The following is a 63941-nucleotide window of genomic DNA, read 5'->3' as shown; positions in this document are numbered from 1 at the left end:
GAGATCATGCATCCAGGTCAGGTGGGGATTAGTTGAAAAAAGTTGATTTTTTAGGGGAGGGTCGGAAGTTGTGGATCATTAGGGATATTAAAAAATGCGGGTGAAAGCTTTGAGTGGCTGGATGATGATGTTGGTATTTGTTAAGCGCTTAGTATGTGCAGAGCACTGTTCTAAGCGCTGGGGGAGATACGGGGTAATCAGGTTGTCCCACGTGGGGCTCACAGTCTTAATCCCCATTTTACAGATGAGGTAACCGAGGCCCAGAGAAGTGAAGTGACTCGCCCACAGTCACACAGCTGACAAGTGGCAGAGCCGGGATTCGAACCCATGACCTTTGACTCCCAAGCCCGGGCTCTTTCCACTGAGCCACGCTGGAGAGTTCTTTACTCTCAAAAGCAAGGTCAGTCAGGACTGACTAAGCTGTAAGTTTGTTGTGGGCAGGGAATTTGTTTATTGTTATATCGTACTCTCCCAAGCGCTTAGTACAGGCCTCTGCACACAGTAAGTGCCCAATAAATACGCTTGCCTGATTTAGGAACTATTCTGGCAGGGCAGCATCACATCGAAGCTGGAGCTTGGAGAGGTGGGCTTGTGGCGGGGGAGGCGGGGGGAGGGAATGGAGGAGGAGAAGGAGAAAATCAAAGGAAGAGGCAGCGTGGTATAATGGAAAGAGCGCGGCCTAGGAGACGGAGGATCTGGGATCTAATCACGTGAGCCTCACGTGGGACAACCTGATGACCCTGTATCTACCCCAGCATTTAGAACAGTGCTCTGCACATAGTAAGCGCTTAACAGATACCAACATGATTATTAATCCTGGCTCTGCCGTGTACTTGCCGTATGACTTTGGGCTAGTCTCTCTGCCTCGGTGACTTTATAAAATGGGGAATAAGACTGTGAGCCCCGTGTGGGACGGGGATTGTGTCCGACCTGATTAGCTTGTATCTACCCCGGTGCTTAATACAGTGCTGGGCACTTAAGGCTATACGAATACCACTTTAAAAAAATTGTGGGGTTAACCCAGAGAGAGAGACAGACAACGCTCTCTCTTTCCGATCCAAGTGGCTGTAGGAACAGATGGGGGAAGGAGCATGAGGTAACAGATTCTCATCCCTTCTGTTCTTTCTGCGCATTCAACTCGAGGGAAGATTTTTACTCAAAAGGTCATGCCAGGGGAGCATTTCGGTACGTAGAAGTGAAATCCGCGGGAGAAAATACTCTCCGCCTGGAGAGAGCACCCAGGGAACATTTTGGTCCTCACAGATGAAATCCTCCGGAGAAAATGTCCTCTGCTTGGAGAGAGCTCACGGGCCTAGACCTATAAAGAGGCTCCTGCCTGAAATGGAGCCAAGACTCCTCCTTGTCCACCTTGAAGTGTCTGCTCTTTGACCCTGAACAAGTCACTTCACTCCTTAGCTCCTCAGTTCCCTCATCTGTAAAATGGGAACTAAGAGAGTGAGCCCCACGTGAGTCAGGGACTGTGTCCAGAGCTACTTCACTGCTTAGAACAGTGTCTGGAATTTAGCGAGTGCTTAACAAATAACGCACATTCAGCATTCATTTGAGAGTATTGAGCGCTTACTATGTGCAGAGCACTGTACTAAGCGCTTGGAATGTACAATTCGGCCACAGATAGAGACAATCCCTGCCCAGTGACGGGCGGTTATTCCCTGTGCCTCGTATTCCCAAAGTAAAAACGGAGATTCAACATCTGTTCTCCCTCCTTAGATTGTCCACCCTATGTGCGACGGCGGAGTGTGTCCGATTCGATTAATTAGTTTATACCACAGCGCTTAGAACAGTGCTTGACACATAGTAAGCGCGGAACAGTTGCTATACTAATAGTTACTATTATTATTAGTCAGTCAATGGTACTGAGCGCTTACAGGGTGCAGAGCGCTTGGGAGAGCACGGTAAACAGAGTTGGAAGAATTGTTCCCTTCCCACCACAAGCTTACTTGTTAAGCCATCAATCAAGGATATTTATTTAGTGCTCACTGTGTGCAGAGCACTGTACTAAGCGCTTGGGAGAGTGCAATAGGACAGTATGACAGACACATTCCCTGCCCACAGTGAGCTTACAGTCTAGCGGGGGCACCCGAGAGGCAGCATGGCATAGTGGATAGAGCCCGGGCCTGGCAGTCGGAAGGTCATGGGTTCTAATCCCAGCTCCATCACTTGTCTTCTGTGGGGCCTCGGGCAAGTCACTTCACTTCTCTGGACATCAGTTCCCTCATCTGTAAAATAGAGATTGAGATTGTGAGCCCTACATGAGGGAGGGACTGTGTCCCAGTGCTTAGTACAGTGCCTGGCACATAGTAAGCGCTTCATTATTATTGTTATTATAAACTGTGCCAGATCACCCACCAACTCCAGTGCCACACACAGGCCCAAAAGTCCACCAAAACTGTTTCCTTGCAGTCATGGTGAGCCATGCCCAGGCAGAACGGGTCCTCATTCTATATTCACTCGTTCGCTCAGTATTGAGCGCTCACTGGGTGCAGTACACTGTTCTAAGTGCTTGGGAGAGTACAGTGCAACAATACATGGACACATTCTCTGCCCTCCACGAGCTTACAGTCCATTCGCGTCTAGCCCAAACGTCGCCTGAAAACGCTCGTTGAGGCAGAATGGATTCTCCTCCTTCCTTGCAACGGCTTTCGTTCTTCATTTGGGAAGATGGGCCGACAGTCACGCCCCAGAAAGGAGCTTTGGGTTGTAAGGAGAGGAGAGAGCCCCGTGTCTCTCTAAGTGGCCTCCAAGGGATCGGGAACCGGGAGGCTGCGGAAGTGCCGGTGGGGGAGACGAATTCCTCTAAACGTTCGGTCTTGGGATGCCTCGCCTCTCTAAGCCCGGCTCCGCCACTGGCTTGCTGCGTGACCTGGGCCGAGTCACTTCTCTTCTCTGGGCCTCGGTTCCCTCATCTGCACAATGGGGATGAAAACCGTGAGCCCCGTGTGGGATATGGACTTTGTCCAATCTGATTTGCTGGTATCTACACCAGCGCTTGGCACAGAGTGAGCGCTTAACAAAGCGCATGGTACGATGTGTCTGCCAACTCTGCTGCACTGGACTCTCCCAAGTGCATAGTACGGGATTTAGCCTGAAAGGATGATTCGGTTTGCCAGAGAAGTTCGTGCAGTCAACTTCCGCCTCTTTCTTATTTTTCCTGGTAGAGAGGGGACGGGAGGGGGCTGAGAGAGAGCCACGTACCTGCCGGGTGATCTTGGACAAGTCACTTAACTTCTCTGTGCTTGTTACCTCCTCTGTAAAATGGGTTTTAAGACTGAGCCTCATGTGAAACGGGAACCGTGTCTGACTCAATTATCTTGTATTCTCCCTAGTACAGCCCTCTGCACACAGTAAGTGCTCAATAAACATTAATTGATCATCTTGTGTCTACTCCAGTTCTTGGCACCTAGTAAGCACTTAAATACCACAGTTCTCCTCATTATTATTACTAATATTATCAGTGAATGGTATTTATTGAGCACTTCCTGTGTGCAGAGCACTGTACTAAGCTCCGTACTAAACACAATGAGCTTACAGTCTAGGAATGGAGGACACGGTATAGCTATCTGTTAAAGTAGCTCATTCTTATTTCCGAGCGCCGGTAACTCCGGAACGTTGAAACTATTAGGGTGAGGGCAGGTTGGATCTAGGGAGAGGCCTCCCTAAAAGCCAAAACGGAACTCAAAAGAATGAATCCTGAGCCCTTTTAGGGAGCACAGGTGGGGTCTGTCCAGGATTTCCCACGAGCAGCTGAGAAACTGAGAGTCAGGGCTTGCGGAGGGTGAAGGATAGTTATCATTCCGTGGGAGATTTAAAAATAAAGCGAGGAACTCGATGCACTTAATAAATACAATTGATTGAGTGATCGTGGATTGCAGTAACCATTTCCACCCCCCTCCTCTTCCTGTCCCAGAACATGAGCATTTAAAGAAAAAATCCCCCTCATATCTAGTTCGAGTCTGTCTCCTTGGTGTTGCTGACCCCCTGTTCCTACCCTGGCCCGCAGCGGGGATTTATGAAGTGGAGGCAGTCATGTGAGTAAAAACCTTATTTCCACAAATTCCCAGAAGGAGTCAAGGAGGAAGAGGAACCCAACTTCTGGAACACTTTGGAATATTCTCTTCCCTTCTGCCTAAGACTGGAGGGGCGAGCCAGGGAGGAAAGCTCAAATCCCTGAGCTGATTTCTGCTCGTCCTTGAATTGGCTGGATGCTTCTGCTACTTATAAATAAATTTTGTTTGCCTCCCCACCCCCCCGATTGAAATCATTCAATCGTTCATTCGTATTTATTGAGTGCTAATTGCGTGCACTGAACTAAGCGCTTGGGAGAGTACAATATAACAGAGTCGGTAGACATCTTTCCTGCCCACAAAGAACTTACAGCCTAGAGAGGGAGACAGACATTAATGTAAATAAATTATGGATACGTAGGTAAGTGCTGAGGGGCTGAGGGAGGAGTAAATAAGAGGTGCAAATCCACAGGTATCTTGCTCTGCTGTACTCTTCCACGTGCTCAGTCCAGTGCTCTGTGCTCAATATGCACTCAAAAGGTACCAGTGGCTGATCGATGATGGATGGAATGCTCAAACGACATTATAATAGCTTGTTTTTTGTTTTTAATGGTATTTGTTAAGCGCTTACTCTGTGCTAGGCATGTAAACTAAGTGCCGGGGTAGATACAAGATAATCAAGTGGGACACAGGCCCTGTCCCACATTAAACATCAGTGTTTAAAGTTCACTGTCACCATATGTTTTTGGGAAACGGTGAACTTGAAGCAGGTGCAGATTAGATCTATGGACGATGCTGATGAACCGATGCAGTGATCCAGCGAGCCGCAGAAGAACGGTGGGAGCTCACCTCCACGTACCATTTCAATAGTTTTTGAAACACTTGTGCACAACCTCTCATTTACCATTTCGATCACCGTGGTCGTCCCGGTACTCCCCCAGTCGCTTAGTGCAGTGTTCTGCACATAGTAAATGTTCCATAAATACAATTGATGCAATTTTTTTGTTGCTGTTAGCTTGACTCATGTAAGAAGCGTGACTATCACATCGAGGCAGGAACGACAGTATTCAGTGCCTGGTTTCAAGCGGGAAGAGAGGCTTTTCTCCTCCCTTAAAGACCAGAGAGGATTCAAGGTGATTCCAGCGGTGCCAGGGTCGACCTGCTTTTCCAAAATCCAACTGTTGTTATTTGGATTTCTTGCCTGGGCCTTCCCCTGGGCTTTGCCAATGATGCAGGTAGGTTGCCTGGTTGCAAAAATCCTCTGTCTCCTCCAGCTCCCAGCCTCATGGCTCTGCGCTGTCACAAGGGATTCGCACGAGATTCTGATGCTCAAATGACCAGAGGAATCTTTTCCCATTTTTGTGCTTTCCCAACTGCCTCCTCCTGTTGTGTGCTGGGTCTTCCCTCGGAAGAACCGTAGAATCGTTACTTGGCAACAGGGCAAATGAAATCGCTGAGCAAAGGATAATCCCAAAAGATTTAGTGTCTGGACTAGTCGCTTCCTGGGAACCCCCTCTCAGCCTCCCCCTTTTCTCTCTAGCCGGCTCAAAGTTCCTGCTTTGGGAAGCCGTGCGACCTAGTGGAAAGAGCCAAGACCTGGGTGTCAGAAGGACCTGAGTTCTAATCCCGGCTCTGCCGCTTGTCTGCTGTGTGACCTTTAGCTTCTCTGGGCCTCAGTTGCGTTGTCTGCAAAATGGGGATTCAATGCCTGTTCTTCCGCCTGCTTAGACTGTGAGCCCCCTGTGTGGGACCTGATGATCTCGTATCTACCTCAGTTCTCAGTACGATGTTTTGCACATAGTAAGCGCTTAACAAACACCACGATTATCCTTGTTATTGTTCCTGAAGGAACCCAGGCGCTCCGTCTACCATGAGAGAAAGCAGACCGGCAGCAAAAGATGGCCTTCAGGTTTTCCCTTCCCTAGGGTTTCATCCCGGAACTCCGTTCTGGGAGAAGCAAAGGTCCACCGGCTAACTTTTTTATTTTATTAGTATTCGTTAAGCGCTTACTATGTGTCAAGCGCTGTTCTACGTGCTGGGATAGATATAAAATAATCTGGTTGGACACAGTCCCTGTCCCATGTGGGGCTCACAGATTAAGTAAGAAGGAGAACAGGTATTGAATCCCCATTTTACAGCGTGGCTCAGTGGAAAGAGCACGGGCTTTGGAGTCAGAGTTCATGGGTTCGAATCCCGGCTCGGCCACTTGTCTGCTGTGTGACTTTGGGCAAGTCACTTCACTTCTCTGTGCCTCAGTTCCCTCATCTGTAAAATGGGGATTAAGACTGTGAGCCCCACGTGGGACAACCCGATTCCCCTGTGTCCACCCCAACGCTTAGAACAGTGCTCGGCACATAGTAAGCGCTTAACAAATACCAACATCATTATTATTTTACAGTTGAGGAAACTGAGACACAGAGATGATTTTTATTATGGTATTTGTTAAGCACTTACTATGAGTCAAACACCTTTCTAAAAACTGAGTTAGGTACCAGTAAATTATATCAGAACTCACTCCCTGTCCAGCATAGGGCTCATAGAGGAGGGAGAAGAGGAATCCCCATTTTAGGGTTGAGCAAACTGAGGTTCGGAGAAGTGAAGTGACTTGCCCAAGGTCACCCGGCAAGCAATTGGCAGAGCAGTTGGCGGAACCAGGATTAGAACCCAGGTCCTCTGGCTTCCAGGCCTATGCTCTTTCCACTAGATCACAACTGCACCCAGAAGCAGTCCTCTCCTTTGTGCCCCTGAGGGAAAATGATCTTAAACCCATGCCCTGACGAGGCAGCCTTGGCTGCGTCAAAAGCCTGAGGTGCTGCTAAAAGCTGGGGAGAGGAAATAGGGCCCTGTTGGTTGCATGTTTGTGGAGGGCCGTGGGCGACGGGGGTGCCTGCCCCTGCTCCCGCTCCCCCAGTAATGGTACTTATTGAGCTCCTACCCTGTGCAGAGCAATGTACCGATAGCTCACTTGAAGCAGCTTGGCTTAGTGGATAGGGCACAGGTCTGGGAGTCAGAAAGACCTGGGTTCTAATCCCTGCTCCGCCGTTTGTCTGCTGTGTGACCTTCGGCCAGTCACTTCACTTCTCTGGACCTCAGTTACCTCACCCGGAAAATGGGCATTGAGATTGGCCAGGCCCATGCGGGACGGGGTGTCCAATCTGATTATCTCGTATCTACTTTAGTGCTTAGAACAGTGCCTGGTGCAGAGTAAGCGCTTAACAAATACTATTTAAAAAAAAAAGCCCGGGAGAGTAAAATAGAAGCAAAAGTCACATTCTCTGCCCTCAAGGATCTTAACATCCAAAGGACCCAGTGATCGGAGGGTGCCTTCAAGGTTACTATGTAGATTTTCCTTTTGGCCCTTTTATGAAGTCAGAAATTTGGTTTGGTTGACTGTTACGCAGATGATAGGCACATTGATTTTTCACTCCCCGGTGACTCAGAACCTACGGTTTAGAACTTGCTGCAGCCCCCGACCCAGAGGAATTGGATCAGATTAAATGAAGGGTAAATTTGTGGATGTATGGTTACTTTGTTAGTACTAATTATTGAATTCTAACCATCAGTGTAATTTCCTTGCTAAGCTAATCGCGGTCTCCGTTCTTATTCACCGGAGTCACAAGAGAACCTGGGTTCTAATCCTGAATCGGCCAAATGCTTGCAGCATTACGTTGGGCAGGTCATTTAACTTCTCTATGCCTCAGTTTCCTCAACTGTAAAGTGAGAATTTGAAGCAGCGTGGCTCAGCGGCAAGAGCCCGGGCTTGGGACTCAGAGGTCATGGGTTCTAATCCCGGATCTGCCACTTATCCGCTGTGGGACCTTGGGCAAGTCACTTAACTTCTCTGTGCCTCAGTTACCTCATCTGGAAAATGGGGATTAGAACTGTGAGCCCCAAGTGGGGCAACCTGATTACCTTGTATCTACCCAGCGCTTAGAACAGTGCTTGGCACATAGTAAGCGCTTAACAAATATCAAATTATCATTATTATTATTACCTGTTTTCCCTCCTGCTTAGACTGTGAGCCCCATGTGGGAAAGGGACTGTGTCCAGCCTTATTAGATTGTATCTATACCAGTGCTTAGAACAGTGATTGACACATAACAAGCACTTAACAAAGACAATAATGATAATAAGCCATGATATTTATTGAGCACTTACTGTGTGCAGAGCACTAAGTGTTTACCATACCACAGAGTTGGTAGAGAGGTTCCCTGCCCCAAATGAGCTTACAGTCTAGAGGCCTGTGATAGAATGACGAGGTCGATTTCCTTGTCATTCACGGTTTTCGGGTTGGCTCTCGTCGGGAACCATAAAAATCAGTGCATTCAAGCCGAGTGGCCTAGTGGATAAAGCCTGGGACCGACAGAAGGACCTGCGTTCTAATCCCGGCTCTGCCACTTGTCTGCTGTGTGACCTTGAGCAAGTCACTTCACGTCTCCGGTTACCTCATCTGTAAAATGGGGATTAAGGCAATAAACCCCATGCGGGATTTGGACTGTTGGACTGTTTCTACCCCTGGCACGTTGTGAGCACTTTAGAACTACCGTAAAAAAAGACCCAGTATATTTACCAAGAAGCTACCAATGGCCAGGGTATTTCCATCAATCTTCCAGGGCTTGAAAAATGGTGGAGGGGCATAGATAGCTACCCCAAAGTCGAGTTCTAGTTTCTAATGGGGGGGATAAGCCCCTTTTCCCCACGCTGTCCTGCTGTAAGAGCTGGATGAAGCAGCCAGTGATGTGGGCGTGGGTGTTTGAGAACATACAATGTCCCCCCTTGGAGGGGAAAAGGAAATACGTTAGCTCGTTATGGGCAGGGAAGCCATCTGGGAGTTCTGGTTTGCTCCCAAGTGCTTAAATCCGGTGCTCTGCACATGGGAAGTGCTCAGTAAATACCGTTGATTGATTGGTTTTTCCATCCCCCTCCAAGGGTGGAAAGGGTCAAGGACGATAGACAAGAAAGAGACGGGCAGATCTCCTGAGAATCAGTATGGCATAGTGGAGAGAGCACGGGCCGGGGAGTCAGAAGGTCATGAGTTCCAATTCCGGCTCCACCACTTGTCTGCTTTGTGACCCTGGGCAAGTCACTTCACTTCTCTGGGTCTCAGTTACCTCACCTGGAAAATGGGGATGGAGATTGTGAGCCCCATCTGGGACAGAGACTGTATCCGACTTGATTTGCTTGTGTCCACCCCAGCGCTTTCTAGTGCCTGGGACAAAGTGATCGCTTAACAAATGCCATCATTTTTTAAATTCTGGCTCATCGGCCCTGATCATATCCATTCCACCAGCCACCCTTAGCCCTTCTGGAATAAACCAAGTTCTTGACCCCATTTATTTGGTCATTCTGTAATCAATCACAATCATTTAAAGGTATTCCTTGAGTACCCACTGTGTGCAGAGCGCAGGCCTGGAAGTCAGAAGGACCTCGGTTAATAATAATATTGGTATTTGTTAACAGTTAACAGTGCAGAGCACTGTTCTAAGCGCTGGGGGAGATACAGGGTAATCAGGTTGTCCCATGTGAGGCTCACAGTTAATCCCCATTTTACAGATGAGGTCACTGAGGCACAGAGAAGCGAAGTGACTCGCCCACAGTCACACAGCTGACGAGCGGCAGAGCCGGGAGTCGAACCCATGACCTCTGACTCCGAAGCCCAGGCTCTTTCCACTGAGCCAAGCTGCTTCCCCAGCTCGGTTCTATTCCCAGCTCCACTACTTGTCTGTTGTGTGACCTTGGGTTAAGTCACTTAATTTCTCTGGGCCTCAGTGACCTCATCTGTAAAACGAGGATTAGGGCTACGTCCAATTGGATTTGTTTGTATCCACCCCAGCGCTTAACACGGTGCCTGGCACATAGCCAGTGCTTAACGAATACCACAATTAATTGATGAAGATAATCAGGTGAGCCACAGTCCACAGTCCCACGTGGGGCTCACAGTCTTAATCCTTATTTTATAGATGAGGAAACTGAGAAATGAACTGACTTGTCCAGAGCTGACAAGGGTCGGCGTTGGGATTAGAACCCAGAACCTCTGACTCCCAGGCCCGTGCTCCTTCCACCAGGCCACACTGCTTCTCTTTTATCTCGTTGCCACGGCCTCTGTTTTCACTGATTGCTAGGAGAGATTCCAAGTGCTTAATTAAAAATGGATTCTTTCCTCTGGATTTTTCACCTTAAGTATAGCTAATTTTTCTAGCTCGTGTATAATCATATGCAGAGAGCCTGGGGTAAGCTTCCTTTGAGAAATGCTAATCAACTATCATAGTAACCAGGATGTTTTAAAATTCCTGGATAATCCTGCGGTAGAACAGTAAAGACTTGGAAGAGTTTCTGAATTATTCTTTTGTGACCATATTGCAGTTGGAAAAATAATGAGTAATTAATATTTTTTTTCCAATGGGTTTGTTTCCGCTGGTTCGATGTTTCCGGGGTAATTGCGATACGCCTTTCCTGCCTTCTTTATACAGTCCCGGGTGTCAGATTTCTGGGGTATGAAGCCCAGATGGCTACTTTGACAGACTTTAAAAATAAACAGACGGATTTTAAAACAGGCTGCCTTAGCCAGAGTCAGCTGCAGACTGTTTTAAATAAATCACTTAAATCGTATGTTCGCCCAGCCGACTCAATTATCTGTGCTCGCAGAGGGATGAGAGTGGAGAAATGAAATCGAAGGATGATCCCAAACCTCGTTTTAGCCTTTGGTTTCCATCTTCATCTCCGACCAGACCTCTGATGGGAGCTGAATGAGTTTCCCTGACTCTCCCTGCCCTCCTATCCTCCAGTAGAGATGCTAATAAAGAGTGATTTTATCTGTGGACAGTGGCCATGGCGAAAGGGGAGGAGAGGGATAGCGGTAATTCTCTGACTGGGTAATTAATCTCTGAATAAATGAGATGTGCTTGTCCTGTTTGCTTTGGGGAGGTCACCCTGAGTAGCCTAATGGATAGAACACGAGCCTGGGAATCAGAGGACTAATCCCGTCTCTGCCGACTGCTGGGTGACCTTGGGAAAGTCACTTCACTTCTCCGTGCCTGTTTCCTCAACTGTAAAATGGGGATTAAATCTTACCCCGTCCTACTTAGACCGTGAGCCCCATGTGGGACAGGGACTGTGTCCGACCCGATAAATCCGTATCCACCCCAGCTCTTGGAATAGCGCTCGGCACGTCATATTTAACGAATATTAAGAAACCGAGAAACCTCACCTGGATCCTGGAAATTACTCACTTCTTTCTACTCTTTTCCAAAGGGAAAAAAATCACTAAACTCCCAAACATTGCAGGGAGGATAACGGGAAAGGAGGAGGGGAGCACGGGAAGGGACAAGGACCCACCCCTGCCACGTGTCTGCTGCGTGACCTCGGGAAAATCGCTTCATTTCTCTGGGCTTCGGTGACCTCATCTGGGAAACGGGAATTGAGACCGGGAGCCCGACGTGGGACGGGGACCGTGTCCAACCTGATTTGCTCGCATCCACCGCAGCGCTTAGTACGTGCTCGGCCCATAGTAAGCGCTCAACAGATGCACCAATTTTTATTATTATTCCCTTAGCCATGGGGAAGAACGTTCTCCATTATCGGCCCAGGAGGGCTAGGCTAGGTTGAAGGTCCTCCGAGGGTAGGGGAGGTAGAGGTCCTGGGGGAGGAGGAGGAAGATGTCCCATTTCAAGGAAGTCATCAGCTTGTGGGACTGCACCTTCATTAATGGATTTCTTTTCCGCATCGCCACTCAGATGATTAGAATAACACTAAAGGACTATTTAGGTCCTATCTATCGCTTTTTCTGAAGCAAATCCTCCTCACTTGGTGGACTACTGTTCGCCTGTGCCTAATTAAAACTGTTTAGGATCATGAACCACCGGAGTCTGAACGAGCAGAACGTGGGAGACTTTCAGCTTTGGGGGATTTAATACTGCAGGGCAGAGTGGGGAAAGAATAAAGAGAATTTTTTTCTGAGCTCCCGGCAAACAACTCTCCAGAAAAAGGGGTGGCTGGGGGGGGGGGCCCTAGATGATTTCCACACCTGTAGGAGTGAAAACCTGAAAGTAATTGGATGGTAACAGCAATTTAAGGGGTGAAAATTTGGGGTATGCCTTGGTGTGCTCGCCTCAGTTCCCCCATCTGTAAAATGGGATTAATACTGAGAGCCCTATGTGGGATGTAGACTGTGTGCAAACTGGATTAGTTTATAGATAAGCAGCATGGCATAGTGGGTAGAGCCCGGGCCTGGGAGTCAGAAAGTTATGGGTTCTAATCTCAGCTCCGCCACTTGTCTGCCGGGTGACCCTGGGCGAGTCACTTCACTTCTCTGGGCCTCGGCTGCCTCTTCTCTAAAATGGGGATTGAGACCGTGAGCCCCACGTGGGACAGGGACTGTGTCCAACCCAATTTGCTTATATGCACCTCAGCTCTTAATACAATGCCTGCCACACGGTAAGCGCACTAATATTCATTCATTGATCCATTCATTCAGTAGTATTTATTGAGCGCTTACTATGTGCAGAGCACTGTACTAAGAGCTTGGAAGGTACAATTAGGCAACAGATAGAGACAGTCCCTGCCCATTGACGGGTTTACAGTCTAATCGGGACTGTAGAGTAATACCTCACTCTATCCGTGTGCCTAGCACATAGTAATAATAATAATAATGTTGGCATTTGTTAAGCGTTTACTATATGCTAAGCACTGTTCTAAGCGCTGGGGTAGACACAAGGGAATCAGGTTGTCCCCATTTGACAGATGAGGTAACTGAGGCTCAGAGAAGTGAAGTGACTTGCCCACGGTCACCCAGCTGACAAGTGGCAGAGCCGGGATTCGAACCCATGATCTCTGACTCCAAAGCCCGTGCTCTTTCCACTGAGCCACGCTGCTTCTCTCAGCGCTTGACAAATAGCATTAAGGAAAAAAAAAAGGCAGCATCACGCCCTGACCTCAGAAATGAAAAACAAACAAAAAAATGAGGGTGTTACAACACTGGAGCCAAATTAGAGCATTCCAGCTCTTTTTCAGGGGGCTTCAGGGTCTTTGTGGCTTCATCTCCTGAGCCTCAAATGCCTCACCTCTCTGTGCCTGGCTCCAGACCCGAGAGTTCATTGTGTAGTCATTATTGATTCCCCACAGATAGAGTGAGGTTCCTCACTCGTTCCTTCTTGTCCATTAGGGCCAGGAAGACCTCGTCCTCGCTGTCTTCCCGTTTCCCCCGCACCCATAAGCACGCAGCCGGGTCGATAACGGAGTCCGAAATCGGGGCTCGACTTATGAGGATGCCAGCCGCTCTGGTTTAGCTGGGGTGGTAACACTGACCCTCACCAGGTGCTGGTGGCGTGCCGTCATGCCAAGCATTTCCGACTGTGTATGTGCGTCTCTGAGAGCGTCTGTGTGTGCGTGTGTCAGAGAGCGTGTCTTCTTGTGTGTGTGTGTCTTTGGAAGGTTTGTGGGTCTTTTTATGAGACTATTTTTCCTTGGGGATGAACCCCTGAAGGATGGAATACCTGGAGGAGAATGAGGATAGACCCACTAGCCACGCAATAATAATAATAATAATAATGATGATGGTATTTGTTGAGCGCTTTCTATGTGCCAAGCGCCATTCTAAGCGCGGGATAGCTATGAGGTAATCAGGTTGTAATAATGATAATGTTGGTATTTGTTAAGCGCTTACTTAGGTGCCGAGCACTGTTCTAAGCGCTGGGGTAGACATAGGGGAATCAGGTTGTCCCACGTGGGGCTCACGGTCTTACTCCCCATTTTACAGATGAGGTAACTGAGGCCCAGAGAAGTTAAGTGGCTTGCCCTAGGTCATACAGCTGACAAGTGGCGGAGCTGGGATTAGAACCCAGAACCTTCTGATTCCCAAGCCCAGGTAACTAACAGTTTATACTACAGGTTTCTTGCACCACTAAAAAAACCCCAAAACTGCCGTGATAGTGAAGAATTTAAGTTGGTCCAACTATCCTCCTTCTAGCTTCATCTATCCTCCGTCTGTCATCTAGACCGTAAATTCACCCTCTAGACTGTAACCTCACTGTGGGCAGGGAATATGTGCCTGTTATATTGTACGCTTCTAAGCATTTAGTACAGTGCGCTGCACAAAGTAAGCGCTCAGTAAATGTGATGGATTGACTGATTGATGTAACTAGCGGAAGGTTTCCTTCATGGGCTACTTCAATTTTACCACTTTCAGGGAGGAGGGGAGGTAAAATGCTGATGGATAGTGGAGACGAGGCATTTCTCCAAGCGATCAATCAATCATCGGTACTTATTGAGCGCTTACTAAGTGGAGAGTGCTGTCCTTAGCACTTGGGGGAGTGTAAGTAGCACATTTAGTAAATATCAAGCAGGCAAAGCATCCAGAATGTTCATCTCCCTTTTTTTTGTTGTTGTTTTTTCAGAGAAGCAGCACGACGTAGTAGATAGAGCACGGCCCTGGAAGTCAGGAGGCGGTGGGTTCTAATCCCAGGTCTGCCACTTGTCTGCTGTGTGATCTTGGGCAAGTCGCTTCACTTCTCTGTGCCTCAGTTACCTCTTCTGTCAAATGGGGATCGTGATAGCGAGCCCCACGCGGGACAGGGATCGTGTCCAACCGGATTTGCTTGTATGCACCCCAGTGTTTAGTACAGCGCCTGGCACATAGTGAGCGCTTATCAGATACTATTATTATTATTATGTCCCAAGAGGAGGTCCCCTCCCCGCCCCATCTCACTCTGCCTCTCAGTCTCCGGTCTGCCCTCTTCTTTGTCTGTGGATTCAGGGCCGGTCCCGTTTTAGAAGGCGGGTGTGAAGGAACAGAGAAACCAACATTCCGGAATCCATAAGGTTTGACTAGGGGGTCCGATGAACTAAATTCATTTATAGATGTGTCTGCCCACATGATACTTCTTAGCTGTCTCCCATTACCCAGGGGAAAGCCTCCTTCGGCTTAGCTCAAGCCCCCACTCCGAGTCCTGAGCCCCTTTCGGGTGTGAGGGATCCCTCTGGCTTCCGCACAGCGGCGTGGCTCAGCGGACGGCGCACGGGCCTGGGAGTCAGAAGGACCTGGGTTCCAGTCGCCGCTCTGCCACTCCTCCGCCGCGTGACCTTGGGTAAGTCACTTCTCTGCGACTCAGTTCCCTCATCTGTAAAATGGGGATTACGACTGTGAGCCCCGCGTGGGACATGGTTGATGTCCAACCTGACTAGCTTATATTTACCTCGGTGCTTAGTACAGTGTCTGGCACCCAGGAAGGGCTTAACAAATCCCCCTCAAAAAGGAGAAAGCCTTACTTTGTTCAGACTGAACACCCAGGGGTTGGTAGGCAAATGAGGGAGAGATGACGAGGTAGAGACACAGAGAAAGAGAGAGAGTATAAGAGAGAGAAAAAGAAAAAAAAGTGTGTGTATGTTTTTGAGAGCCAGGCCCACCATGCAATCTCACTGAAGAATCAGTTAATTGGCAAATTGAGAAGAAAAAAACCCCTTGTAATCCCACCCGTTTCATATTCAAGGTTACCTAAAGGTGCTTCTCCTGTGGTTACCTATGTAGACTGCCCGTGCGAGTCTAGGAGACGATAGAAGATCAGTTGTATTAGCGGTGAGTAGGGAGGATTTAGGTTGTAGAAAATTTGGGGTGGCAGGGGTCGTTTAGGTGTGTATAAAGTAGCGGGGGGGGGCATTCTTTCTCCTTGAGGGCGCTTCCTAGGTCTGTCTTATTTAGATAATAACTAAACTAAAACGAATTTCACGTGAATGCCCGTGTCCCCAGTCTAGTCTGTAAACCCGTTATGGGTGAGGGACGTGTTGGCTAGTTCTGCTGTACTGACCTCTCCCAAACTCTCAGTACAGTGCTCTGCACCTAGTCAGCGCTCCAGAAATACCGCCGGTCGCTCGGTTGATAGGTGACAACTTGCTTGGGTTGAGACCTTCGGCTTCACGCTCTGAACAAAGTCTGCCTCATCGCCAGCGGGCCGCTGTTACGTGGCCGTCCCCTGATCGTCCCGTTTAGGACACGCCACCCTAATAATTGTGTGACGAGTACAGCTGGAGTGGAGAACTGGAGGAGCGTGGGGAGGCTCACCTCCTCCAAGAGGCCTTCCCAGATTAAGCCCCCCCTTTTCCTCAGCTCCCCCCTCCCTTCCGCATCACCTCGACCTGTTCCCTTTGGCTCGCCCCCGTAGCGCTCATTTATACGGGTATAGATCTCTAACTCTAATCTGATGCCTGTTGACTTGTTTTGATGTGAATATATCTATAATTCTATGTATATCGATACCTGTTTTGGAGTATCTATATCTATAATTCTATTTATATTGACGCCTGTTTGTGTTTTGGAGTGTCTGTATCTATAATTCTATTTTTACTGATGCCCGGTTTACTTGTTTTGACGTGAATAAATCTATACTTCTATGAGAATTTTACTGCAAGAAAAGCAGCGTGGCTCAGTGGAAAGAACCCGGGCTTGGGAGTCAGAGGTCACGGGTTTGAATCCCGGTTCTGCCACCTGTCGGCTGCGTGACCGTGGGCAAGTCACTTCACTTCTCTGGGCCTCAGTTCCCTCATCTGTAAAAGGGGGATGAAGACTGTGAGCCTCACGTGGGACAACCTGATGACCCTGAATCTACCCCAGCGCTTAGAACAGTGCTCTGTACGTAGTAAGTGCTTAACAAATAGCAATATTATTATTATTATATTGATACCTGTTTTGGAGTGTCTATATCTATAATTCTATTTATATTGATGCCTGTTTACGTGTTTTGGAGTGTCTATATCTATAATTCTATTTGTCTTGATGCCTGTTTAAGTGTTGTGATGTCTGTCTCCCCCCCTTTAGACGGTGAGCCCGGTGGCAGATCAAGAGTTTGCGGGGGAGCAAAATGCTGGCGCGGCGAAAGGGGGAGGGAAGGGTTTGGGAGAGAGTGTGGGGATTCTGGGTTTCTGCAGGTTACTGACCGCAGGGTGATAGTTTTATCCTGGAGGGAGACACACACAGAGAGAGAGAGAGAGAGAGAGAAGGAGAAAGAAAGGGAAAGAAAGAGAGAGAAGAAAAAGGAGGAAAAAAAGAAGGGAACAAAGAGGAGAGAAGACAGAAGGGAGCAAAGAGGAGAGAAAAGAAGAAGGGAGCAGAAGAGAGAAAGAAGAAAGGAGAAAAGAGGAGAGAGAAGAAAGAAGGGAGAAAAAAAGAGAGAAGAAAGAAGGGAGAAAAGAGGAGAGAGAAGTAAGAAGGGAGAAAAGAGAGAAAGAAAGGAGCAAAGAGGAGACAGAAGAAAGAAGGGAGCAGAAAAGAGAGAGAAGGGAGCAGAAAAGAGAGAGAAGAAAGAAGGGAGAGAGAAGAAAAGAGAAGAAAGGGAGCGAAGAGGAGAGAGAAGATAGAAGCGAGGAAAGAGGAGAAAGAAGAAAAAGGAGCAGAAGAGAGAGAGAGAAGAAGGGAGAAAAGAGGAAAGAGAAAGAAGGGAGCAAAGAGGAGACAGAAGAAAGAAGGGAGCAGAAAAGAGGGAAGAAAAGGGAGCGGAAAAGAGAAGAAAGAAGGGAGCGAAGAGGAGAGAGAAGATAGAAGGAAGCAGAAGAGAGAGAAGGAAGGAGGGAGTAAAGAGGAGAGAGAAAGAAGGGAGAAGAAAGAAGGGAACAAACAGGAGAAAGAAGAAAAGGGAGCAGAAAAGAGAGAGAAGGAAGGGAGCAAAGAAGGGAGAAAAAGGGAGAAAGGAGAGAGAAGAACGAAGGGAGAAAAGAGGAGAGAGAAGAAAAGAGAAGAAGGGAGCGAAGAGGAGAGAGAAGATAGAAGCGAGCCCAGAGGAGAAAGAAGAAAAGGAAGTAGAAGAGAGAGAGAGAGAGAGGACAAAGAAGGGAGAAAAGAGGAGAGAGAAAGAAGGGAGCAGAAAAGAAAGAAAGGAGCAAAGAGGAGAGAGACGATAGAAGGAAGCAGAAGAGAGAGAAGAAAGGAGGGAGGAAAGAGGAGAGAGAAGGAAGGAAGAAGAGGGAGAAGAAAGAAGGGAGCAAGCAGGAGAAAGAAGAAAAGGCAGCAGAAGAGAGAGAGAAGGAAGGGAGAAAGAGAGAAGAAAGAAGGGAGCAGAAAAGAGAGAGAAGAAAGAAGGGAGAAAAGAGGAGAGAGAAAGAAGGGAGCAAAGAAAGGAGATGAAAGAAGGGACCAAAGAGAGAGAAGAAAGAAGGGAGCAGAAAAGAGAAAGAAGGGAGCGAAGAGGAGAGAGAAGAAAAGGGAGCAGAAAAAGAGAAGAAAGAAGGGAGAGAAAGGAGAGGGAAGAAAGAAGGGAGCAGAAAAGAGAGAGAAGAAAGAAGGTGGGAAAGAGGAGGGCAGAAAAGAGGGAAGAAAGGGGAGCGGAAAGAAGGGAGAGAAAGGAGAGAGAAGAAAGAAGGGGGCAGGAAAGAGAGAGAAGAAAGATGGTGGAAAAGAGGAGAGAGAAAGAAGGGAGCAAAGAGAAGACAGAAAAAAGAAGGGGGCAGAAAAGAGAGAGGAGAAAGAAGCGAGAAAAGAGGAGAGAGAAAAGAGAGAAAGGAGAAGAGAAAAAAGAGGAAAGAAAAGGAAAAAAAAGGAGAGAAGAGAGAGAAGAAGGGCCGGGAGGGAGAGTGTGGGCGGGGCGGAGAAGGGGAGGAGGAGGAGGAGGAGCGTGAGGGCGGGGGGCTCGGGCCCGGGGCTCCCCGTCCCTCCCCCCCGGGGGCGGAGCGGAGCCTGGAGCGGACGGTGCAGAGCCGAGCGACCCACCGTCGGGCTCGGTCGGGCCGCGGAGCGGGAGCAGCAGCGGGAGCGGGAGCAGCAGCAGCAGCGGGAGCGGGAGCCGGAGGATGCCCGCCGCGCCCCCGTCCCCCCCGCCGCCGCCGCCGCCCCGGCACCCGCCCCCGCCCCCGCCCGACGGACACAACCGACCCCCCCGGAGCCCCCGACAACCCCCGGCACCCGCACCGGGTAAGGACCGCCCCGCACCCGCCACGGACGCACGGAGCGAGGGAGCGAGGGAGGCGGGGGCGCGGGAGGGGGAGGGGGGGAACCCTGTCCCGACGGGCGCCGGTCGCGACATCCCGGGACCCTGTAGGGCGGCGGGGCAGCCGTCCGGCGAGACCACGCCCCTCCCCACCAGGCCCGCCCGTTGGGGCCCGCCCCCGCCGAGGCCACGCCCCCTCCGAGCCCCCGCCCCCGCCCGTTGGCTCCCGCCCCTCCGAGGCCACGCCCCCACGGCCCAGGCCACGCCTCCTCCCAACCCCCCTCCGAGGCCACGCCCCCTCCGGGACCACGACCCTCCCATTGGCTCCCGCTCCTCCAAGGCCACGCCCCTCCGAGGCCCCGGCCCCGCTCATTGGCTCCCGCCCCTCCCCCGAGGCCACGCCCCCGCTCTCCAGAACCACCCATTGGCTCCCGCCCCTCCGAGGCCGCGCCCCCACGGTCCCAGCCACGCCCTCCGAGACCCCGCCCCCGCCCAGTCATTCATTCATGCGTCTCGATTGAGCGCTCAGTACAGTGCAGAGCACTGTACTGAGCGCTTGGAATGGACGGTTGGGCAACAGAGAGGGAGAACTCCTGCCCAATGACGGACTCACAGTCTAAGAGGGTTGTCAGCCGTGTGACCGTGAGCGAGTCACTTCACTTCTCTGGGCCTCAGTGACCTCTTCTGTAAAATGGGGATGAAGACCGTGAGCCCCACGTGGGACAACCCGATGACCCTGTAAATCTACCCCGGCGCTTAGGAGAGTGCTCGGCGCATAATAAGCGCTTAACAAATGCCAACATGATTATTAATCCGTGGCTCAGCGGAAAGGGCACGGGCTTAGGAGTCAGCGGTCATGGGTTCTAATTCCGCCTCTGCCACCCGTCAGCTGTGTGACTCCGGGCAAGTCGCTTCACTTCTCGGTGCCTCAGTGACCTCATCTGGAAAATGGGGATGAAGACCGGGAGCCCCACGTGGGACAACCCCGACGACCCTGTAAATCTACCCAGGCGCTCTCGGCACATAGTAAGCGCTTAACGGATACCAACGTTCTTATTATTCCCCATTTTACAGCCGAGGTAACAGGCCCAGAGAAGCTGTGACTTGCCCAAAGCCACACAGCCGACAAGCGGCAGAGCCGGGATCAGAACCCCTATCCTTTGGCTCCCAAGCCCGGGCCGCAGCCACTAAACCATGCTGCTGTCTGCCCCACCCTTGCAGGACACCCTCCCACCCACCCCCGCCCCACGGGTCCCGGCCTGGACCCCCATCGTCTCAGCCGCTCTTGTCCCAAGAACTTATTTGGAGACTGGAGAGAGAGCCAGAGACCTGGGCTCGTGCCTAAATTGGGCCGGAGAATAATACTGTTGGTATTTGTTAAGCGCTTACTATGTGCAGAGCGCTGTTCTAAGCGCTGGGGGAGATACAGGGTCATCAGTTTGTCCCACGTGAGGCTCACAGGCTTCATCCCCGTTTTACAGATGAGGGAACTGAGGCACAGAGAAGTGACTTGCCCACAGTCACACAGCTGACAAGTGGCGGAGCCGGGATTCGAACCCGTGAGAGAATCCTCTTCTCCGTTTGCCCAACTATTTGGCCGGAGAATCCTCTTCTCCTTTTGCCCGAAGTGGGGTGGGGGTTAGTTGGGGGTGAGGGCCGGGGAGGGTCTCGGGGCCAGGAAATCCGCTTTTCGGAGAGCGATCCGTCCATCGGTGGGCATCCCGCCTACACTTTCGGTCATCCGACAGGCCGGAGGGAGCCCGGCTTCGCGGGGGATGCTGAATCCACGTCACTTTGTCACGCCTTTTCCTCCCGGAAACTGTCATTTGAGGGGTCGATTCCTCGGGATGTTGTCTTCAAGGTGTCTGGAGGGCTGGCGGTTGGCGGGCGAGAGTGGCAGAGGGAATTACCCGCCCCGGCCAATAATAATAACAATAATAAAGGTGGTATTTTTAAGCGCTTACTATGTGCAAAGCACTGTTTTAATCGCTGGGGGATACAAGGTGATCAGGTTGTCCCACGTGGGGCTCACAGTTTCAATCCCCGTTTTCCAGATGAGGTCACTGAGGCCCAGAGAAGTGAAGTGACTTGCCCGAAGTCACACGGCTGGCAAGCGGCAGAGCTGGGATTGGAACCCACGACCTCTGACTCCCGGCACCGGGCACTTCCCCGGTTTGTAATTCCCTTTCGGATTCCCAGGCCGGCGCTCCCGTCGGGGCTGCCTCTTTCCTGAAGGCCGTACCGAGATCGAACCCGGAGTACGCGAAGGCTTTCCCTGATCTATTTAAAAAGAAGCTTCTGGTTGAATGATCTGGAGGCTCATTCACTGTAAATTTGGAGCTGTTGCTGAGAGACGTGAAGCTGAGGTTTGAATAGTACCTTGAGATGATCACTTTAATCCATTCGGCTTCTATAGCCACGGTGAACCCGTTCTTCCTGCCGGGTTCCAATTCTGGGAATGTCGTAGTCAGGTTTAATAATAACAACGTTGGTGTTTGTCAAGCGCTTACTATGGGCAGGGCACTGTTCTAAGCGCCGGGGGAGATACAGGGTCATCGGGTCGTCCCACGTGAGGCTCGCGGTCTTCATCCCCGTTTTCCAGATGAGGTCGCTGAGGCCCAGAGAAGTGAAGCGACTCGCCCACGGTCACGCGGCTGACACGTTGGCGGAGCCGGGATTCGAACCCATGATCTCCGACTCCCAAGTCCGGGCTCTTTCCGCCGAGCCACTGCTTCCCAATTTAGTGCCTAGAGAAGGTTGGAGGGGAGAAAGCCGGAAACTTCACCTCATTGCAACAAATGCCGTAGAAATAGAGACATTTTCATTGTCCATTCCAATCGCTTAGTACAGTGCCCTGCACATAGTAAGCGCTCGATAAATACTACTGAATGAATGCATTTAAAGATTAATGCTTGGGTCCCTCTGGGTTATAACCCAGGAGGCCTGGAGGGAAAGTGGGGGGAAAAAAAAACCCCACAGGGTAATAACAACAACGGACAAGCTTAACGTTCATTTCGTTTTGATTTACAGACACTCCGAGCCGGGGATCTAGGCAGCCTCGACGTTCTCCTCACTTAACCGTGGGGTGTAACGTAGAACACCTCGATGGCTGCTATGGTGCTAATTTATCGGGGCGCCGGGGTGGGGAGAAGATAAAAGATAGAGAAGCAGCGCGGCTCCGTGGAAAGAGCCCGGGCTTGGGAGTCAGAGGTCATGGGTTCGAGTCCCGGCTCCGCCACCTGTCGGCTGGGTGACCGTGGGCGAGTCGCTTCACTTCTCTGGGCCTCAGTGACCTCATCTGTCAAATGGGGACAAACCGGGAGCCTCACGTGGGACGACCTGATGACCCCGTATCTCCCCCGGCGCTTAGAACGGTGCTCGGCACGTAGGAAGCGCTTAACGAATAGCGACGCTATAAAAGCGCTGGCGGGTTTGGAGAGGAGGGTTAGATCGGGACAGTCACCCCATTTGGAGACTAAGGGGGTGTGCTGGAGACAGTTGCTATCGGCTTCCCACGTGTTTCTGGGACTCTAGGTCCCAGAAACCTTGGAGCCGGCCTCCCTCCCACTTCCTGCTCTCGCATTTAGCAACTGGGGAGCGGAAAAAGGAACGGCGAAAGGCATGGCTACAAGGTAGGCAGAATTCCTCTTCCGGAGGGTGCTATTTCTGGGAGGGAATAGTGAAAACCAGGTAGATCGCGGTGCTCACTCTGAGGCTCATAAATCATTTCTGCGTGGTTGCTATGGCAGAGCGAAGCACTGACATCGAAAGGGTTTGCTTGATCTGCAGCTTTTGAGAGAGGGTGAGTCTCCAGGCAGAGTGAGGGGAGAATAAACCCATTTTCTGAAGAGTTTGCAGCAGTAGCGTCTGCCAACTCTGTTGTACTTTTCTAAGGGCTTAGTACAGTGCTCGGCACACTCATGTGCAATGAATACCATTGATTGATTGATTGATGAGTGTGATTAGCCAGTCTGGCTGAGACTCCAAACTGACATCCCTCAACATTAGGGCTTGCGGTCTGAATTATCGGGATCGTTGCTTCCCTCTGGACAGCGCTCTGCACATAGGAAGCGCTCAATAAATACTATTAATAATAATGTTGGTATTTGTTCAGCGCTTACTATGGGCAGAGCACCGTTCTAAGCGCTGGGGGAGATACAGGGTCATCAGGTTGTCCCACGTGAGGCTCACGGTCTTCAGCCCCATTTGACAGATGAGGTCACTGAGGCCCAGAGAAGTGAAGTGACTCGCCCACGGTCACGCGGCTGACAAGCGGCAGAGCCGGGAGTCGAACCCATGACGTCTGACTCCGAAGCCCAGGTTCTTTCCACTGAGCCAAGCTGCTTCCTGTGAATGAGTGACTCTCAGCTGGTGGGCAGGAAGTGTATCTACCAACTCTGTATTGCACTCTCCCAGGCGCTTAGTACAGTGCTGTGCACACAGAAAGCGCTTAATAAATACCACTGCTGGATTCTCTTCATTCATTCAATAGTATTTATTGAGCGCTTACTTCTTCTATGTCACCGCGCGGCTGAAGACACAGCCAAGGGGTGAAGTGTTCCAAGCTTGGAGGTTTTGTAAAGCTTTGTTTACCGTAAGATTTGGACAAAATTATGGTACTTGCTTTTTAAAACAAAAATTACTTTCTTTTTTTTTTTTTAAAGTACTGACTATGTTCCGGGCACTGTAATAATAATAATAATAATAATGTTGGAATTTGTTAAGCGCTTACTATGTGCCGAGCACCGTTCTGAGCGCTGGGGCAGATACAGGGTAATCGGGTTGTCCCACGCGGGGCTCACGGTCTTCATCCCCATTTTACAGATGAGGGAACTGAGGCACAGAGAAGTTAAGTGACTTGCCCAAAGTCACACAGCTGACAAGTGGCGGAGACGGGATTAGAACCCATGACCTCTGACTCCTAAGCCCGGGCTCTTTCCACGGAGCCACGCTGCTTCTCTACGCCGCTTCTCACAGTCTCGCAGTCGCAATGGGGCTCACAGTCTTCATCCCCGTTTTACAGATGAGGGCACTGAGCCTGAGAGAAGTGAAGCGACTTGCCCACGGTCACCCAGCGGGCAAATGGCGGAGCTGGGATCCCAACCCAGGTCCTTCTGACCCGCGGGCCCGGGCTCTAGCCGCTAAGCCGTGCTGCTTCTCAGCGTTCGGAGGAACCCTAAAAATCATTTACGGGGTCTCCGGGGAGCCGGCCATTACGAGACTCAGAGCTTTAGCCCTTCTTGCCAGGAAGGCAGGGAAAAACCCACCCCTGCCCATCAGTGGGATAGAGGATGGGAGACCCAAGGAGCAGAATTAGCAGGTGCTGGTTCGGGGAATTCATAACAGCAGTAATGATAATTAGAATAATAATACCTTGAACGTGGAGAGGGCTTTCATTTTTCCAAAGCGCTTTCCCATGTGCTCTCTCGTAATAATAATGATTATAATAATAATACCTTGAATTTACAGTGTGCTTTTGTTTTCCAAGGCGCTTTCATAGCAATTATTTCATTTTATGCTCAACACATCCCCGTGAAGTAGGGCGAGCCAGGTGTGATTATCGCCCTTTGGTAGACGAAGAACTGGAGGCCCAGAGAGGTTGTGACTTGCTCAAGATCACAGAGCAAGCCAGCCCGTCGCTCCTTCAGTGGCGGGCGTGAGTGTTTACTCTTTGCCAAGCACTGGGCTGAGCGCTGGGGTAGATACAAGGTCATCAGATCAGACACAGTCCCCGTCCCGCCTGGGGCTCACCGTCTAAGGGGGAGCGAGAACAGATGTCGAACGAGGAAACAGAGGCACAGAGAAGTTGGGACTTGCCCACGGTCACACAGCCGCCGGCACGCGGGCTGTTCTCCGTGCAGTAGAGATTCGATGCTGGATGTTATTATCCCCCTCTAGACTGTAAGCTCGTGGTGGGCAGGTAATGTGTCTATTGAGCATTTATCGAGTGCCCTGCCGTACTCCTATCTCGACCGACCGCGTGACCAACTTACCCTCTTGATATCGCATCAGATTGTGTCTAGGCTAGTGTGGCTTGCTCTTCCCCTGGAACGAGAATTCGCTTCCGATCTACCAGTAAACTCTTCCCATTCGATAGACTTCGAATACGTTTGAGACAGTTATTCAGTAACTGCTCTGTTTCAGTGCTTTTGCAGAGCCCTGCGGAAGATTATTAATCAGCCAGCGGTACTTGTTGAGCATTTCCTATCTACAGGGTACTATACTGAGTGCAATACAACAGAGTTAGCCGACGTGTTCCCTACCTACGGTGAGCTTACGGTCCAGGTAGGGAGATAGTCACTGATATAAATAATTTATAATATATAATTTAAAGATACGTACAGAAGTGCAGTGAGGGTGGGATGAATATCATTCATTCAGTAGTATTTATTGAGCGCTTACTATGTGCAGAGCACTGTACTAAGCGCTTGGAATATACAATTTAGCAACAGATCGAGACAATCCCTGCCCAATGGCGGGCTCACAGTCTAAACGGGGGAGACGGACAGCAGAGCAAAACAGAACACAACAGAAACACGACAACATCACGGAGATAAATGGAATTGAGGAGATGTGCACCTCATTAACAAAATAAATAAGGTAATAATATATACAAGGAGCACAGTGCTGAGGGGAGGGGAAGGGGGAAGAGCAGAGGGTTGGGGGGAGCAGAGGGAAAGGGGGGCTCAGTCTGGGAAGGCCTCCTGGAGGAGCTCTAAGATCACAGAGCCACGTGCATAAGCGATGCAAGAAGGGAGAGGGAGCCGGGGAAAAGAAGGCTTAATCAGGAGGGCCTCTCGGAGGAGACGTGACCTTAATGAGGCTTCGAAGGTGGGGAGAGTGGTGGGCTGGTGTATATGGAGGGGGAGGTGGTTCCGAGCTAGGGGAAGGCCATGGAAAAGGGGTTAGAAATGAGGAGAAGATTGGGGTCCAGCGAGTAAACTGGCTCTAGAGGAGCAAAGTGTGCGGGTAGGGCGGCTGTAGAATCGGTAGTAAGATTATAAATCACTTGGGAGATTCAGCACACACTAAGGACTGATGATAACCTTACAGTTCATTCATTCAATAGTATTTATTGAGCGCTTCCTATGTGCGGAGCACTGTACTAAGCGCTTGAAATGTACAAATCGGCAACAGATAGAGACGGTCCTTGCCCATTGATGGGCTTGCAGTCTAATCCTTGTATCTACGCCAGTGCTCAGAACGGTGCCTGGCACCTAGTAAGCACCTAGCAAATACCCTCATTATCATCATTATTATTAGTAATAAACCTGAAGAAAACTGAGTTTATGCCTTAGGCTAAACGTTGGAAACCTTGTAGGCCGTCACTGGATTCTGCTGCCTGGATAGTACCTCATTGGAACTTCAGCCTGAAGAATTTGCCATTTTGGAAAAAATCAAATGCAATTTACAAATTTCGCGTTGCCTTTAAACAGTTGGAAATGTTTCAGTAGCATTTGGCTTATAGTCTTTAGCTGGAGGATGTCATTATGCCTTTAACAGTAATTAACTAGAATCAGTTAATAATTCATCTAATAATAGTTATATTTTCTCTGCTCTCACAGAGCATTTTTTTTTTCTTGAGTGTTCATGCTGTTCTTTTCCTTTGACCTGGCAGGGTTTAGATGCCACAGCTCTATAAGCAGGCATTATGAGCTCTAAAAAAATCTACAAAAGAATGCAAAGATGCTGTGCTACTAATATCCCTTAAAGTACAGTCTACTAATTTGAAAGTAAATATAAGCCTCAAGTAATCATTTGTATTTCCCTTGGAATGGAATCTGGAAGCAAAAAATTCTTTTCTCATTCTAATGATTTAGAAAATGCTTCCTCAAACTTCACTCAGTAATTCAGCCATTCATGAACGGAAGATTCAACTCCTCTGCTATTAGTGTGAATTAAAACCTACTAATATTATTTTCATTTAGGCTATATATTAGGAGCCGAACAATGTGTTTTTGCCAATTTTAGAAATCTTAGGAGTGTGTGTGGATGGTATAGTTCTGGCAAGTGATAGGTTTTTAAAAATAGTCAAAGGAGTAGAAAAAAAGTTGTGATCTTGAACCTGGAATAGCTTTTATGTAACACCTTTCTGCTGGTTTTAAGTAATCCAGCCCAAGGATTTAACCGCCTTACATTTGCGGTTGCTGTACGATAAGCTGACGCAGAGGTACTGTAGAAAGGAAGGTAGCAGAAAAGTTGTAAGGATACAAACAAGTGCCTCTGATGTTAATATAAACTATATGTTGATCAGTCATATTTACCGAGCACTTACTGTGTGCAGAGCGCTTGGGAGACCCCGATTTAACCCAGTCGTTAGGCAGGTTCCCTGCCCATATCAAATTTAGAGTTGCTGAGAGGGAGTCACTGATCGAAATAAATAAGTAAATAAATGTTGCTCTACACACACACATAGGTAACTGTCCTTTGACTTCCGCGCCGAAGAGATTTTTAGCAGTACGTGTGTGTGAGCGACATGTTCCGACACGGTCCCTTCCACAGTCCGTGCATTCCGAAGATTGCGCTTCTGCTTCCCGGTTTTATTTCCCATCCAGAATGGCTGGGGCCTTGGTCCCAGAAGACAATAACGATACACATCGGGTTGGGATGCGGCACACCAGAGCAGAGGCTTTGGGCGAATTGGGGGGCCAAGAATTGGTCTGGAAAATAACATCGAATAGCGTCAGAGGAACCTGGGTTCTAATCCCGGCTCTGCCACCTACCTGCTCTGTGACCTTGGGTGAGTCATTTCGCTTCTCTGGGCCTCAGTTACCTCAGCGGTCAGTGGTATTTATTGAGTGCATACTGTGTGCAGAGCACTGTATTAAGCATTTTGGAAGAGTACAGTCTAACCGAGTCAGTAGACACGTACCCTGCCCACCTCGAGCTGACAGACCCAGCTGTAAAATGGGGGTCAAGACTGTGAGCCCCTGTGGGACATGGTCTGGGTCCAACCCGATTAGTTCGTATCTACCCCAGTGCTTAGTACAGTGCCTGATACATAGTAAATGCTTAACAGATGTCATTAAAACAATCAGACATGGGTGTGCGAATAACCCATGCCTCATCAGTCTCAATCCCCATTTTATGGATGAGGGAACTGAGGCCCAGAGAAGTGACGTGACTTGCCCAAGGTGACAGAGCAGACAAGTGGTGGAGCCGGGATTAGAACCCACGACTTTCTGACTCCCAGGCCCCTGCTCTATCCATTATGCCCTGCTGCTTAGTACAGTGGTGGTGCTTAGCACATGGTACGTGCTTAATAATACCACTGATTGATAGATTATACATTGTATCGGAACATAAGTGCCATTAGTGGGTCAGACCAGTGATCTGTTCAACCCAGGATTCTGCTTCTGGCAGCGACAACGAGATGGCGGGAAAAACTATGCAGTAATTGCTTTTGGCGTTCAGAATAATAATTGGTAATTGTTAAGGGTTTACTATGTGCCAAGCACTGTACTAAGTCCTGGGGTAGATACAAGATCATCAGGGCCCACATGGGGCTCACAGTCTAAGTAGGGGGGAGAACGGGTATTGAATCCCCATTTTGCATTATGGGGGAACTGGAGCACAGAAAAGTTAAGTGACTTGTCTAAGGTCGCACGACAGACATGCGGTGGAGTTGGAATTAGAACCCAGGTCCTCTGACTCCCAGGCCCGGAGTTTAGCATCTGAATTGTACTTTCCCAAGCACTTAATACAGTGCTCTGCACACGGCAAATGATCAGTGTTCTTTATTGAACAATTACTCTGTGTAGAGCACTGTACTAAGTGCTTGGGAGAGTAAAAATACAGTGTAATTAGCACTCAATAAATGCCATCGATTCATTAAGTTCCTTGTAGGTAGGAAACTTGTCTCCAGCCTCCGTTGAACCGCGCTCTCCCAAGCACTTAGTAGAGTGCTCTGTACTCATTAAGCAGCCAATAAATGGGTTCATTAAACTAACTGTGGGCAGGGAACATGGCTACTAGCTCTGTTGTATCGTAAAAAAAAAAAATGTTGGTATTTGTTAAGCGCTTACTACGTGCGGAGCACTGGGGTAGTTACAGGGGAATGAGGTTGTCCCACGTGAGGCTCACAGTCTTCATCCCCATTTTACAGATGAGGGAACCGAGGCACAGAGAAGTGAAGTCACTTGCCCACAGTCACACGGCTGACAAGGGGCAGAGTTGGGATTCGAACCCATGACCGCTGACTCCCAAGCCCGGGCTCTTTCCACTGAGTCATGCTGAGGTGGGAAGGGGCGAGGTGATGCAGCACTTTAAAGACAAGGGTGAGGAGTTTTTGTTTGATACGGAAGCGGAAGGGCAACCAGTGGAGATTCTTGAGGAGGTGGGGGTGACATGACCGGAACATTTCTGTAGAAAGCTGAACCGGGCAGCGGAGTGAAGTATGGACCGGAGTGGGGAGAGGCAGGAGGCTGGGAGGTCAACGGGGAGGCCGATGCAGTCGTCCAAGTGGGTTAGGATGAGTGATTTTATTAATATGTTAGCAGTTTGGAGAGGAAAGGGAGGATTTTAGCGATGTTGTGAAGGTGAGACCGACAGCACTCGGTGACGGCTTGGATGTGTGCGGTGAATGAGAGAGCGGAGTCAAGGATACCACCGAGGGCGAGGGCCTGTGAGACTGGGAGGACGGTGGTGCCGTCTACGGTGACGGGAGAGTCCCGGAGAGGTCGGGGTTTGGGTGGGACGATAAGGAGCTCAGTCTCGGACATGTTGAGTTTGAGGTGAAGGGAGGACATCCAAGTAGAGATGTCTCGAAGGCAGGAGGAGATGGGAGCCTGGAGAGAGAACAGGGGAGGAGAAGTAGATTTGGGTGTCATCCGCGGAGAGGTCGTAGTTGAAACCGTGAGTTCTCCGAGGGAATGAGTGTAGACGGAGAATAGAAGGGGACCCAGAACCGAATCTCGAGGGACCCCCACAGTTAGGGGGTGGGAGGCGGAGGAGGAGCCCGCGAAGGAGATGGAGAACGAGTGGCCAGAGAGATAAGAGGAGAGCCAGAAGAGGACAGAGTCAGTTAAGCCGAGGATGGATGAGGTATCCGGCGGGGGGGGGAGGAGGAGTCGTCCACAGTGTCAAAGGCAACTGACAGGTCGAAGAGGATTAGGACGGAGAAGGAGCACTTGTATCTGTGAAGAAGGAGATAGCCTGACTTGATAGCAAGAAGACGATAGCCTGACGTGTCAGCATCCACTTTCAGGTTGGGGGCCAAGGGGCCGTTCTGCTCTTGCGGGAGAAAAACTTCACGGACTCTGCGCTGGGTTGGAGCGGGTGTGTCAGAGACAAGTTTATTTACTACTCGCGTTTCTTCTAGTGCTAGTAGGGAATGGTGTTGACGGCCGGAGTTTCCCCGGCTAATCGAGGCCAGCTCAACTCTGAGTAATCCGGCGCTCCTTTATATACAGTCAGTACAGCATCTAATTTAATCAGAGAGTTCAGGACAGGATAAATCCCTCAGGATAGGCAGCAGGAACTTCATGGAAAGGGGTTTTCCCATCCGTCCCCTGCTCTGTTCTCTCGGTGACTGGAGAAGCAGTGTTGCCTGGTGGAAAGAGAACGGGCCTGGGAGTCGGGTGGTTGTGGGTTCTAATCCCGGCTCCGCCACTCGTGCGCTGCGTGACCTTGGGGGAGTCACTTCATTTCTCTGGGCCTCAGTTGCCTCATCTGTAAAATAGAGGTTAAGACGTTGAGCCTCAGGTGGGACAAGGACTGTGTCCGACTTGGTTGTATCCACCCCAGTGCTTCGTACAGTGCTTCACAGAGTACTTCACAAAGGAAGCAGCGTGGCTCAGTGGAAAGAGCCTGGGCTTCGGAGTCAGAGGTCATGAGTCCGACTCCCGGCTCTGCCACTTGTCAGCTGTGTGACTGTGGGCGAGGCACTTAACCTCTCTGTGCCTCAGTTACCTCAACTGTAAAATGGGGATTAACTGTGAGCCTCACGTGGGACGACCTGAATACCCTGTATCTCCCCCAGCTCTGCACATAGCGCTTAACAAATCCCAACATTATTATTATTATTACCATCATCATCATTAAAGCCCACTGATGGTTAAATCCCAGGTGTCCTGATTAGATCAAGGCTGTAACTTCATCTTGATTTCAGCTACTCCTTTCAGAGACCCCTGTCAAGATCCCACCTGGAGAATTTACGGTACTCTTCCAGTCTCAGCTATGGGAGTGAGAGTCAAGCGGGGACATACCCATTCCAATCCTAGCTCGGACAGGGGCTAGCTAGTGGAAGGCGATCTGCTACAAGTCAGAGCTCATCTGTGCTGGGCGGGAGTGGCATGGGAGAGAGTCGAGGGCAGAGACTCGAGTTTCCTGCACGGAAGAAGGCAGTGGTAAACCACTTCTGGATTTTGACCAAGAAACCACCAGAAGGATTGGGATGTTCTGGGAGACAAGTGTCCGTGGAGTCGCGATGGATCAGAATAATAATGTTGGTATTTAAGTGCTTACTGCGTGCAGAGCACTGTTCGGAGCGCTGGGGGAGATACAGGATCATCAGGTTGTCCCACATGAGGCTCACAGTTTCTTACAGATGAGGGAATTGAGGTGCAGAGAAGTGAAGTGACTTGCCCACAGTCACACAGCTGACAAGGGGCAGAGCCGGGATTCGAACCCCTGACCTCTGACTCCCAAGCCCGTGCTCTTTCCACTGAGCCACGCCGCTTCCCTAGCATAAGACAAGACTCCTTTCGGGAGACCGGAGAATGAAGGGAAGATGTGCTGTGAAGGGCTTGCCTTGGTAATCAAACACACCCAGAGGCGATCAACCTGGCCTGGAGGGAAGGGGGAAAATCCAAGATCTTAACCGTTGTGCTGCCTAACTCTCCTAGGCAACTCCAGGGCTCAGGGCTGAAGTGTTTTTTTGTGGTTCGGCAATATCTTTTGCCATTCTCTCCCTTTCTGGAAATGGAAATTAAGCACTTATTATGAGCCAGGCATTCATTCATTCAGTAGTACTTATCGAGCGCTTACTATGTGCAGAGCACTGTACTGAGCGCTTGGAATGAACAAGTCGGCAACAGATAGAGACGGTCCCTGCCGTTTGACGGGCTTACGGTCTGATCCGGGGAGACGGACGGACGAGAACAATGGCACTGTTCTAAGTGTTGGGTTACATACAAGGGAATCGGGTTGGACAAAGGTCCTGTCTCACATAGGACTCTTGATTCTATTTATTGCCATCGTTCTCGTCTGTCCGTCTCCCCCGATTAGACCGTAAGCCCGTCAAGGGGCAGGGACCGTCTCTATCTGTTACCGATTTGTACATTCCAAGCGCTTAGTACAGTGCTCTGCACATAGTAAGCGCTCGATAAATGCTATTGAATGAATGAATGAATGAATGAATGACTCACAGTCTTAATCCCCTTTTTCCAGATGAGGGAACTGAGGCACAGATAAGTTAAGTGACTGACCCCAAGTAGCAGCAGACAAGTAGCAGAGCCAGGATTAGAACCCAGTTCCTCTGACTCTCAGGTCTGAGCTTGAACCACTAGGCCAAGCTGTGACTCTCCAGGGCTGGAGAGTCACTCACGTCCTCATCTAATTAAGCAAATGATGAGAGAGATAAAGCCCTCTTTTACATGTTTAGCACCAGTACTCAAAAGAACTGAGCTCCAAATGATCTCTCCTAAAGGAAGGGTCTTTCCCTTATTTCCCTTGAGAGGTTTTGAATCTATTCTGTCAGTCTGCAGGTTGGAGCTTTGTTTTCAGCACTGGGTTTGCTTTCAAATGGCGCTTGTTAAGCGCTTATGTGTGCCAAGGCACTGTACTAAACGTTGGGTTGGATACAAGATAATTAGGTCGGTGTAGTCCCAACCCCACGTGGGGCTCACAGTCCAAGTAGGAGGTCAGAGGGGGAGAAGGAGAAGCAGCGTGGCCTAGCGAATAGAGCATGGGCACCTCCAGTCCCTCTAGACTGTATGCATATTGTGGGCAGGGAATGTGTCTGTTTATTGTTATATGGTCCTCGCCTAAGCGCTTAATGCAGTGCTCTGCACACAATAAGAGCTCAATAAACACGATGGAATGAATTAAAGTGGGATTTCAAAACTGGCAAGGCGAGAAATGGTGTAATGACTAGAGGTGGTGGGATCCAGCGTGTGTCCAAGGGAGTGAATTTGGGTTTTTTTTATGGTATTTGTTAAGCACTTACTCTGTGCCAAGCCCTGTTCTAAGCGCTGGGGTCGATACAGGCTAATCAGGTTGGACGCAGTCCGTGTCCCACGTGGGGCTCACAGTCTTCATTCCCATTTTGCAGGTGAGGGAACTGAGGCCCAGAGAAGTGAAGTGACTTGCCCGAGTCGCACTGCAGATAAGTGGCAGAGCTGGGGTTAGAACCCAGGTTCTTCTGACTCCCAGGCCCCTGCTCTTATCCACCAAGCCATGCTGCTTTTCACTTTTCCGCCGTGTGACCTTAGGCAAGTCACTATATTTCTTTATGCCTCGGTATCTTCATCTGTAAAACGGAGGTTCAATTTCTGTCCTCCCTCCGACTTTGACCATGAGCCCAGATGGAATCTGATTATCTTGCATCTGCACCGGTGCTTAGTACGGTGCTTGGCACATAGTAAGTGCTTAACGTAGGCCATAATTTTTTTTTATAAATAAGAGGACAGGATATACTTATGGGTGACGGGTGAGTGACAACAGGAAGGGAAACTTGTGCCTTAATCGTCAGGCTCCTGCGTCATGAGATCTCTCTCGAGCGGAGCGTAGGGGGTTCTGGGAAAGATTCGGGGAAGAAGAAGAAGGATTTGAAGGGGAGTTGGGCTATCTTGCTTGGCGAGAAGTTAGAAACTGTTCTGGAAATGAGTCAAAAACAGACAGCATGGAGGAGGAGCTGGGAAGAGGAGTTAAATATATGGATAGGCGGTGCGGTTGGCTGGTGTGGAGAGTGATTCAGAAATTCGGGGGAGAAAAGAAGAGGAATGTAGGCAGGGACCCAGTATGCACCCGCCTTAAGGGTGAGGAACGAAGTTTAAATTTTATTCCATGAAAATGACAGCGGTGACTAACCTTAGGAGGCGTAGAACAATGCAAGGGGACGCTGCATTGGCTGAGATAGTAAACTTCAAATCGGCACCAAGGAAAATGAATTTGTTCAATCTGGGCAGGAAATAATAAGAGCTTTGAAATGCATTTGTCAGTCAAAAGGAAGTATAGAATAACTGCGCAGTCTCAAGTGTGTTGGAGCACTCGGATGTGAACGGTCATGTTTACTGTTACTTTTGTAAAATCATGGAAAAGTGGAGAAATAAAGAAGCGCTGTAGGAGGATGAATTTTTTTTCTTGCGGTATTTAAGTGCTTGCTGTGTGTCAGGGACTGAACTAAGCGCTGGCTAATCAGGTTGGAAACAGTCCACGTTCCACATGGGGCTCACAGCCTCAATTCCCATTTTACAGATGAGGGAACTGAGGCGCAGAGACATGAAGTGTCTTGCCCAAGGTCACAAAGCAGACAAGTGGCGGAGCCGGGATTAGAACCCAGGTCCTCTGACTCCCAGGCCCGTGCTCTATCCACTGGGCCACTCTGCTTCTCAATTTTTAGGGAGAGGAAAAGCGAAAACATGACATTGTCACGCGTTTGGTATAATAATGGGCAGGATCATCATCACCATCAGTGGTATTTATTGAGCGCTTACTGTGTGCAGAGCACTGTATTAAACTCTTGGGAGTGTACAACGTAGAGTTAGCAGACGTTCCCTGCCCACAAGGAGCTTACAGTCTAGAGGGGAAGACAGACATTAATGTAAATAAATAATTCATAATATATAATAGAATGGTGGGCCAACTATTCAGAGAGAGAGAGATTGGAAGAAACTGGGGATCATTCAATAAATTGTATTTCTCGAGCGCTTACTATGTTCAGAGCACTGTACTGAGGGCTTGGGATGTGTTCCCTGCCCCTAATGAGCTTACAGTGCAGAGGGAGATGAGAGTAATGCGTAATAGGCAATCTGGCTCATCTTTTGATCCAGTATCTTGGCTTCTGGGATCTAACTTCTCATGAATTATGGACCCAACCAGATATTTTCGATCTTGGGGACAGCTAGGTACCTCCTCTCAGTTTTAAGGACCAAAGGATGAAAAGAATCTATCCACTCTGTGTAGTCCCGAATCTTCCCCCCATCATCACGGCAAATAAGCGCGATGAATGTTTTGACCACAGTCCCTGGAAAGTGACCGGAACAGGTTAATTATTTAGCTGGAGGGAAAGTGATTTGACTCATCTTATGTTTAGTCAAAATGAAAAGAAATCTGTGGTGGCATTTTCTTATTTTTAGCACAAACAGGTGCAGGTGCAGAACAACAAAAAAGCGTGAAGTTGAGCCTAGAAAAGATATTCCTTTAATGAGAGGGAGATTCTTAGGCCTTTAAGTATTTCCTTTGATTTTCAGGCCATTTTCTTGATATGTACATGAGATGTCCAAAGAGCCCCGTTTTCATTTCTTTCAAACCACATACCTTACGAATCCAATATGTAAAAAAAGATAATTTAAGGCATCTGCTGGTGTCCTTGTGCCATTCTGTTAGATTTTTTTCTCTCTTTAGAGAAAATTACTGTTGTTTTCCGAGGGCTAGAATTACAATTCTGAAATTGAAAATGGATAAGAACTTTGTCTTAAAAAAAAAAAGGCAAAAAAAAAAAATCCCCATATTTCCTTCTCAGTTCTGAGAAGGAACTGCATCTGAATTTGAGAAGAAATCTTTTTATTGTGCTTTCCCTTTGTTGGCAAGTCACTTTCTCAAACTATATTTATGTTTTTCTGTGTTTTGTTTCCGCTCCACTATCAATAAGGGCAGTCGGTCCATTAGTTAAAAACAAAAAACCAAAAAATAAAAAACATTTGGCAGATCAATTTAATTCATTTAACTCTTTTCCCAGAGACTAAACATTCAGAAGACTCCAGGGGGCATTCTGGCATGATAGAAAAAGAGACATTAAAATTTCAGGCTCTTCCGCTGTATTGACATATTTTTTAAAAGGGCTTTTTGAAGTTCCCACTGCAGAATCACAGTTATTATGGCCATACATTTTCAGCAGGGCAGAAAGGAAAAGAAGTCACTCTGTCCGTAACTCCGTTAGTGGTGAACGCCATTAGTATTACACAGTCTTCCCATCGATCCCATCAACAGAAATGATCTTTGCAGCCCACCAGAAATACACTCTAATTGGATCGACATTTATTAATCCACTGCTACTAGCTTTATTGATGTACGTCGGTATATATGTGTATGTTGCCGCTTAGCTGGCAGTGTTGAGGGAAAACAATAATAATAGTGATAATAATTGTATTAAGTGCTTACTGCATGTCAAGCAATGAGGTAGATACAAAATAATCAGGTCAGACACTTTCCCTGTCCCACATGGGGCTCATAATCTAAGAAGGAGGGTGAGCGGCTATAGAATTCCCATTTTTGCCGATGTGGGGTTTGCCCAGCAGAGTAAAGTGACTGGCCCAAGGTCACACAGCAGACAGGTGGCGGCGCCGGGATTAGGAGCCGGTCCTCTGACTCCCGGACCCGTGCTCTATCCACGAGACCATGCTGCTTCTCCATGAGATATAGACAGCACACCCACGCACATACACATACGATCTGCGGTAACTCTCTGTGTGTATGTGTATATGTTGTGTGTGTTTATAAATATACACTCTGTGGCAAGTCGCTTCTGTGAGCCTCAGTTACCTCATCTGGAAAATGGGCCTTGAGACTGGGAGCCCCATTTGGGTCAGGGCCTGTGTCCAAACTGATTTGCTTGGATCCACCCCAAAGCTTAGTACAGTGCCGGGCACATAGTAGGCGCTTAACAAATATTATTATTATTATTACTACTAAAAGTAATGAGAAAGCCAGTTGGTTCTCATCCCTGCCCCATGCCCCCTATTCCCGGGAAAGAGGATATCAGCTCTCTCTGGCTTCACCGAGTGCTTGCTTTGGACCTAGGAGTCACAGTCATTGACAAGATGCTTAAATTCTCCTCCATTTCCTTTTTCCCCCCTCTTTAAAAAGCAAAGATCTGATTGTTTATCTGTTCTCTAACAAGCCTTTGAAGGAGCTCAGAGAACCATGGTAAAATGAGCAGGTGCGCATTAAATGCGGACTGGTTCTCACTCGAACCCTATATTGCCCCATTATTTCCTTGGCCCAGATAAAAATCGCTTCCGGGGGACATATAGAAGCTGATATACATTTAGCAGTGGAATCAACATGTTGCAAATTCAAGAATGAGAAGTCTCATGGCCTAGTGGATAGAGCACTTGCCTGGGAGTCGGAAGGACGTGGGTTTTAATCTTGGCTCTGCCAATTTTTTTGGTTAATGGTATTTGTTTAGTACTTAGTATGTGTCAAACACTGTTCTAAGCGCTGGGGTAAATACAAGTGAATTAGGTTGGACACACACAGTCCCTGACCCACCTGGGGCTCAGACTCTAAATAGGAGGGAGAATAGGAGAACTAAATGACAGGGAAGTTAAGTGACTTGCCCAGGGTCACACAGTCGGCTTTGGGCAGAGTCAATTTGGAACGCAGGTCTCTGACTCCCAGGCCTGGCCTCTTTCCTCTAGGTCACGCTGCTTCTCATTCATTTATTTACAACACATTGACTCTGCAGCCAAATGTGTATTAGCTTCCAAGTGTGTCCTGAAAACGATTTATATTTGGGCCAAGGAGATAATGAGGCAGCATGGGGTTTGAGCTGAGATCCCATTGGTATTTAATTTTCTCCAGCCCATATTTCTGTGGTTCTCTGAGCTCCCGCAGGGGCTCGTTAGGTAACTGGTAACTTGTCTGCTGTGTGACCTTGGGGCAAGTCACTTCACTTCTCCGTGCCTCAGTTCCCTCTTCTGTAAAATGGGGCTTAAGACCGTCAGCCCCATGTTGGACATGGACAGTTGTCCAACCTGATTAGCTTGTATCTACCCCAGCGCTTAGTCCAGTGTCTGTCACCTAGTAAGCGCTTAACATGTCATAAAAAAAAATGACAACTTGAAGGGGGTCATTTTGAGAGGGACCGAGGGGGAGTACAAGTCGTTTAGTCAACATTTTCAAGAAAACTGCAGGGATCTGAGACAGAAAAATCAGATGTGGAAAGCTTCACCCTGAAAACTTCAAGGAAATTCGAAAGGGATCGATCAGTGATGTTTATTGAGTGCTTACTGTGTGCAGAGAACTCATTAAGTGCCTGGGAAAGTACCATCCAATGGAGTTGAAAGACACTTTCCCTGCCCACAAGGAGCTTACAGTCTAGTGGGATCATGATACATTTCAGGTAAGTGGTCTTCCCTGACTAAGCCCTCCTTTTCTCCCACTCCCTTCTCTGCCACCCTGACTTGCTCCCTTTATTCATCCCCCCGATCCCAGCCCCACAGCACTTATGTCAATATCTGTAACATTTATATTGTCTGCCTCCTCCTGTAGACTGTAAGCTCACTGTGGGAAGGGAATGTGTCTCTTTATTGTAAGAAGGTACACTCCCAACTGCTTAGTACCGTGTTCTGCACACAGTAAGCGCTCGGTGAATATGATTAAATGAAAATGAGTTAGGGTAGCATCAGTCAAAATCCGAAAGCATCATTATGGGTTTACATATGCTCAGTATCTGATATAGAAAGGTAAACGGGCTTCCTTTTCCGCCTTTAGAACCAAAAAGTAGAAAGCAAAAATTCCCACAGCAGGTCATGTTTTCCCCAGTACATCTTTATCCCTACTCAAAATCACAATAAGCAAATTGTTCATTTTTACAATCACTTGTGAAAGAAAAAGGAGTGAGAAGCAGCACGGTCTAGTGGCAAGAGCACAAGCTGGGGAATCGGAGGACGTGGGTTCTAATCCTGGCTCTGCCACTTGTCTGCTGTGTGACTTTGAGCAAGCCACTTGACTTCCCTGTGCCTCAGTTACCTCATCTGTAAAATGGGGATGAAGACTGTGAGCCCCTCGTGGGACAACCTGATTACCTTGTATCTACCCCAGCGCTTATAACACTGTTTGGCACATAGAAAGCGCTTAGCAAATACCATAAAAATATATATATCTACTGCAATGCTTAGTACATGGGCTAGCACATAGTAAGTGCATATCAAATATCATAAAAAGATGGTTTGAAAATAATCTATAGCCACTGAAGATGGACTAGAGATTGGATTTAGTTACATAAATTTTAGGTTAACAGCAGCAGGTGCCAAGGCAGAAAGACTGAAACTTTGGTGTGTCATTGGCTGCTGAGTTGACTGAAAATAATGTAGGGAATCTGGCTGGTGAGATGAAGATTTCATGAGGTCCAAAAAGAATATCTTTATTTATCTTTTAATATTTCTTCAAAGTCTGCTCGTCACCACCTTGTCGATAATCGTTCCACAGGTTTTTGCCTACGTAATTATTAATGTGTTTATTATAGCCGAATATATCCTTCCTCATTGGCAATGAGTCAAGCTACAAATGGAAAACCTTCTCTTAGTAATAGTGTTTCACAGAAAGAAAATGAGCAATTAATCTTTTCTTGATATTGTATTAGGCAATATCCAACAGAAACCTTGAAACTATTTCGCATGATCGACTTTCTAAAGCAGTTTCTCGCCAATATTATATATGGGAGATGCGTCATCTCATTTTTCTGGGTAGTGTTCAGTTATTTAATTAATGTGTTAACAATAGAGCATCTGTGCTCTGAAAAACATGAATGGGATTTCAACATTAAGGACTTCATCAAATCGAACGCTAAAAATCACCAGAAACCGTGAGGCCTGTTGAAGGAACGTGGGCTAATGGAAAGAGCACGGGCCTCAGAGTCAGAGGACCTGAGTTCTAATTCTGGTTCTGCCACATGCCTGCTGTGTGGCCGTGAGCAAGCCACTTAACTTCTTTAATGTCTCCATTTCCTCATGTGTAAAATGGGGATTTAATACTTGTTCACCTTAACTGTGAGCCTCGTTGAGGGACGGGGACTGTGTCCGACTGGATTACCTTGTATCTACCCCAGCGCTTAGCCTGGCACATACTAAGCACTTAACAAATGCCATACTTATCATTATAAATACCACTGATGATATAGCATGTCTATCCCAGCACTCAGTACAGTGCTCGACAAATGGCAGGCTCTTAACAAATACTGCGATCATTACTGACCAACATCTTTGCTGCCTCTTTTCTAGGAAACCTTCAGCATAACTCTAAGTTAAATAAGACGCCGGTTGTTTGCGATAAACTTTTTTTTTTCTGGGTTATATAAATGGCTCTTTATTTTAGGTCTGGTTTTCAGAATTTCACGTTTGGGAGAGGATGTTGTATAAGAAGAGTGAAATAGCTGAGACAACAGTTTTAACACTCTTTTTGGGACAGCTGACTGGAATGATGATTTTTGTGTGGGCACTAGTCATATCTCTTGGGATTTGGTCAGTGTCCTTTTTTTGCTAAAAGCTGCCAACTTCCTTCACAGGCCTGACCAGATATGTCATTTCAAATGACAGTCCTAGACAGGGCCAAGGCAGGAACCCTTTTTAATTCATCATTTTAAATTACTGTGGTATTTAAGTGCCTCTATGTGTCAAACGCTGTACCGAGCGCCAGGGTAAATACGAGATAATCAGACTGGACACAGTTTCTGCCACATATAGGGCTCGCAGGCTAAAAGGGAGGGAGAACATGGACTCAACTGTCCCTCTCTGGACTGTAAGCTCATTTAGAAGCAGCGTGGCTCAGTGGAAAGAGCATGGGCTTGGGGGTCAGGGCTCATGAGTTCGAATCCCAGCTCTGCCACTTGTCAGCTGTGTGACTGTGGGCAAGTCACTTAACTTCTCTGTGCCTCAGTTCCCTCATCTGTAAAATGGGGATTAAGACTGTGAGCCCCACGTGGGACAACCTGATTCCCCTATGTCTACCCCAGCGCTTAGAACAGTGCTCGGCACATAGTAAGCGCTTAACAAATACCAACATTATTATTATTATTGAGGGCAGGGATCATGTCTATCAACTCTGTAATTTTGAACTCTCCCAAGTTCTTAGTGCAGTGCTCTGTACACAGTAAGCGCTCAATAAATTCCATTGTTGATGATGATGATGAAAATCTACTTTACAGTTGGGAAGAGTGAGGCACAGAGAAGTTAAGCCACTTGTCCCAGGACACAGAACAGACCGGGATTAGAGCTCAGGTCCCCTGATTATTAGGCCTGTGTTCCTGCCATAGGTCTTGCTACTATCCTGCTAGATTCCCTTGCTTCCTGTCTCCCCAAACGAGCAGAACTGTAGAATCAGGAATAATGTAGATTGCTTGCTATCTCTGTTGTGAAAATACTCTGTCTTTTGGGGGTTGTTTCCTTTTGGCTTTGTCCTTAATTGGCATCTGTCCAAGCTGATCACTCAAGAACCCTGAACGCCACCGATTATTTCAACAATAACCTTTCCCCCACCCCAGCCCAATGCATAAGTCCTGTTAAAAGGAGCTATGTAGATTCAGCCTCTTTCAGTGTTGTAGGAAAAATAACGGCCAACCCTTGTAATATGTTTCTGTTTTGGGCTTCTTTTAGTTTTCCCAGATCCTCCCGAACATAGCCAATTGCCCATCAAAATCTTTTTTTTTCTGGTATTTATATTGTATAGCTATTTATATTAATGTCTGTGTACCCCTCTAAAACTGTAAGCCCGATGTGGGCAGAGACTGTGTCTACCAACTCTCAATACAATTGATTGATTGGTTGGTATTCAGTCAGGGGTTATGTATCCTGGAGCTGACGTTTCTTCTTTTAATACCCAGTTTGATCTTGGTTGGGGACATTTAACTAAGAGAGAAATTTTGACAGAAGAGGGGAAACCAATACTGCAAATTGCTAAGATTATTTGAGTATCTGTCTCCCAGAGAATCAGGGTTGAGTAATCATAATAATAAGAAGTGTGATATTTGTTAAGAATTTACTGTTTGGGAAGGAAGAGCTTACTGCTGGGACTGGATGTGGATAGGTGGAGAAATATTTTTCTCTTTGCTCTCTTTTTCAACTCTCCCATTCCCTGGAGGTGTCTATGTGATCCTCTGGTTTCTTCTCTCTGATATACTGCCACAATAATGCTAATAATAACTGCAGTGTGGGCCAAGCGCTGTATTAAGCGCCTCAGTAGATGCAAGATTATCAGATCAGACACAGTCCCTGGACCACTGGGGGATGAGGCATCAGTAGTCGGGGATTGGGGGGTGCGGGGAAAATAGGGTGGAGAGATGAGATATCAGTCAGAGAACGCTTCCTGGAAGAGGTGTGCTTTTACCAGTTCATTCGATTGTATTTATTGAGCACCTACTGCGTGCAAAGCACTCTACTAAGCGCTTGGGAGCGTACAGTGTAACAATAAACAGACACATTCCCTGCCCACAACTAACGTACGGGCTAGAGGGCTAGACAGACATCAATAGAAATGAATGAATTACATTAAATTACCGGGCTTTGAAGATGGGGAGAGCCGTGGTTTAATCAGGTCATCATCATAACAGTAGTAACGGTGGTATTTGTTAAGTGCTTACTGTGTGTCAAGCACTGTACTAAGCGCTGGGGTGATCCAAGTGAATCAGGTTGGACACGGTCCCCCCAGGGCTCACAGGCTAACTAGGAAGCGAAGGGGGAGGCAGTTCCAAGCAAGAGGGAGCTGGCGAAAGAGATGAGAATGAGGCACAGAGAGGAGGTTGGCGTCAGAGGAGCGGAATGCGGGAGCTGGGTTGTAGTGGGAGATCGAGTGTTAAAAAGGAGGCAGCTGAGTGGGCACTTTAAAACCGAAGGCGGGGAGTTTCTGCTTCATGCGGAGAGAGATGGGCAAACATGAGAGTTTGTGAGGAGTGGGGAGACAGGCTCAGAACGATGTTATATACCTGAAGTGTAAACTGCTATTGATTTACATTGATGTCAGTCTTCCCCCCTAAACTATAAGCTCGCTGTGGGCAGGGAACCTCTCTCCCAACTCTGGTAGGTTGCTATATTGTACTCTCTCAAGGGCTCAATACAGCCCTCAGCTCCCAGTAAGCGCTCAATAAATACGATTGCTTGTCGTGGGCGGGAAATGCTTCTGTCATATTGCATTGTCCTCTCCCGAGGGCTTAGTCCGCAGGAAGTGCTCAATTTGTGGATTGGAAATGGCCGTGACTCAGAGCCCATTGTCCTTTTCCTCTGTTTCAGGTCCTCGGGGCCCTCTCGATCCCCCCAGCAAAGATGTAGCCTCAAGGATGTCAGAGAGGCGGCTCCACGGCCCTTGTCCGCCCGTCGGCCGGGGCCATTTTGAAAAACCCATCTTGGGCCCTCCCAGTTTGGTCTCCCCGAAGCCGAACCCCAAGAATGGCCTCCACCCTCTCCACGCGCAAAACAGCCCCACGAAACCTCACGTCATCACGGTCGTGAAGCCAGGAGGGCCCACGCCCAGGAAGGTCACCCTTCTCCTCAACGGGAAGTCTGGGGCGACTTTCGAACGGCTGATCGCTGACGTCTCGGAGGCCCTGGGCTTTCCCCCGGGGAAGGACGACCGGGTGAGGAAACTGTATAACCTGAAGGGCAAGGAGGTTCGGAGCGTCTCCGACTTCTTCGGGGAAGGAGATGCTCTCATCGCCGTGGGAGGGGAGCAGTTGACCCTGAAGAACATTCAAGCGGCCATAGAGGAACTCTACTCCATCACGCCCCGGGCCCTCGCTTCGACCCAGAAGAGCTCGGAGTTGTCCCCGGAGCCGAAAAGCAGACTGGGGAGCAAGGCTCAGAGAGCCGACCGCCCCCGTGGAGAAACCCCGATGGCCAAGGGTCGCTGCGAAGCCCCCTTCCCTAAGCAGGAGGGGAAAGCCAACGGTGGGGTGATGAGGCCAGAGGATGAGGGGAGCCCCCAGAAGAAATGGGGTCGGGAGAGGGGGGAGCACGAGAAAGACGCCAAGCCCCTCAGGAAAGCCCGCGAGGAGGAGAGCCATCCGACTCGAGAAAAGCAACAAGGGAGCGAAATGACCGCGGAGCCGGGCCAGGCGGCCAGGTGCGAGAAATGCAAACACGACGGCTCCCTGTGGCACACGCTGCAGAGGAAAGGCCTGACGGAGCTCACCCTCGGGAGCAACCATTTGGAACCGGGGAAGGGCCAGAGGTGTAGAGACGTGGGAAAGATGGGAAAGATGAGGAGTTTCAAGAGACCCCACGAGGAAGGCTCACCGGAGGGGAAAGAAATCACGTGGAAGAAAGACCTCGGGGACAGTAGCCGGAGAAGCGGCCCCAGCGCTCCCAGCCAGGAACCGGAAAAGCCAAAATGGAACTTGGAGAGGAAAGAGCAGAGGGACTCGGAAATCCACAGAAATAATAACCCCGGGGCATCTCTGAGCGTGAGGAGAGAAGCCCCAGGGGAGCAGCGGAACCCAGAAGGAAGCTCGAGGGGACGGCCGAAAGACACTCGCAGCTTACCTAGGAGTGACCTGAGCGGTTGGCTAGGGAGAGAAGGCCGGGGCGAACCAGAAAAACCCTCAGTCGGCCGGGGAGAGGAGGAGGAGAAGAAGGTGGGGAAGACGAAGGAGAAAAGAGGCGAAGCAGGAAAAAGGGCGGTACAGGGAGAGAGTGAACGCGGGCGAGCCGACCAAAGGCGGGAATCTAAGGCGGGCGCAGAAGGCAAGTCACGGGGCACGGAGGGCAAGAAGCCGAGGTCCTACGGTTCCAGGAAGGCCGACGTGGAAAGATACTATGAGATCGGCCGGAACATCGGGGACGGGAACTTCGCCGTGGTGAAAGAGTGCCGGCACCTGGTGACCAAACAGGCCTACGCCATGAAAATCATCGACAAGTCCAAGCTGAAGGGCAGAGAGGGCATGGTGGACAGCGAGATCGTCATCATCCAGAGCCTCTCCCACCCCAATATAGTGAGTTTGCACGAGGTGTATGAAACCGGAACGGAGATCTACCTGATCCTGGAGTACGTCCAGGGGGGAGATCTCTTTGACGCCATCCTGGAAAGCGTCAAGTTCACGGAACACGACGCGGCCCTCATGCTCACCGACCTGTGCGAGGCCCTCGTTCACATGCATGACAAGAACATCGTCCACCGGGACCTCAAACCGGAAAACCTCTTGGTGAGTCTCGAAGCGGGCTCTGGTTCTGCCTGGAGATAGGAGCCTTCCTTTCCTCTTCTCCCATTCCCTTCTGCGTCACCCTGACGTTCTCCCTTTATTCACAGCCTGCATCTCCCAGACCTCTCTCGGGGTTGCACCTGGAGAGTTTCCAGTTCTCTATCAGTCTTGGCTACGGGAGGGAGAATCAAGCAGAGGCCTACCCATTCCATTCCTAGCTTGGGCAGTGGCTAGCGAGTGGAAGGCCGTCTTCAACAAGTCAAAACTCACCCCTACTGGGCAGCAGCGGCATGGAAGAGAGTCGAGGGTGGAAACTCCGGTTTACGGCGTTGAAGGCGGCAGTGGTCAGCCGCTTCCGTATTTTTACCAAGAAAGCTCTATGGATCCACTACCAGAATGATTGCACATGGAGAGAGGGGCGTTCTGGGAGAGATAGAATAATAATGTTGGTATTTGTTAAGCGCTTACTGTGTGCAGAGCACTGTTCTAAGCGCTGGGGGAGATACAGGGTAATCAGGTTTTCCCACGTGAGGATCACAGTTAATCCCCATTTTACAGATGAGGTAAATGAGGCCCAGAGAAGGGAAGTGACTCGCCCACAGTCACAGAGCTGACAAGTGGCAGAGCCGGGAGTCGAACTCATGACCTCTGACTTCGAAGCCCAGGCTCTTTCCACTGAGCCACGCTGCTTCCCAGATGTGTCCGTGGTGTCGCTATAGGTCGGAAACGACTCGACAGCATAAGACAAGACAGGCGCCTTCCAGCCCCACAGCACTTTTGTCCATATCTGTAATTTATTTATTTCTATTAATGTCTGTCTCCCCCTCTAGATTGTAAACTCACTGTGGGCAGGGAATGTGTCTGTTTATTGTTGTTCTCTCCCAAGCGCTCAGTACAATGCTCCGCACACAATAGGAGCTCAATAAATATGACTGACTGACTGACGTGACCCGTGGTTGAACCCAAACATAACTCCTAGTGGGTAGCGCCCAGGCCTGGGAGTCTTGGAGAGCCTTAGAGAAGCAGCATGGACTAGTGGATATAGCACAAGCCTAGGAGTCAGAAGGACCTGGATTCTGATTCCAGCTCCGCCACGTGTCTGCTGGGTGACCTTGGGCAAGTCCCCTCACTTTTCTGGGCCTCGGTTTCCTCATCTGTAAAATGGGGATTAAGACTGTGAGCCCCATGTGGGACATGGGTAATGTCCAACCTGATTAGCTTGAATCTACCCCAGCGCCACAAGCTAATGAAGTTGGACACAGCTCATGTCCCACATGGGGTTCACAGTCTAAATCCCCATTTAGCAGATGAGGGAACTGAGGCCCAGAGAATTGAAGGGAGTTGCCCAAGGTCACCCAGCAGACAAGTGGCAGAGCTGGGATTGGAACCCAGGTCCTCTGACTCCCAGGCCCGGGTTCTATCCACTAGTTCATTTAGACCGTGAGCCCGTTATCGGGCAGGGATTGTCTCTATCTGTTGCTGAATTGTCCATTCCAAGTGCTTAGTACAGTGCTCCGCACATAGTAAGCGCTCAATAAATACAAATGAATGAATGAATAGTTCACTCTGCTTCTTATGTGCTTCGTCCTGAAAAGGCTGGAAGCAATCTGACCATTTCTAGGTCTTGGTTGGTTGGTCATAGACTTTTCCACTTCTTCAGAGCTGGGAGTTTTCTGGGTTGAACATTCTGCTGTTATAGGTGAAGGTGATGGTGACGATGGTAAGGATGATGATAATATTGATGGGACAGCTTCTCTGAAGGAAATTCTGCATGGCGAAAATGAAACAGAAAGGAATTACTTGATCATTCGAGTGGGTTTTGTGGAGCTTGGTTAATAATAATAACAAAACTAATAATAGTTTTTGTTAAGCGCTTACTGTGTGCCAGGCCCTGTACTAAGCGCGGGATGGATACAAACCAATCAAGTTGGACACAGTCCCTGCCCCATATGGGGCTCACAGTCTCAATCCCCATTTTACAGAGGCCCAGAGAAGTGAATTGACTTACCCACAGTCACACAGCTGACAAGTGGCAGAGCTGGGATTCAAACCCGTGACCTCTGACTCCCAAGCCCGTGATCTTTCCACTGAGCCACGCTGCAGAAACTAGGTGGCAAATTGTTTTCCTTTTCAGAGGAAAGGAAATATGACATTTGCTGCCATCTTGTGTTGAGAGCGCAATGTGGAAGATCGTATTTTAAATTGCTTACAGACTGAAAATTTGACAGTGGTCAATTTTTTAAAAAATGGTATTTGTTAGGCACGTGGGTAGATAGGAGATAATCAGGTTGGACACAGTCCATGTCCCACTTGGGGCTCACAATTTTAATCCAATTTCCTCTCGTGTTTTTCCCTAAACTGTTTTGTCTGTCTCTCTCTTTCTAAAATCTCTCCAAGAAAGGAATAAAAATAATAACAATAATAATGGTAATAGTAATATTTAAGTACTTATTATATGTAAAGCGCTGTACTAATTATTGGGGTAGGTGCAAGATAATCAGTTCCCACATGGGCTCATAGTCTGAGAAGGAGGGAGAACAGGATTTAACATTTTGCAGTTGAGGCTCCGAGAAGTGAAGCGAAGGCCCCGAGAAGTGAATTGACTTGCCCACGGTCACACAACAGTTAAGTGGAGGAGCCAGTATTAGAACCCAGATCCTCTGTCTCCCAGGCACGTGCGTGGCACAGTCCCTCTGAGGATCGTAAAGTCTTTGAGCACAGGGATTGTGTCCCTTTTCACCTCTCCCAAGCACTTGGTACAGAGCTCTGCACGTAGTGGTCTTGTTTTGTCTTATGTTGTCGAGTTGTCTCCGACCCAGAGTGACTCCATGGACGCCCGGGACGCCCCACCTCCGTCTGCATCGTTCTGGTAGTGTATCCATAGAGTTTTCTTGGTGAAAAGATGGAAGTGGTTTACCATTGCCTCCTTTCGCGAAGTAAACTTGAGTCGCCGCCCTCGACTCTCTCCCGTGCCGCTACTTCTGACTTGTTGACTTGTAGCCGATGACCTTCCACTCGCTAGCCACTGCCCAAGCTAGGAAAGGAATGGATAGGCCTCTGCTTGACTCTCCCTCCCTTAGCTGAGACTGGTAGAAGACTGGAAACTCTCCAGGTGCCATCCTGAGAGAGGACAATCCCCATAGTTTCCTCGTTAGTTCAGGAAGCTTGCTTTGCCCTCGACAAGGTTTGGTCAAAAATTACAATTTCTTCTTGGAAAACAATCCATGTGCAAGAATGTACTTTCTCAGAATGGACTTATCTAGTCATTTGGTTATGGTAGCTTAAAAAAATATATATTTTGTTTTGGGCTTCAATAATAAAGTGTTCTTATACTTGAATTTGCCCCACTTCGCGAAAGGGTAAATCTGAAGGAAGTTCCGCTCTGATCTCTGATTTCTCCATGGATTGGAATTTCCACTCCCATTTCCGACACTTTTCCTCCCTTATCTTGTGGCAGGTTCAGCGCAACGCAGACAAATCTACCACGCTCAAACTGGCTGATTTTGGCCTCGCCAAGTACGTCGTGAAGCCCATATTCACCGTGTGTGGGACTCCAACTTATGTGGCCCCTGAAATTCTCGCCGAGAAAGGTCAGTGTGCTGCCAAAGATAACAACCCCTTCGAGTGCTATAAACTTATAACTCCAATGCTACTGTGCTCTGAACCTCACACAGGCGTCTGACTTTTTTTTTTACAGTACTAAGCTCTTACTATGTGTCAGGCACTGTACTAAGCGCTGGGGTAGATATAAACTGATCAGTTTGGATGCAGTTTGTGTTCCACGTGGGGCTCACAGTCTCATTTCCCATTTTATAGATGAGAGGAGGGAACTGAGGCAGAGAGAAGTGAAGCAAGGTCACAGAGCAGACATTCTGTAGCACCCCCAGGGCTCGGCGTAGTGGTTGGCAGTCTGTAAGCACATTGCCAATGGCGAATAAGACTGCGAGCCCCGTGTGGGACGGGGACGGTGTCCAACCTGATGATCGCCTAACTTCTGCAGTGCTTAGTACGGTGCCTGGCACATTGTAAGCGCTCAACAAGTACCACAATGATGATGAGGAGGAGGAGGTGTCTGTCAGCAGTCTGCTTTTTGGTTGGCTTGATTCTTTTGAAAGGTTTGGCATTTTTAATTGGAAATGGCCATTTGTGTGTGACCTTAGGGAAGTCGCTTAACTTTTCTATGCCTCAGTTCCCTCATCTCAAAAATGGGGCTTAAAACTGTGAGCCCCGTGAGGGACATGGACTGTGTTCAACCCGATGACTCTGAATCTACCCCGGCGCCTAGAACAGTGCCTGGCACATACTAAGCGCTTAATACGGACCATAAAAAAGGTCAGAAACCACAGAGAAAGTGGGCTTAAGTGGGAGGAATTAGTTGAAGCTTTTTGACCTAAAATCATCAACTCATTAGATGCGATTGTAATTTGATTAGATTGAAATTGTTAGATTGCAAATGCTTTAAGGGTAGGGCTTGCCCTTTTCTTTTGTTTCCAAGTGCCGCCTACAACTGTTTCCCACTAGGAAAGAGGATGGGCCTGGGTGTCAGAGGACCTGGGTTCTAATCCTGGCTCCATCACTTGTCTGTTGTGTGACCTTGGGCAAGCCACCCGACTTCTCTGAGCCTCAATTTCCTTATCTGTAAAATGGGGATTCTACCCTACTCCCTCCTATTTAGACTGTGAGCCGCATATAGGACAGGAACTGAGCCCAACCTAATTATCTCGTAACTATTCCATAGCTTAGTGCAGTGTCTGGCACATAGTAAGCATTTAATAAATACCGTAATTATTATTACACAGGATGCATTTCTGAATGAATGAAATCCTCGAGGACTTTTTTCCACACAACCTTTCCTTATTGAGAGGAATATAAGGGTTTAGACTAGTTTAAGAATCCTGAAAGACAGTTATCCTGTAACCCCCTCCTGCCCTCCAAAATCCTCTTGATTTAGACAGCATTTTCACAGGCACAGATAAGTGGAAAGTAGAGGCAGTTGTCGGGATAATTCAGACCTTAAACCTGCCCATTTTTTAAAACAGGTTTTTGTTAAGTGCTTACTATTTGCCAGGGACTGTTCTAAATGCTGGAATAGAAACAAGCTGATGAGGTTGGACACAGTCCAGGTCCTACCTATAGAGCTCACAGTCTTAATCCCCGTTTTCCAGAGGAGTTATCTGAGGCCTAGAGAATGTTGGTATTTGTTAAGCGCTTACTATGTGCAAAGCACTGTTCTAAGCGCCGGGGAGGATACAAGGCGATCGGGTTGTCCCACGTGGGGCTCACAGTCTTAATCCCCATTTTACAGATGAGGGAACTGAGGCCCAGAGAAGTCAAGTGACTTGCCCAAAGTCACACAGCTGACAATCGGCAGAGTCGGGATTTGAACCCGTGACCTCTGACTCCCAAGCCCGGGCTCTTTCCACTGAGCCACGCTGCTTCCCTACAGCACGAGGGAAGATGAGATGAGGGAACCGAGGCCCAGAGAAGTGAAGTGACTTGCCCAGGTTCACGCAGGAGACGTGTGGAGGAGCCGGGATTAGAATCCAGGTCTTCCTGACTCCCAAGCCTGTGCTCTATCCACTAGGCAACACTCCCCTTCAGGCAAAGAGTGTTCTGTCTGGATTGATTTGGACTGGTAATACCAGTAGTGCTATTTATTGACCATCCAATGAGTTCAGTGCACTGTTCTAAGACATTAATATAAATGAATAAATAATGTGTGAATTTTTAATTTAAAGATACGTACACAATAATAATAATAATAATGTTGGTATTTGTTAAGCGCTCACTATGTGCAAAGCACTAAGCGCTGGGGGGGATACAGGACGATCAGGTTGTCCCACGTGGGGCTCAGTTTTAATCCCCATTTTATAGATGAGGTAACTGAGGCACAGAGAAGTACACAAGTGCTATGGGGTTGGGGGTCCTTGTGCCTTCCAGACCTGGGCGCTATCTATTAGGCCACATTGTTTCTCCTGAGCATCATCAGTGCTGGCCTGAGCCTTGAGATGGGGGGAATCCCAGAAGAGAAGCAGCATGGCCTAGTGGATAGAACCCGGGCCTGGGATTGTACATTCCAAGCGCTTAGTACAGTGCTCCGCACACAGTAAGCGCTCAATAAATACTATTGAATGAATGTATGAATTCAGAAGGACCTGGGTTCTAATCCCAGCTCCTCCCTTTGTCTGCTGTGTGAGTTTAGGGAAGTCACTTCACTTCTCTGTGACTCAATTCCCTCATCTGTAAAATGGGGGACGAAGACTGGGGGTCCCATGTGGGACAGGGACTGATAACCTAGCATCTACCTCAGCGCTTAGTACACTGGCGGGCCCTTAGCAGTTGCTTAATCCCAGCTCCTCCATATGTCTGCTTTGAGACCTTGGGCAAGTCGCTTCACTTCTCCGTGCCTCACTTCCCTCATCTGTAAAATGGGGATTAAGACTGTGAGCCCCATGTGGGACAGGGACTGTGTCCAATCTGATTGACCTGTATCTACCCCAGTGCTTAGAGCGGTGCTTGGCACAGGTAAGTGCTTAACAAGTTCCATAATTATTTAATGCCATCCTCCATCATCATCATCCGCAGGCTACGGGCTGGAGGTGGACATGTGGGCGGCCGGCGTGGTCCTCTACATCCTGCTGTGTGGCTTCCCCCCGTTCCGCAGCCAGGAGCGAGACCAAGATCAGCTGTTCAACATCATCCAGCAAGGCCAGTTTGAGTTTCTCTCCCCCTACTGGGACAACATCTCTGAAGGTAATCAATCGATGGATCAATGGGTGCTGCTTGTGGAGCGCTTACCACGTGCCGGGAACTGTAATGAACGCTTGCGAGAGTATGTTAGAACGTAATTTTTTTTTAATTTGGCATTTAAGTGCTTACTCTGTGCTGGGCACTGTATTAAGCGCTTGAGAGAGTATGATACAGTATCATTTTTTTTTTAATGGTATTTGTTAAGTGCTTACTATGTGCCAGGCCCCGTTTTAAGTGCTTGGGAGAGTAAATTTAATTTTTTTTAATGGTATTTGTTAAGTGCTTACTATTTGCCAGGCACTGTAAGCACTCGGGAGAGTAAACAGAATTGTTTTTAATGGTATTTGTTAAGCGCTTACTACCTGCCCGACACTGTACTAAGCACTGGGGTAGACGCAAGCTAATCAGGTTGGATACTGTCCTTGTCCTACATGGGGCTCACTGACTTAATCTCACTGAGGACTCACTGAGAAGCAGCGGCTCAGTGGAAGGAGCCCGGGCTTGGGAGTCAGAGGTCATGGGTTCGAATCCCGGCTCTGCCACTTGTCAGCTGTGTGACTGTGGGCAAGTCACTTCACTTCTCCGTGCCTCAGTGACCTCATCTGTAAAATGGGGATTAAGACCGTGAGCCTCACGTGGGACAACCTGATGACCCTGTATCTCCCCCAGCGCTTAGAACAGTGCTCTGCACCTAGTAAGCACTTAACAAATACCAGCATATTTTTCTTTTTAATCCCCATTTTACAGATGAGGGAACTAAGGCCCAGAGAAGTGACGCTCCCACGGTCACCCGGCAGACAAGTGGCGGAGCCGGGATTAGAACCTTCTGCCTTCCAGGCCCGCGCTCTAGCCGCTAGGCCACACGTCCCCTGCCCATAACAGACTTACAGTCTAGAGGAGGTGGGATTCAGCAGTCGCAGCTGGGCTGAATCCGGGTGTGGGGGCTCATCTTGGGGTCTCCAGGCCGGAGCCGGAAGGTGGTCTGTTTCCACCGCAGCTGGCTGGGAGGAGTTCGTGAGCTCTCAGAAGATATTGGTGACTTTTGGATCTGGTCTCTATGTCCCTCCCAAGGGGCTCCCCAAGCCTTGCTCAGCTCCCGGGGGAAACACAACAAGTCAGACGCTGCGTCGCTCACCAAGCCACGTGACCCGCCTGCTCCTTCCCCAGCCCACAGAAAGAGTTTGTTCTGCTGGGTGGAGTGGGAGTGTTCTCCCAAACTCACACAGCCTCCTTTAAATGCAGTCACTCTGGAGTAGTGAGTTTTTTTTTTCTTTTGAATTTGTTCAGAACACTGTACTAAGCGCTGGGGTAGGGGAAGCGGCGTGGCGCAGTGGAAAGAGCCTGGGCTTCGGAGTCAGAGGTCATGGGTTCGACTCCCGGCTCTGCCACTCGTCAGCAGAGTGGCCTCAGTTCTCTGTGCCTCAGTTCCCTCATCTGTAAAATGGGGATTAACTGTGAGCCTCACGTGGGACAAGCTGATTCCCCTGTGTCTACCCCAGCGCTTAGAACAGTGCTCTGCACAGAGTAAGCGCTTAACAAATGCCAACATTATTATTATTATTATTATTATCCACACTAATCAGTTTGGATGGAGTCCAGATCCCACATGGGGCTCACAGTCTTAATCCCCATTTTATGGATGGGGTAACTGAGGCCAAGAGAGTAGAAGCTTGATTCTTCTGACTCCCAGGCCTGTGCTCTATCTACTAGACCACCCTGGGTCTCTTGTCAAAGCTCTTTGTGAAAGTTCTTCTTTGTGGAAGCTCCAGGTTCTTAGGGCTTGCAGAATAATGAAAGCTTTTGCCATCTGATTTCAGCTTTGAAAGTGGTTGGGGAGCCCAGTTAATAATAATAATAATAACAATGATAACAGCAATAATAATAATAATTGTGGTATTTAAGCTCTTGCTATGTGCCACGTACTGTCCTGAGCACTGGGGTGGATACAAGCAAATTGGGTTGGACACGGTCCCTGTCCCAAATGGGGCTCACAGCCTTAGTTCCCATTTTACAGGTGAGGTGACTGAGGCCCAGAGAAATGTGACTTGCCCAAGGTCATACAGCAAACAAGTGAAGGGGCTGGGATTATAATTCCTCTGACTCCCAGGCCTGGGCTCTACCTTCTAGGCCTCATTCCCGAAAGTCTGACTTTGGCACATTTATGGGGATGGAGATGTCGTTTTATCAGCTTCTGGCGCATCTGACCCTAACAGGGTACATTCAGTGCAGTGGGGCCGGAGCCAGATTGTCTGCGCCTCAGCCTTCTCACTGCCTCTTCCTTCCTCTTCTCCTTGTGCCTCCTCTCCGGGCCGGATCGAGCAGCCGCCAAAGATCTGGTCAGCAGACTTCTGGTGGTAGACCCCCAAAAACGCTACTCTGCCCACCGAGTCCTTCAACACCCCTGGATCCAAAATGCCGGCAAGGCCAACGGCGTTGACCTACACCGGGAGGTGACGACCAACATCGAGCGCCACTTCCGGAGCCAACCCAAGCATGACCGAGGGGGACACACGTAAAGCTGGCCGGGTACCTGTTCGCTGAGTTGGGGAGGAAATGAGGGACAGAAGGGATAGAGAATGGGACAAGGAGACACAGAGAGAGAGAGAGAAAGAGAAAGAGGGGAAGGATGAGAGGCCACGGGAATGAGGAGAAAGAAGACAGGGAGAGGAGAGGGAGAAGATGAGGAGAGAGAAGATCAGGGAGGGGAGAGGAGGAGAGGGAAGATGGGAGAAAGAGAGAAGATAGGGATGGGGAGAGAGAAAATGGGGAGGGAGAAGATAGGAGAGAATGAGAAGAGAGAAGGAAGAGGAGAGAGAAGATGGGAGAAAAGGGAGAGAAGATGGAAGAAGGGGGAGAGAAGATGGGAGAGGGGAAAGGAAGAGAGAGGAGACAGGAGAGGGAAGAGAAGGAGAGAGAAGATGGGAAAGAAAGAGAGAGGAGAGGGGAGAGAAGGAGAGAGAAGATGGGAAAGAAGGAGAGAGGAGTCGGGAGAGGAGGAAACGGGAAGGGTAGAGAGAAGACAGTAGAGGGGAGAGGAGAGAAAAGATAGAGAGGAGAGAGAAGGCGGGAGAGAGAAGATTGGAGAGGAGAGAGGAGAGAGAATATGGGAGAAGGAAGGGAGCAGAGAGAAGATGGGAGGGGGGAGAGAAGGTGGGAGAGAAGAGATGCCGAAGGAGAGAGAAGATGGGAGAGAGGAGACAAAAGAAGAGAGGGGGAGAGAAGGAAAGAGAAGACAGGAGAGGGAAGGGAGAAGATGGGAAAAGGAAGGGAGAAGACAAGAGAGGGAAGAGAAGAGAGGGGCGAGAAAATTGGAGAAGGAAAACCGGAGACAAGATGGGAAAGGAAAGGAAAGAGAGGAGGTGAGAGAAGAGAAATGGTAGATGGAGAGAGACGTAGGATGAGAGAGAGGGAAAAGGAGATGGGAAGTAGAAAAATTAGGCTACTTCCATCTGTCAGTCAATCTGTGGTATTTATTGAGCACTTCCTGTGCGCACAGCAGTGTATTAAGGGCTTGGAAAAATACGGTGCAATAGAGTCGGTAGACACGTTCCCTGCCCACAGGGTGTTTACAGTCTAGAATGGGAGAGAGATGTTAAAAAAATGAATTACAGATTTGTACAACAGGACTGTGGGGCTCAGGAGGGGTGACTATGGAGCTTAAAGGGGACAGATCCAAGAGCATGGATGACAGACCGGAGAGGGAGTAGGAGAATTGAACAGACACGTGGTGAATCCGGAAATAGAGAAGAATCAAGTACCTGTACAATTCATGTTTTTACTTTCAACCAACTGGGCCTTAGTATTCAAAAAAGGAATAAAATGTTTCCCTTTGGGTATTTTTGGACTACCTAACCTCTGTGAGTTTGTTCTGTGTAAACGATTGTCAGTGACGAATTTGCTTGCTGTAATCAGTTTGTTTCATGCTGCATTTCTACTAGGTGAATGATTCAAAAGGAGAACAGCATCTTTGGGAACTCCAGTTTATGATGCAAACAGTCAGGATCTGTCTATTCTAATAAAATGTAGCAAAAAATGAACCGAGACTTAGAATCCAGAGTAGAATCTGGGTTCTCCCTGGACTGAATTTGAGGCTGCTTTGCTGTCTTTTTTTTTTCTTAATGGTATTTGTTACATGCTTGTTATGGGCCAGGCCCTTTACTAAGCGCTGGGGTCGGTATAAACAAATCAGGTTGGACACAATCTATGACCCACATAGGGCTCATAGTCTTAATCCCCATTTTACAGGTGAGGTAACTGAGGCACAGAGAAGTTGAGACTTTCCCTAGATCACACGGCTGACAAGTCAACAGGCATAGTTCAGAGGATAGATCATGGGCCTGGAGGTCAGAAGGTCATAGGTTCTAATCCTGGCTCCTCCTCATCTCCGCTGTGGGACCTTGGGCAAGTCACTTTACTTCTCTGGACCTCAATTACCTCATCTGTAAAATGGGGATTGAGACTGGGAACCCCACGTGGGACAGAGACTGAGTCCAACCCAATTTGCTTGTATGCACCCTAGCACTTAGTACAGTACTTGGCGTATAGAAGCACTTAACAAATACCATTATTAATATTATTATCGTTAAGTGGTGGAATCGGGATTAGGACCTAGATCCTCTGATCGCCAGGCCTGTGCTCTATCCACTAGGCCATGCTGCCCATAAATCAGTATCAATTCCAGACATCCTGTATTGATAAGGATCAGAGGAAGCTCCGGAGCTAGAAATCTCACCCAAGAGCCCCAAAATAAAAATGTATTAGCCGCAGTGCCAACAGGATTTAATTCAGAACACAAATAGAAAGATGCAATGTGGACTACTGTTTATACTAGGGAGACCTCCAAATAGGTCCCGAACCCCCTTTTTTAATGGTATTTAAGTGCTTAGTATGTATTAAATGCTGGGGTAGATACAAGCTAATCCTGTCCCACATGGGGGTCACATTCTTAATCCCCCACTGTGAGCCCCACATGGGTCAGGGACTAATTTGCTTGATTCCACCCCAGCCCTTAGTACAGCACCTGGCATATAGTAAGTGCTTAGCAAATACCACCATTATTTTACAGATCAGGTAACCGAGGCCCAGATAATTGAAGTGACTTGCCCAAGGTCACACAGACAAATGTCGGAACATAGGATTAGAACCCAGGTCTTTCGGACTCCCAGGCCCATGCTCTATCCACTAGGCCACGCTGCTCTTCTGTGGTCCACTTTCCCTGGAAGTTAATTAAGAGGAGAGGGGCTTCCCCAGGTAGTTCCAGCTCTGAAGTAGATCCTCAGTTTACCTGGAGTCAAGAGCGGATAGCACCAGAACGTTTATCAAAAGAAGCAGCGTGGCCTAGTGGATAGAGTCCGGGCCTGGGAGTCAGAAGGACCTGGGTTCTAACCCTTGCTCAGATATTTGTCCACTGTGGCTCCTTGGGTAAGTCATTTCTCTTCTCTGAGCCTCAGTTCCCTCATCTGCAAAATGGGGATTAAGACCGTCAGCCTCAAGGGAATTAAGGACCGTCTCCACCCTGATTTGCTTGAATCTACCCCAGTGCTTAGTACAGTGTCTGGCACATAGTAAGTGCTTAACAAATGCCAACTCGGTTGTACTGAACTCTCCCAAGCACTAAGTACGGTGCTTGGCACAAAGTAAATACCACTGATTGATATATTTTTAAAAAAGAACTAATTCCATTCCTCCCTCTCCTCCCCACCTTCTCTCCTCTCCTCTCCTCTCCTCTCTTTTCTCATCTCTCTCCCTCTCCTTCTCTCCCTGTCTGTCTCCCTCTCTCTCCCCTTTTCTCCTTTCTTCTCCTCTTCCCACTCTTCCTTTTGGGAATTTACTCCAAAGGTATTCATTCGCAACTGCAGCACTGTTCTTAATATTTCAGGTTTTTCGGTCCTCCAGTGTTCATCGTTTATCACTGCCCCACTTCTGGTTTTTTTACGGTTTTAAGCGCTTACTGTGTTCCAAGCACTGCACTAAGCTCTAGGGTAGATACAAGCTAATCAGGTTGGACACAGTACCCGCCCCCGTATGGGGCTCACAACCCATCTTACAGATGAGGGAACGGAGGGACAGAGACGTGAAGCCACTCGTCCAAGGTCGCACAGCAGGCAAATGGCAGAGCCGGGATTCCCATTTCCCAAGGGGATTAGGCCTCTTTCCCAGTTTCTATGGTAAAAAAAAAAAAAAAGCCATTGTCAGCCAATCTGCCTGGAACACTAGGGAAGACTGTGGGTGGGGTGTAAGCTCTTTGCTGTTGGAAGCTTAAAATTAGATTTTCTACAGTCAGGGCTTTGACTAAAAATGGGGTGAATTCTCCGAACCCAGGATAACTGTGTGCAGCACGAATATACGTGAATATTTGGACAGCAGCGGGGCTGGTCTCGGGCACGTAGAAATAACCCATCCAGCAAGACTTTCCCCAGTATTTTGCTTCCCTCTCCCGCATCACTGGGCTTTTATTTAGTCACTCACGTGCTTCTAGGTGAATTCCACCATCAGCGGAGTTGTTGAGCCAGAAGGGCATTGGGATGGGCCCATCTTTACCTTTGGTGAATGCGTCTGTTTGTTGTTATACTGTACTCTCCCAAGCGCTTAGTAGAGTGCTCTGCACACCGTAAGCACTCAAAAAGTACAATTGAATGAATAAGGAAAGAACTTCTGCCCTGAAAATGAATTAATGAATAGATGAGAAGCATGACCTAGTGGAAAGAGGATGGGCTTGGGCCTCAGGGGATCTAGGTCTTAATCCCGGCTCCCCCACTTGTCTGCTGCGGGACCTCGGGCGAGTCGTTTCACTTCTCTGGTCCTCACTTACCTCATCGCAAAATGGGGATTACGATTGTGAGCTCTGTGTGCGACAGGGACTGCGTTCAACCCGATTATCTGGTATCCACCCTAGTGCTTAGTACAGTGCCTGGCACGTAGTAAACACTTAAATACCATTAAAAAAATACAAAAAAACTGGGGTGTGTTCATGATACTTAAATGGCTGGGAACTGGAGAAGAAGAGGAGAAGCAGCATGGCTGAGTGGATAGAGCACGGGCCTGGGAGTCAAAGGACGTGGGTTCTAATCCCTCAGTTATTGTTAGTACTCTATATTATTAGTACCATTTTATGACATTATTCTATATTATTATTGTATTACTATATATTAGTACTATTATTATCACAATTAGTACTAATAATAAATAGCCTCTCTGAGGGCTGGTTGAAAGCCCTGAGTCAGGAAGATTTCCTCTTGGACCCTAATTCGCCTTTTCAGTCACCAATTGAGTGCCTTTTGGGCACCGAACACTAATATACCATTTCAAACAGAAACCCCTCACTGTCAGCTTTAGGACACTCACTCAGCTCTCCCCTTCTTGCCTCATCTCCCTGATCTCTTTTTTTAATGGTATTTTTTAAGCACTTACTGTGTGCCAGGCCCTGTACTAAATGCTTCGGTAGCTACAAGTTAATCAAGTGGGACACAGTCCATTTTCCTCATGGGATTTACAGTCTTAATTCCCATTTTATAGAGAAGAAACCTGAGGCACAGAAAATTGAAGTGAATGACCCAAGGGCACACGGGAAACCAGTGGCAGAACCAGGATTAGAACCCAGGTCTTTCTGACTCCCAGGCCTCTGATCTATCCACTAGGCCAGGCTGCTTCTCACACTGATCTCCTACTACAGCCCAGCCCCCAAACTACACTTTTCTAACACCAACCTATCACTGAACCTCGATCGTCTATCTCGACACCAACCCCTAGCCCACATTCTCCCCCTGGCCTGGAACTTCCTCCCCTTTCATATCTGACCGATCACCACTCTCCTTACCTTTTTAACCCTACACAGCTTTCCAAAATGCTATTTCTTTCAAGAGGTCTTCCCCGACTAACCCGTAATTTCCCCACCCTATCCACCCGCCTTTCTGCGTTGCTGTATCCCTCGGATACTTGAGTCCGTAACTCCTAAACCCTTCGAGACCTGGCTTTCCCCCAGCTCCGGAGCACTTATGTCACTGTCATCATACTCTGCCATCTCCCTGGTCTCTGTTTTATTTTAATGCCTGTCTCTCCATCTGCACTGTAAGCTCCTTGAGGGCAGGGATGACGTCTACCAATTCGATTGTACTTTCCCAAGCGGTTTATCTAGTGCTCTGCACGCAGTGATCACTCAATAAATACCACCGATCGATGGATTGAGTGATGTATGCACGTTCTGACTCTTAGGGCGCACTTGAGATCTCAACTCCTCAGCTTGGGTGGTAAAACTTTTTTGTCTTATCCTGTCAAGTCGTTTCCAACCCATAGCAACTCCATGGCCACATCTCTCTCAGAACGCCGCGCCTGCAATCGTTCTGGTAGTGTATCCAGAGAGTTTTCTCGGTCGAAATACAGAAGTGGTTTGCCATTGCCTTCTTCCGCGCAGCGAACTTGAGTCTCCGCCCTCGACTCTCTCCCGTGCCGCTGCTGCCCAGCACAGGTGAGTTTTGACTTGTAGCGGATTGCCGTCCACTTTCTAGCCACTGGCCAAGCTAGGAATGGAATGGCCAGGCCTCTGCTTGACTCTCCCTCCCATAGCTGAGACCTGGTAGAGTCCTGGAAACTCTCCAGGTGCGACCCGGAGAGGGGTGTGTAGTAAGTTCTGTGTGGCAAATTCCGTTGAGTATTGATGGAGTCGGCTCTCTATGAATGGAGAAACATGTCTACCAACTCTGTTGTATTGCTCTCTCCCGAGTGCTTAGTGCGACGCTCGGCGAACACGTTGCCCAGTGTCCTGCACACAGTAAGCACTCATTAAATGCTGCTCATTGATTGATGGGTTGGTCGACGAGTGAGCATTCTGGATCTTAGGTTGCCCTTCAGATCAGCTTACAAGAGGCCATCCTGCCTGCTGTGAGGTAAACATTTTTAAGTATTGTTGTGAGTAGAGGTTGTGTCTACCAAATCTGTTATAGTCTCTCCCAAGCACTTAGTATGGTGCTCTGCACATAGTAAGCGCTCAATAAATACCATTGATTGATTTTTCAGGACCAAAAGTGTCACCTCAATCACCCTCACCAAGGCGAAAAAAGAACGAGCCATCGATTAATCAGCTGTATTTATTGAGCACTTACTGTGTACAGACCACTGTACTAGACCCATGCTCTTTGCGGGTAGGGGAAGTGTCTACCAACTCCAGTATACTGTGCCCTCACGAGCGCTTAGCCTGGTGCTCTGCAATCCATCAATGGTATTGAGCGCTTACTGTGTAGAGCACCGTACTAAGCGCTTGGGAGAGTACAGCACAATATAACAGACACATTCCCTGTCCACAATGACCTAACACAGTAAGCGCTCAATAAATACCTTTGATTGGCTGATTTTTCAGACCATAAGTATCACCCGAATCTCTCTCACCGAGGCAAAGAAGAGTGAGTAATCGATCAGTCTATCAGTGGTATTTATTGAGCGCTTACCATTTTGCAGTGCACTGTAATCAGCACAAGTTCCTTGTGGGCGGGGAACGTATCTACCGACTCTGTTGTACTGTACTCTCTGAAGTGCTCAGTGCAGTGCTCTGCACACAGTAAGGTCTCAATTCAAGCCACTGATCGACTGGTTGCTTGACTACAATACAACAGAATTTGTGGACACATTCCCTGCCCATAAAGAGTTTACAATCTGGGGGGAGAATCGTTATTAAAATAAATGACAGATTTGTACGTAAGTGCCGTAGGGCTGAGGATGGGGTGACTGTCGAGTGCTTAATGAGGACAAGCAGCATGGCTTAATGGAAAGAGCTCGGGCTTGGGAGTCAGAGGTCGTGGGTTCTAATCCCGGCTCCACCACGTGTCAGCTATGTGACTTTGGGCAAGTCACTTCACTGTGCCTCAGTTACCTCCTCTGTAAAATGAGGATTAAGACTGTGAGCCCCACCTGGGACAACCTGATAACCTTTTATCTCCCCTAGTGCTTAGAACAGTGCTTGGCACATAGTAAGTGCTTAACAATTACCATCATTATTATTATTATTACTCAAGGTACAGAGTCAAGTGCATAAGTGACCCAGAAGGGAGAAAAACTAGGGGAATTAGGGCTTAATCATGGAAGGCCTCCTGAAGGAGAGGTAAGCTCATTATGGACAGGGAACACGTCTGCTTGTTCTCTTGTATTGTACCCTCCCAAGTGCTTAGAATAGTGCTCTGCACATAGTAAGTGCTCACTAAATATCATTGATTAATTTTAAGAGGGATTTGAAGGTGGGGAAAGTGATGGTCTGTCATATATAAAGGGAGCAGGAGTTTTTTTTTTTCTTAAATGGTATTTGTTAAGCAGTTATTATATGCCAGGCATACTAAGCACTGGGGTAAATGCAAGCGAATCAGTTTGGATGCAGTCCGTGACCTACAAAGGGCTCACAGTGTTCATCCTCATTTTACAGATGAGGGAACTGAGGCACAGAGAATTAAATGATTTGCCCAAGGTCACACAGCAGATAAATAGCGGAGTGGGGATTAGAACCCAGGGTTTTCTGACTCCCAGGCCCGTACTCTATCCATGAGTCCATCCAGCTCTCCTAACCATATGGAGTTTGCTACATATAGTTGTAGTAGGAGAGAAGCAAAGTAAAGTAGGAGGGGAAAAGCCAAATGAGAGCTTTAAAACCAATGGTAAGGAGTTTCTGTTTGTTGTGGAGGTGGGTGGGCAACCACTGGAAGTTCTTGAGGAGTGGGGAGACGTGGGCTAAATGATTTTTTAGAAAAATGATCCGGGCAGCAGATGGAAGTATGGACTGGAGTGGGGAGAGACAGGAGGCTGGGAGGTCAGCAAGGATAAGTGCTTGGATCAACATAACAGCAGTGAGAATAAAGAGGGAAGAGCAGATTTTATTGATGTCATGAAGGTAGAAATGACAGGATTTGGCGAGATGATCATGTGCGTTGAATGAGAGAGATGAGTCGATGATAATGCCACGGTTACGGGCTTCTGAGTCAGGGAGGATGGGGGTGTTTGGAGAAGAAGCATGGCCAAGTGGATAGAGCACGGGCCTGGGAGTCAGGAGGATCTGGGTTCTAATCCCACTCTGTAACTTGTCTTCTATGTGACCTTAGGCAAGTTACTTCACTTCTCTAGGCCTCAGTTACCTCAGCTGTAAAATGGGGATTAAGACTGGGCGCCCTTTGTGAGACAGAGACTGTGTCCAATCTGATTATCTTGTATCTGCCGCAGCACTTAGTATAGTGCCTGACATGTGGTAGCCACTTAAATGCAATCCTTATTATTATTAATTATCCTAGTTAATATAACAATAACATTACTGTTAGAGAAAAAGAAACTTTTAAACAGATCTACCATACATTTATTTATTATGAATTGTAATTGAAACAGACCCTCCTTTTGGCAGATAAATTTCCTTCTATTTTGCTCTGAGCAGACATTTTATTTGTCACTCACTGGTAAAATAAATTAAAACCAAAAAAACCCCAAACCCTCTCAATTTCATATACTGTGCTTACTGGTCCTGTTAAAGTTCAGTTTTCAGGAAAATCGCCAATCCGATGCTCCTCAGATTAGCAGCTCGGAGCGAGGTCGTACAGAAGACATCGTCTCTATGCTTATTATTAAGTGCCACCGAGTCATTTCCGATTCATAGCGACTCCATGGATATACTTTCTCCAGAACGTCCCACCCTCTGCCATAGTGCGCAACCTTTCTAACGGTTCTTCCGTTATCGTTGTTATGGTCTCTATCCATCTAGCTGCCGGTCTGCCTCGTCCACGTTTTCCCTGGACTTTTCCTAGCATTAGTGTCTTCTCCAGAAAATTAGTCCTCCCGATTATATGTCCAAAATCTAGCTTGAGTCATTTGGCCTTCCAAAGACCACTTTGGTTTAATTTGCTCTAAAATCCATTTGTTTGTCTTTTGGGGATATTGTACCCTTCCAAGGCCTTAGGATAGTGTCTGCACACAGTAAGTATTCAATATTATTTAAAAAAGTAAGGAAATAAGGCACTGTAGAGGATTTTTGCTCTGAGAAAGGTATCGGATTCATAATTTACCGGTAATATAAACTGGGGTCCACCAGAAGGCACCATTGCCAGCCTCTTCACTTTCTCCTTTTCCTCCACGTTCGTGGCCTTTCCTTCTGAGCACCAGGAGGCAGTGAATTCCACTCCTGGTTCTGATCAGAGACCAAATAGAATTCTTTGGAAAACGCCCTATTGTAAAACC

General features: G+C 48.4%; 1 protein-coding gene and 1 non-coding gene across 2 annotated transcripts; one reads left to right on the top strand and one right to left on the bottom strand.

Annotated features, from left to right (window-relative positions):
* Positions 1–11872: 11872 nt before the first annotated feature.
* Positions 11873–54403, top strand: DCLK3 (doublecortin like kinase 3). Its single transcript, XM_029049585.1, has 7 exons — positions 11873–11902; positions 12002–12078; positions 22463–22560; positions 43093–44999; positions 48454–48586; positions 51582–51749; positions 54069–54403. Exons 1-7 carry the CDS (start codon positions 11873–11875, stop codon positions 54260–54262), a joined length of 2607 nt encoding a protein of 868 aa, XP_028905418.1. The 3' UTR covers positions 54263–54403.
* LOC114806225 lies at positions 47989–48126 on the bottom strand. The gene has a single exon (XR_003754261.1). It is a non-coding gene; the product is annotated as a small nucleolar RNA SNORA7 (small nucleolar RNA).
* Positions 54404–63941: the final 9538 nt, after the last annotated feature.

The sequence above is a fragment of the Ornithorhynchus anatinus genome, chromosome 21 (assembly GCF_004115215.2).
Source record: "Ornithorhynchus anatinus isolate Pmale09 chromosome 21, mOrnAna1.pri.v4, whole genome shotgun sequence".
Classification (NCBI taxonomy): Eukaryota; Metazoa; Chordata; class Mammalia; order Monotremata; family Ornithorhynchidae; genus Ornithorhynchus; species Ornithorhynchus anatinus.
The sequence above is the reverse complement of the archived record's forward strand: the minus strand, read 5'-3'. Positions and strand labels throughout refer to the sequence as shown.

Coding starts and splice junctions, on each gene's coding strand:
- DCLK3 (XM_029049585.1), top strand. CDS start 11,873: ATGAACCACCGGAGTCTGAACGAGCAGAAC. Junction 12,079..22,462: donor AACCTGAAAGTAATTGGATG/GTAACAGCAATT, acceptor CTGGGACTCTAG/GTCCCAGAAACCTTGGAGCC. Junction 45,000..48,453: donor TCAAACCGGAAAACCTCTTG/GTGAGTCTCGAA, acceptor ATCTTGTGGCAG/GTTCAGCGCAACGCAGACAA.